Here is a 60948-nt window from a genome sequence, read left to right as displayed (position 1 = left end):
TTTTATGTGTATGAGTCTGCATGTATGTGTATTTGTCTGCACTTATACATATGGATATGAGCTGTTGGGTGGGTTCTGTGTCCTCCGCCTTCTTGCATCCATAATTTCAACAGTCCTGCTTAGCTCACGCCCTCTGATCCAGATCGCCTCAAAAGTAGCAACGCATGACTTTCTAATTTCACGCAATTATATCATCCGGGAAGGAGGATCTGGGGAAATCCTATGTCCAGCGAGCACTTAGGTCTACAAGCACTGGCCGCCAACCCTTTCAGGTGCTCAGTCTTGGCTGCTGCGGTGCCTCTCCTTGCACCGTGCATCCTAGCACTTTTTCTTCCACCAGGTTTGCGGCGACAGGTGAAGTCACTGGTCCTCCTGTCACTGGTGACAGCCCAGGGGGGTAGACTCCCAGGGCACGGTACTAGTAGCTGGAGCACCCATACCAGTCGCCCACAGTGGCGCGCGCTGTGCGGGAGGCCGGTTAGATAGGACCGGCTCTGCGGTGGCCCCACTAAGGCAGTCTCCAGCTCCGCCCCACTGCCACCTGACCCCGCATGACCAATCAACCAGTCAGGGGCGGAGGCAGGGCCGGTGCGGCTCGTAGATTGGCTGAAGCGCGACGCGCGGCCAGGGCGGATACCCGGGGACCCGAGACTCCGCCCCGTCAGCGATTTTGGTGCTCTCAGGCTTGGGGTGACCTGGCGGCGATCAAGAAGATGGACACCGAGCGAAATGGCATGCGGGGCAGTGTGGAGAGCCCACCCGACAGGTGCGCTCCCTCTGAGGAGCCCACAGGGCCTGGGGACACTTGGGGGACCTCAGTGAGGGTATGATGAGGCTGGAGGAAGGAGTCCCAGGGACACACTGAAGCGTCAGGCCACAGGACCCGACCAGGAGAGAACAGGCTACCGCCGAAACTGAGGGCAGAAGGGGGCCCGCGGGTGACAACTGTGCCGAGTGTGGCTGCATCATCCTCCCGTGTTTCGGGCTTTTTCCCAGGGAATGGGGTCTTGGAGGCTGGAGCTGGCAGCCGAATCGCGATTATCTGCACTTATTACGGGAACCGCTGCTGCTTAGAGACTAGGGCAGCGTGGCTGTGGGACAGGGGAGAACTTTGGGGACGATCTCGAAGGCCCATTTGACCGCCCCGAGGTGAAAAGTTGACTTTGGGGAGGGAGTCCTAGGGGCACCAGGACGGTGGGGAAGACTTATCTCTTGCTGTCCACAGGGCTGCAGGACCTCCTACCCTGGCGCAGAAGGAGCAGGGGTGGTGTGCCAGCCCTGGTTCAGCCTTCTCCCACCCAGGAATGTGTCATGCCAAAAGTCTCCTCTCCGCCCCCATCTGATTTTGTTCTCTTTTCTCCTTTTCCCTGTCTCTCCTCCACCCCAGCCCCACAAGGCCTCGCTTTGTTGCCCAGGTTCCTCCTGCCTCCTTCCACCTGGAGCACAGGTCTAGGATGTGAGATATCTGTCTCTCTAAAAATTTGAGTCTCGCTGGATGTGGTGGAACTTGCTCATAATCCCAGCACTGGGAACCGAGACAAGAGGATTGTGATTTGGAGGCCAGCCTGGACCTCACAGTGAGAACCTGTCTCATAAAGGCCTAAACCTGGCGGCTTGAGCCTGCACTAGACACTCATTAAGCGGTTTCGCTTTCTCCAGGAAGCGGCTATTAACAGAGTCAATCGCTGATAAAATGCAAACCATAAAAACAGTTCAGCCAAGCTACAGATGGGAAAACCACGGTCACTCTGCAGACCTGTGGGTGTGCAGCACTTTTGGGGGCTTTTTATAGGAGGGGGGGAGAACAGACTTGGGGCACAGGCAAAGCCTGCAGCAATGGGAATTCTGGCCCCAGGGTGGTCAGGTACACCTTCCAAAGCCCCAAGCATTGCAAGGTCAGGTGACTCTGGCGCTTAAAGCTTAAAGCAAAGCTAGGAGATGAGAGCTTCTTCCTGCCTGTTCTGTTGTGGTCCTGCGGGCATTGTTGGGCATTGTGTTCGGGCTCACCAGTGCATTGGCTTGAACCCTGGTTTGATTTAAAACCAAGCGAAATAATGACTATTTTCAGACCAGATTGCCCAGCATAGAGATTTCTAAAGGTCTGTGGCCTGGTGAGAATGCAAGCAGACAACTCAACCTAGTGAGGGTCTCTGGGGCTTTGCACTCTGTCCTCCTGTGGACGAAGCCCCTGCTGGAAGACAAAGCCTGCTTGTGTCTGAAGCTAATCATCACTTGCTCCCTAGAGAGGACACTAAGCACGTGACTCGGGTCAGATGATGACTGGGACCACAGGGGGAGAGAGGGAGGGAGGGAAGGGAGGAAGAGGGCCAAGCTGAGGCCTGCAGTTTCGAGTAGAACCATGGAGCCTCACCCAAGCAGATGTGTTAAAGCACAGACTTTAAAAACTTTACCTAGGGGTGGGGGTGTGGCAAGGAAAACTGAAAATGCAAATTGTCCTGGGGAGAGGTCTGCCTGGTGAAAGCCCTAGAGGGGACAGGAAACCTACTGCAATGACAGAGTACAAAGCTCCTTCCTAGAGGCCGGTCCTGGAGGACTCACTGGGGCAGATGGCTCCAAGTTGTTGGGAAATTCCCCAAGGGAATGTGGGGCTCTCCAGCCATTGGCAGTTCCCTCTTCCCTCCCTTCCTGGAGTTGGGCCATAGATCTGGCCTCCAGCTGTCAGTCAACCTTGTGCTAGGGGAGATTATGACCATCTTGTATGGGGCAGCTACTGGGTGACTGGAAACCATGGTGTCTCCCATCAGGAGGGAGAACATGGAGAACGGAAACCTGATGTCCTACCTGGGCCTTCACTCTGGATGCAGAGGACCCTAGCTATGGACTCCCGAGAGAGTGTTGCTGCCTACACCCTGCCTCCCCTCCTTTTACAGACTGTCCTCTTTCTTCTAGGAAGGTTTATATGGACTACAATGCCACCACACCTCTAGAGCCCGAAGTCATCCAGGCTGTGACAGAGGCCATGAAGGAAGCCTGGGGAAACCCCAGCAGCTCCTATGTGGCAGGTAATCTAGACGAATCCATGATAATAAAGGAAACCAGAGGCCTCTTAGAGAAAGTGTATACTAGCCTGGCTTGGTGGTGCCTGCCTTTAATCCCAGCACCCAGAGTTCAAGGCCAGCCTGGTCTACAAAGTGAGTTCCAGGAAAGCCAGCGAGAGAGAGAGAGAGAGAGAGAGAGAGAGAGAGAGAGAGAGAGAGAGAGAGAGAGAGAGAGAGAGAGAGAATATAAAGTATGCTTACATGAGATGGCTTTGTTTGGGATTGGGAGTGAACTTTCCTTTTTCTTTTAACTTTAATGTTAGTACAATGCTATATTGCTTAACAGAATTCCCAAGAGTTTTTTTTTTAAAGCACACTTTAAAAAAAAATGGAAACAAAATAATTACATTTTAATCTTTAAGCATTGTGTCACTAAAGTCTACATAGTGTCTTCTATGTAAAGTAGCATTATGTTACAATTATATACCTGACTTGATTCTTAAAGTCTTCTGTCCCAGTATGATATCCTAGCTAGGAACTGCACATTTGGCGGATTTGTTACGTACACTCATTCGTGTGCACATTGCATAGCATGCATGCGTGTGTCAGAGGACCACATGCATGAGTCAGTTCTTTTTTAATTTTTGGAATTTTTTCTGAAAAGTCCCTGATTGTATCTGGAGCCTTATTGTACCCCTGATGGCTGTAACCTTTCAGCTCTAACCTGCCACCCTTCCCTGCAAGAAACAGATCTCTCTGAGATCTGTTTATAAGCCTGCACCTACTAAACGTCTTTGCTGTAACCAGCAGTCCATCTCCATGCATCTTGGTGATGCACTTCCCAGCGTCAAGTCTGCATATGCATCTTGACCTTTTCCAAAAAAAGGAAAGTTGCAGGGCCGAGGAGATCTCAGTGGGTAAAACGCTTGATACACAAGTGTGAAAATCTGAGTTCAGATCCACAAAACCTGTGCAAAAGCCACACAATTATGGCAGCAGGTCTATAATCCCAGCACCTGTGAGGCAGAGACAGGAACCCCCAGGACAAGTTGGCTAACTAGGTTAGCAAGTCTGCTGCCTCCAGACCCTGCCTCGGGTTCTGCAGGAGACCCTGAATAACACAAGGGTCTAACTAAGGGGAATACTCAACTTCTGGCTTCCACATGTATGTGCACCCAAACATGCAAAACATGCATGTACAACACAGCATATACACATGCAAACACACATACACAACACATATACATGAACACACATGCACAACACAGTAAATACACATGCAAACACATGTACACATACATGTAAAATGAATTTGAAAAAAGGAAAATTTGTTGCTTGGGTTATGTAATATTCTTTCTGTTTTGTTTTGTTGAGACAAAGTTTCTCTGTATAAACCTGGCCATCCTGGAACTCAGCCTATAGACCAGGCTGGCCTCCAACTCACAGAGATCCTCTTACCTCTGCTTACAGAGTAGTGGAATTAAAGGCATGCGCCACCACTGCTGGGCTTATTCTTATATTCTTATTTCTTTCTAGTTTGCCTTTGTAATGTAGAGTTTTAAATTTGCATTTTTGGGTGATAATTTGCTTCCAGTCAGTAGTTAAAAGCCAGCATTCCACATTTTTCCTCAGACTCAGAGGCTAACCATGCTTTGCCTTCCTGGTTAATGTTTTTATCAGCAGAAAGGCAAAGGCCCTGCACCCAGCCCTGTGCTGTGTGAATAGGGTGACTAAGACAGATCACATTAACGGTGGTTTATTGGGAACTGAGTGCCAGCCAGGGGACTAAAGATGACCCACGCTAACCAATCTGTCACACGAGTGGTCAACCCCAGGTCTTACTAGTACCTATGTCCTTCCTAAAGGGGTCTGGTGGGGTTCATAGCAGTTGCTTATTGAAAGCTCTTCAGTACCTCAGTGACACAGACTTTCCAAATCAGATGCTAGTCACTTATTAACTTGTCTGTTGCCTTATTTCTGGACATTGCCTTCTGCCTAATGTCCCCTGTAGTATAGTCAAACTTCTGATAGCATACCCTGGAGAAGGCCAAGAAGATTAAGGGTAACCAGGAAGTTGGGCACACAGTGGGAAACTGTTGCTCGCCTGGGTGACATCCCAGCTGCTCTCTGTTGATATTTGAGTAGAAATGCCAAGAAGGGAAAGAAAAGCAAAAATCATGAGTCACAGATTTTTGTCTGTCTGTTTTCAAGACAAACCAGGTCACACTGTGTAGCTCTGGCTTCCTGGAATTCACTGTGTAACCCAAGCCTGCCTCAAATTCACAGAGATCCACCTGCTTCTGCCTCCCAAGTGCTGGGATTCAAGGCGTGTCCCACCACACCCAGCTCACCACCAATGTTTCAGTCTTTCACAGTATTAGGTTTTAAAATCTACAGCAACGTGCACTGAGGTTCTGTGGGAAGAGTTTTGAGTACTCCAGATGTGGCCTTGCTCATAACAGCCAACAACATCTGGGAGTGAGCTGAGGAGGGGAGGGATTCTGGCCAAATGACTGGGCAGCATGGGGAAGCTGGTCTGGACCCAGTATCAAATGTAGGGACCACTGGTGTATTGGCTGAGAGCCCCATAGAGCCACCTTCTTCTGACATTCTGTCCAGTGCAGCTGGGCAGCAGCTAGGACACCTAATCGAAGGCAGATGCTCTCGATATTCCTCCTGTGTCTCCCAAGGCTGACCTGCAGTTTGAGAGAAGGCACTGGCTGACTGGGTGTATGAAGTCTCACACTGTTTTGCTTACTTCTGTGGTTCCGAACCTCTTCTCCTTGTCCTGTCTTGAATGGTGGGAAGGTGGGCAGATAGCCAAAGCTCTTCTCTAGCATTCACTAAGGAGGCAGAGCTGGGCTAAGGCAGCACCCAGATCCCTCATCCCCAGCCAGGCTGTCCCTGACTCTTGAGTTCCGGTGGTTAGCACCCTTTGCTGACGCCCCACCAGGTGGTAGGAAAGCGTGCTTGTCCCGGGTGGATGTGTCTAGAATCACTCCAGCCCTTGGCTTCCCTTGTCTGGTTGCCCTGTTAGATATGGAATTGCTAGTAATGACTATGGTTTTTTGTCTTTCAAGGTAGGAAGGCCAAGGACATTATAAATACAGCTCGGGCGAGCCTGGCCAAGATGATAGGGGGAAAGCCCCAGGACATCATCTTCACTTCCGGGGGCACGGAGGTAAATCTGCCGCCTCTGCTTGCTGAGCCCAGAGACACCGGTAGGGTGGGGGACAGATAACCTCGGTGGCTTTCTCCCTCCTTTTGCTCTGGGATTCTCCTGTGCTTTCCAACTATGTTGTGTGTGTCACTGAGTTTGAGGCTTCCTCTGTCTCAATAGAACTCATTTTTAAGTTGACAGAATGCACTAGAAAGAACTGGTGAGCCTGGAGGTGGTGGCGCACGCCTTTAATCCCAGCACTTGGGAGGCAGAGGCAGGCGGATCTCTGAGTTCAAGGCCAGCCTGGTCTACAGAGTGAGTTCCAGGACAGCCAGGACTACACAGAGTAACCCTGTCTCAACACCCCCCCCCCCAAAAAAAAAATAGACACTTGGTCAAAGACAGTGTGTCACTTACCATGTGACTAGGTGGCCACACATCTTGCCTGCTCAGGACAGGCCTGGACAGCTGTTGTTGGCACAGTAATAGGCCATAAGATTGTCATGTGACTGCATGGGAGGACTGTAGGGAACCCTGCTAGACTGTGCTGCCACAGGGCCCAGGAGTCAACTTCTGCTTTTCAGCAGAGATGGGACCAAGAAGTGACATTAGGAAGCTCCTAGCAGCTGCCTCAGCACCCCTGTAGTGTCTGACAGGGAAAGGTTTCTCAAAGCACATGTGGATAGCATCTTCTTTAAAGGAGAACACTCAATTGGGCGGCCGAGGCAGGAAGACCACAGATACCAGCCAAAACAAGCCAGGGAAACACTGAATTCTGTCACAGCAAAAAATAACAGATAACCTCTGCGTTATCAGAGAACACTGCGAGGGAAGTCAAAGGGCATTTAGAAAAGGCGTTTACCTCACAGAGCTGACAAACAACAAGCACCCTGAACAGCTGGGACTCACACAACTCACAGGGGAATAACAAGGTCAGCAATGAGCCAGAGACTTGAACTGAGGTGCTGAGGTGCTGAGGTGCGGCAAGGAAGGCCCCAGGGCTTTCTACCCTTCTGGGCCTCTCCTGACCAGTGCAGAAGTGTGAACAGTAGAGCTAACTGGGAATACTGTACCCCGAGGCAGAACAGGTGATTCACAGGCTCTGGTGAAAATCGAAACTCCAAGGCAGGCTGAGTGTGCTGCCAGGCCCTTGGCTTCCCCTGCTGCCCAGTGGGTTCTCCTGGCCATGATCTGGGGCCAAGTTCTGTGGAATGACATGTGCTCCTAAGGCTTGGGTGTATTTTAATTTTAACTTGATTTAAAAAATTTTTTTTTTCTTTCATCTTATTTGTATTTGTGCATGTGTTTCCTCCAGCTTGTATTCCTCCAACCTGGGGTGGAATTCCTCCTTCCTGTCAGGTTTATGTAATATGAAAGTTCGGGCTTACTAAGAAAACAGGCACACTTGAAGGGAGTTCTGAAGTATTTCTTGTTTGGAAGCTTTCTGAAGGTGCAAGCCTGTCAGGAGGTTGGTTTTCTCTGTTTTTTTTTTTTGTTTTGTTTTGTTTTGTTTTGTTTTTTTTCCCTTTTGATGTGTTAGGAAGGAGAGTGATGATCGAGTTTCCTCTTTCCACTGGCAGCTTTGGTGAAAGTTCTCTCTCTATATTGTGTCTTTGGTGAAAGTTCTCTCTCTATATTGTGTCTTTGGTGAAAGTTCTCTTTCTATATTGTGTCTCCACAGTCAAATAATTTAGTAATCCACTCTATGGTAAGATGCTTCCATGAACAGCGGACTCTGAAGGGACACGTGGTTGACCAGCACAGCCCTGAGGAGGGGACTAGGCCCCATTTTATCACTTGCACGGTGGAGCATGACTCCATCCGGCTGCCCCTGGAGCACCTGATGGAAGATCAGATGGCAGGTTAGTGACAGTGAGGACCGTCCTGGACCTCAGTGAGGGGACAGAGAGGCCACTCGGAGCCCAGTTCACTCACACTGCAGACATGTGTACTGAACCTTATTGGCCTATTCAGAAGCTGATGGCCGTTCCCACTGTTTTTACTTTCAGCTGTTAGGAATAACACTGCATAAGCCATTTAGGGAGAGTGTTTGTATGGGAGTTGGATCAGAATTGCCAGGTTATACAGAAACCAAACTTGAGCCAAGCGGAGGTGGTGCATGCCTTTAATCCCAGCACTCGGGAGGCAGAGTCAGATGAATCTCTGTTAGTTCGAGGCCAGACTGATCCCTGTCTCGAAACCATATTGACAGATTGTCCGGTAGACTTGATTAACCTTAGGCGTTGCTTTCCAGGTCAGTGTCACCATCTGACACCACCATCGGCAGGCAGTCACTTGTCCCTGCCGGAGCTTCTTCTCTGTCTCTTCTGTCATGGTCACCACCAGCAGCCATACCTCTGTGGTCTTTCGATGCCTAGCATCTTTTCACGGTGTCTTTGCTGTTTGGTACACTTATCCTTTGTGGGACTCTCTGTTCATGTTCTTGCCTTTTCTGGTTTTATTTTCAGTGTTTAGTGGCCTTGGGGATTGATCACAGGGCCTCAAGTGTGCTAGGCCACTACTCTACCCTAACAGCTCCTGCAACCCCTTGCCCTAATTTTTACTGGAGTACTTATCTTTTATTGACTTATAAGAATTTCACATATATTTGACACAAGCCAACAAAGTTTTGATGAGGTCTACTTGCTTTTTTTGGTTTTGTTTTGTTTTTGTATTTTGTCTTGTGTCATGTCTGTGAAGACTTCCCCGCTACCCCGGGCCACAAAGATTTCATTCCTATCTCAGCACCTAGGATGTTTTCAGCTTTGAGTCTTACAGTTATGTCTGTGGTGCACTGTGAACTCGGAGTAAGAGTTTGTTTCTTTGTATGAGATTGAATCGCTGTTTTACATTTTGAAAAATATATTTTACATACAGTAGTGCAATTGAGATATTAAATAACGCTTTACTAGAATGATTTGCTATTGTTTTATCTAACTTCTTGCTTCCAATCTTTGTGCCACTGAATCTGACATGTTGTTCAGAGATGGAGGGTGACCCATTGATGACAGCCATCAGGGCCACTCAGACATTCCAGTGGGCCCTGTCTATGTGTCCCTCTAGTGTGGTGGAATCTGGCCCAGGTATTCTCAGCTTTGATCATAGAGTTCTAGGGGTGCTGCTCTCCAATCTGTAAAGCCAAGACTGCCCCGTGAGAGACCCCGACACCAACCCAGATGGGAATGAAAGCAGGAGGCACATCCAGATTCCCAGAAATGACTTCAGATGGATCCCTTTTGTCGTGTCTTGTCTGATGCCTGATCTGGCCCATGCACACTGGCCTGTTGTCCATCTTTTGCTATACTTTACAGGAATTAGTCTTTCTGATGATAGCTTTTTTTAAAAAAAATTAATTTTTCAAAACCAGAGTAAATTTTCTTACAAATTCAAGTAATTCCAGCTGAAATGAATGTGCTATATGTAAGAGCAGGATATGCTAAAGACTTGCCTCTTTCCTCTCTCTCTCTCTCTGTCTCTCTCTGTCTCTCTCTCTCTCTCTCTCTTTCTCTCTTTCTCTTTCTCTCTCTTTCTCTCTTTCTCTCTTTCTCTCTCAGGAGCTGGAGCATAGTTGACCTCATATCTTGCACACAGCCATGGCCACGCACAAATCCATCCCAAGACGTAGAGGCTAGAGAGGGCTTGCACGCACTGCCTGTCTTTGTTCTGATTTCTCTAAGGAGTGTCTGTCTGCCGATGATGGTACAGCCAGTTGTTAGACTCCACTGACTATGGGCAGAAATTGGCTGGAACCTGTATCCCCGTTCTCTGTGGGTCTTTTGTCTGGCCCCGGAAAATCCTCTTTTTGCTATCTCTCCCTGGATGCATCTGCTAATGTGTCACCTAAGGTATTACCTGTTGCCATGGTGTGTCCAACTTCCTATAGCTACTCACTACCCAAGTCCTGCTGTTGTGAGAATAGCCTGAGGCCTGAACTTCTCAGTGGACAGCACTTCTAATGTTTTCTGAACTTGGGTGGTACATTCCTCTTTTTAAAAAATATAATTGTGGAGTTATTTGGATGGTTAACCTTAGTATATATGTTTTGTATCTCAGAGGTCACTTTTGTCCCAGTGTCGAAGGTGAACGGGCAGGCAGAGGTCGAGGATATCCTGGCAGCTGTCCGTCCCACCACGTGCCTTGTGACCATCATGTTAGCCAATAACGAGACCGGCGTCATCATGGTGAGCTGGCCTTTTTCTTTTCAGGGAGGCTCCAGGGAAGAAGGTGCTTGCCGTGGGTATTTCCATGCATCTTCACTGGGCTTGTCCTTTTTCTATCCGCCCTCAGCAGCTCATGTCAGTCATTCTATCCCCATCTAGTCAGAACCATACACTCATTCTGCTGCTTGCCTCCTCTTGCTTCAGCCTGTCTCCGAGATCAGTCGTCGTATTAAAGCCCTGAACCAGATCCGGGCTGCCTTGGGGCTGCCCCGAGTCCTGGTGCACACAGACGCCGCTCAGGCACTGGGGAAGAGACGAGTGGATGTTGAGGACCTGGGCGTGGACTTCCTGACCATCGTGGGGCATAAGGTATGTGCACACGAGCTGCCTTCCCTCCGTATTGACTTAATAGCCACGCAGAGTGGAGGCCTTGGCACCACTGTCCACGACCGAATATGTCACTGTTGTCATCCAGTGAACACCAAGTGCCTGTCAGGGACCAGGTGCTGAGAGGCTGTGACAGCAACTCAGGAAGGGCCTTGTTCCCGAGAGCTTTCGGTGCATATGTGTTATGACATCAGTAACAGCTCGAATGACCGCTGACAAACCGTGATACAGATAGCAGGGCACCCCAACCCACACGGAGCCAGGGAGGGACATAGCTATGGGCTCTGTGGAGGATGGATGGCCATGGGTTGGTTGTAGGGGAAACTTAACGCAGAGGCCTCATCTGCACCCATGGAGGACCCTGCCAGCATAGAAGAGATGGGTCCAGGAAACTGTTACTTCCTCTAACTTGATTGAACTATGACTTCTCAGCAAGAAGGTTCGGTCTCAGTGACACTTCAAAGTGCAGTTCAGGAACTAGGTTGTAGCAAAGACCCTCCCCACAACTTCTGTTTGGCTTTCCGGCAGCTGACAAGGACTGAGATGTTCTGTGCTGTTTTGCACCTTAGCTGGTCCCTAAAGGAACAGAGAAGCTGGCTTGATACTGTGACACTTAACCCTTTGCCTCTTACCACTGGGAGGTGTCGAGTGCAGGAAAAGGCCTCAGCTGCCATTCTGGTCCCTTCCTTCACAATCCAGTTGTGCCATGCTCAGGCCCCTCCCAACATAGGACTGGGACAGGAATCCAACACCTGCCTGTCCTCAGACTGGGCTGGACCCTGGACCTGAGGGCTCTGTGAATCTTGTACACCAAAGCTGTATCAGAAAGGCAGCCCAGGCCACAAGGAAACAGCAGGAGCATGCTCCCCCAGAGCTGCTGGAGCACTTTGTCCCTCTCACACTCAGACACAAACGGAACAGGTTGCCAAGCAGCTCCCAAGTGAGTAAATGACTGGTTTTTTCTTCCAGTTCTACGGCCCCAGGATCGGTGCTCTGTATGTACGAGGGGTTGGTAAACATACCCCCCTGTACCCCATGCTGTTTGGAGGTGGACAAGAGCGGAATTTCAGGCCAGGGTAAGGTTGAAAGTCCACGAGCTTCTGTCCGGCTAGCCAAATACTCCTGTCAGTGGAGTCATCGACATTTCGATGTTTCTCTCTTTCTCAGAAGCACAATCCACATCACCCCAAACCAGGATCGATCTTACTGATTGGTTTCTGCAGTGGGACTCAGATCTGCAGTCTCTCAGGGGACTCAGAACTTGCAATAGGAGTCCCCCTTCTCATAAATGCGCCAGAGTATCGGGTTCCCTGTGTGCTGCAGCTCCCTACTGTTCTCTGTAGTGAGGGCTCGGCAGGCACAGAGGGTGCTCCGTTTTCCTTTGTGAGAGCCCTGGGTCTTCACTACATACGTGGTGTTTTAGCCCCAAACCAGTGCCACCTTTGTTAGAACGTCTAAGGGGAGGGAGACAGTGACAATTGCGAGTCAGTGTCAACTCCTTGGCACAAATTCCACAGCCAGAAAGAAGGAGCTGCTAAGGGAAGGCAAGAACTGCCTCTGGCTGAAGCCCACAGACAGGCAGGCAGGCCAGCCAATCAAGAAGGAGAAACACTAGGCACTATCTGCTCTAGCCCATCCTCATAGGACAGTGTGCTGTCCCTTGCCAGCAATCACCAAATAGACCGCCAGGCTTCCACCCAGAGGCTGTATGGAACACCTCAGGCTTCATGGTGTCAATAGAGACCCTAAAGGGACCCTGGAGTCTCCACGCCTCAATAACAGGACACATCCTCTTTGGATATCAATGAGAGCTATGACTTCTACTTCTCACTGGCAGCACGGGGGATGCAAGCCCTCTCTCTGCAGAGCAGAGTCAGAGCGAGTCAGGAAGTGCAGAAAAAGGAGCCAAGATGCAAATTCTCCCAGCATGTGAAAATGTCCAGGTACCTTGGCGAGGACCAGAGAGATCTTAAAGCAAGTATAAAGAGATCGCCAATGGATGCCAACCCCAAGAGAGAGAGAGATGAGACTCCATGATGTGTGCGACCGAAAGGAATCTTGAGAGCACTCGAGATGATGAGCGAGGGATGGGAACACCATGTGACGATCCAAGTAAACATTCAAACTAAAGTCCACAGTAACCTGCGTGGCTATGTGGATGAGCTCACATAGTCCTACAGGACAGTGAGACAAACAAAAGAGAGAGAGAGAGAGAGAGAGAGAGAGAGAGAGAGAGAATAGAAACCAGACACCAGGAAATAGAAAACTGGATAGAGCATCAAGGACCTCCGAGACTATAAAAAATGGTGAGATGCATGCGCCATTGATCTCCCCAAAGGAGAGAAAACAGGACAGGGCTAAAAATGTCACTTGAGGAAATAGAGCTGGCCATAGTGGTGCATGCCTTTAATCCCAGCACACAGGAGGCTGAAGTAGGTGGAGTCTGTGAGTCCGAGGCCAGCCCAGTCTACAGAGAGTTCCAGGACAGCCAGGGCTGCATAGTGAGACCCTGTCTTTAAAAAAAAAAAAATCAGCTGGGCAGTGGTGGCGCATGCCTTTAATCCCAGCACTTGGCAGAGTACAGAGGTAGAGGCAGGCGGATTTCTGAGTTTGAGGCCAGCCTGTTCTACAGAGTGAGTTCCAGGACAGCCAGGGCTGCATAGTGAGACCCTGTCTTTAAAAAAAAAAAAAATCAAAACCAAAATGAAGATGATGGTGATGAAGATGAGAGTGATAGATAACCAGCCTCTCAAATATAGTAAAAGACATAAACACAGATGCAGAAAGCTAGAGACACAGAACAAACAAGCAAAAAGCCAAGATAAACCCAAAGAAATGTATGCTAAGACATTTAAATGTGTAACAATGGAAGAGAAACTCTTGAAAGCAACCAGAGACATCTGAGGGACAAGAGGCAACCAGAGACAGACGACATCTGAGGGACAAGAGGCAACCAGAGACAGACGACATCTGAGGGACAAGAGGAAAGCGCTTTGAGTGACACGGGCTTCACATGGCTGTGCACCGTGCAGAGGGAGAACAGTCAAGTTAGAATCCCACACCTGGTGAGCAGATCTTCAGGGCTGAAGAGGAAATCAAGGTGTGGCCAGATGAAGAGAAACTGAGAGAAGCTGAGGAAAAAAACAAAAACAAAAACAAACCGGTAGGCAGCCCTTCTCCTCTTGGACTCTTCTTGAAGTTTAAAAAAAAGATTTGATGGCTTAAGAAAGATTAGAATGGTGTCTGATGCGGTTATCAATGTATATAAAGTGAACATTTAAAATGGTTGTGTAAAGGAAAAGCCGTAGAAGAAGGGATATTCCTATATATGTTTGGCATTTATAGAGAAGATTCACGTAGCTCGAGCTGGTCTTGAACTCTGACCCTCCCGTCCCTACCTCTCAAGCACTGGTTCTACAGGGCATGTTCCACCTGACTCTGTATCTCATTTGAGCAGGTAAAATGATAAAATCAATAGGCTGAAAAGTTTTCTAATACATCGTGATATATAATATATTAATATAATGTATATAATATCCACCGCCTGTGGGGTGGTGGAACTTTACAAAGAGATTAATATCCCAGAATTAAATTTTAAAAACTGTGGAGTACCCCCACAAAAGCAAACAGGAGGGTCTGGAAGTGTAGCTCAGTGGTAGGGCACTCACCTAGAAAACATGAGGCTGTGATTTGGGTAGCATCACACACACACACACACACACACACACAAAATAGGGGGAAGCAGGTTCAAGCCTTGCTGCCTTAGTTTATTTTCCTGTCTCTGTGTTACACTTTGGCAAAAGAGGCTGGAGGGAGGAAGGGTTTCTCCTGGCTCATAGTTCAAGGGTCCATGCAGTCCATCATGGTGAGAAGTCCAGGCAGCCAGAGTTTGTCACATCACATTCTCAACCAGGAAGCAAAGCGATGACTGCGTGCTGCTGCTCTGTCCTCTTTCTCCACACTCACAGTCCAGGATCCCAGCCAGGGAATGATGCCGCCCACAGTGGGCGGGCCTTCCCACCTCAATTAATGTAAAGAGATCATCTCTCCAGGCATGCACAGAGCCCCACCTCTTAGATTCTAGACCCTATCAAGGGGACAACTGACACTAACCATCACAGCTGCCATTTCAATAATGATGTCAAATGCAAATGATATAAACACATCGCATAAAAGATTTTTATGGGCTGGAGAGATCTCTCATCTGTGAAAAGCACTTCCTGTTCTTAGAGAAGACCCAAGTCTTCTTGACTGGATCCCAACCATCTGTAACTCCAGCTCCAGGAGATCCAGTGCTCTGTTCTGGTTTCTGGGGCACCTACACTCATGTCCGCATACCCACCACCCTACCCTCAGACACACATTTACACAAAGCTTAAAATAAATCCTTTTTAAAAAGATACTTCAAATGTATCAGAGAGAGACCACCTGAAAGTAAAGGGGAGCAGAGAGGGAAGTTTTCTAATCCTAGCTGCAGTGGACTCCAGAGCACAGGCAGAGAAGACACGGTGTGCATGTGGCAGAAGCTCAGTCCACCAAGGAGCACGTGCAGGGATGGGCAGCATTGTAAGTAGAACAAGATAGAAGGGAAAGAAGAGGCAGCTGTCGGGAGCTCAGTGGTGGGCTTGCCAAGCATTCCTGAGGCCCCTGGCTTACTCTCCAGAGAGGAAGGAGGAGGGGGAAACCCCACAGTTACAGCTGTAAACCGAACACTGCGCTCTCAACAGTGGCTTGATCCACTAGACAAAGTCAAGGAGATGGAAATGTGCCTTGGCGAATGCACTTCATTACATGGGGTCACCTGGGGGAGGAGGGGTTATAGCCTTTCCACCCTATAACAGCCCCAGGAGCTGGGATCACTTGCCCTCCTTTAAGCAGACCTCAGGGCAGTTTAAAAATGGAAACTTAAGAGTGTGTGCTCTCTAGCCACTGGTGCCTGAAGCAAATTACAGGAAACAGAAAAATCCCCAAACAACTGTAAACAAGAAACACTCTTCTGAAAGATGGAGAAGCAAAGACAATGAGCCGAATGAAAGTGAAAGCTAATTTAGCAGGCTGAAAGGGAAGTTTATATCCTAAAATGACTAAAAACAGCTGAGAAGAAAAACAGGAAGTCGGGGCCTAAGCTGCTGTATGAAGAACCTGAAAGCGGGGAACAAAATGAGCCCTGGAAGTGTAAGAAATTCCAGCCAGGAAAAACAGATCAATGAAGTAAAAAGGGGTTCTTTAAAACAAACAAACAAACCCTCTAATTCTAGTACTTGGGAGGTAGTAACAGAAGAACCAGGAGTTCAAGGATAGTCCTCTCCATACACACATACCTCAGGGAAGAAAGGATTTATTTGAACACACAGTTCCAGGTTACAGCCCATCACAGCAGGGAAGTCAAGGCTACAGGGACTTGAAACAGCTGGTCACATCCCATCTGCCATCTGTCAGGAGCAGAGAGCAATGAATGCCTGCATTCCCAGTACTCGGCAAGCTTTCTTACAGTACACCATGTCTTGTCTCTCACAGGACCGAGAACACGCCCATGATTGCTGGCCTTGGGAAGGTAAGTCTGCTCACCTTGGGCAGGTACCATGACACCATGAGTGTACTATTGACGGAAAGCCTGTAATTGTCTTGGTGAGGCAGGAGAACCAGAGCCAGATGTGATGCACTCATGTAGTCTCAGTACTTGGGAGGTAGGGGCAGGAGGATGAGAAGTTCAAGAGACTTTTGTTCTTTGTGGTAGGGCGAGTTGCTCCTGCTTAGCAGTTAGGCCAGCGAGGTGGCTCTGTGGTTAAGGTGTCCAGCCTAATGATCTAAGTTTGATCCCTGAAGCCCACATGGTGAGAAGACAGAACTGACTCCAGATACTTGTCTTCTGACCTCTGCATGCACTGTGCCATGTGCGTTGGCGCACACATGCTAAGTAGAATCGTTTTAAAGGAGAAACTCTTTGAGTCTCTTCCTGAATGAGAGATGGCAATGATGGCCTTATTGCAGGTAGTCAGGCCTGCTGTTCCCTGTCAAGCCAAACTGTGTGAGGTACCCAGGTCAGGCATGGGACTTTTGGCCTGCCTCCTCCCTCGGGAACCTGTGCTTTGCTAGCCCTTCAGGAACGTGGCTGTGCAAGGATAGTCACATTGCCTCAGGAGGGAAGCGGAGATGGGCACGCTCAGCCCACTCTCTTTTCCTTCAGCCCGGGGCTCCAGCCCATGAGATGGTGCTGCTAACATTCTGGGTGGGTCTTCCCTCTAAAGTTGAGTCTTTCTGGAAACACCCTCACAGACAACACACCCTCAGTGCCATATGCCAATCATCCCAAACCACACAGGTCCCTCCACTTTCTCTGTCATCCCGAGGTGGCTCCCACTTTCTAGGCCCTCACTCACAAGGCTGGGAGACCCCTTAGGGCTCCTGGTCCTCATCCATGGTTCTGAGACAGCAGCTGTGGCTGTTTCTTCTTCCCGTGGGGTGACAATGTGTCCCTCTGTCCATTTTCATGGCCCACAGCACTGGACAAAGTAGTCCCTGGGCATCTGCCATGGTTTCTGTGGGCCTCTGGAACGGCAGTTAGCATAACCCTTACATATCACAGCGGGTCATCTCAGCCCTTAGTAGAGCTAATTATATGTTCGCCAGGCACTTACAATCCTATTCTGCCAGCCTAGAGCTTCTGTGAGTACTCTTCACCGAGTCAGGCAGCTGCCAAGAAGACATGCTGCCTTCCCCTGCCTGTGGAAACACCTAGTCTCCATGACTATCTCCTTGGACTGTCAGGGACCTGAGGCCCTGTGCACTCCCTTCTTAGGAGAGAGCCTGCTGACCTAGTTTTGAAGGAATGACACTCCTCAGGAGCTGAGATTCCCTCAGGGTGTGTTTGCTGTTCTGCCTGTGACACCTGGATGAAGCCTGTAAGGAGCGCCTGGTGACCCTGCTGAGCACGCAGGCCAGCTTGGCAGGGCTTGCTGGAGCACTCTGCAGACGCATGGCAGGGGCTGGGAAGGTTGTTTACAACTGTCTGGTCTCTGGTCCCGGGAGACCCACACTGTCCCACACTGTCCCACACTGTCCTGTGTCTCTGTCCCCAGGCTGCTGATCTGGTGAGCGAGAACTGCGAGACTTATGAGGCCCACATGAGAGACATCCGGGATTACCTGGAGGAGAGGCTGGAGGTGAGAGGCCGAAAGGATGCACCTAGGAGGCATCCTAGGATGGGACAGTGCAGACAGCACGGTGGCACCAGACACTATCTCTCTGTGGATGAAACTCAGTCTGGAGACCTGGGGAAAGAGAGGGCAGGACTGGGCTGGAAGTTAGCTGGCATCAGAAATCCCCAAAGGGAACCCTGTATCTTTCTCAGACATGTGGTTGTGTGTGAAAGGTGAACACATGATGTTCAGCTGTGTTAGCTTTAGCGTCCGTAGTCCACTGCATAGCTGTTATAAGACACACACACTGAGACTCAGTTTCTAAAAAAGTTAGATATCAAACAGTTGATGGGAGAGGGTGATTTTCAAGTGATCACTGACTAATTTATGGTGTGTGTGTGTGTGTGTGTGTGTGTGTGTGTGTGTGTTGTTGTTGTTGTTGTTGTTGTTATTTTTAGGCTGAATTTGGTAAGAGAATCCATTTGAACAGCCGGTTTCCAGGAGTGGAGAGGCTTCCAAACACCTGCAACTTTTCCATCCAGGGGTCCCAGCTTCAAGGTGACTACTTGATCCCCCTGTATGTGGGGGGAGTCATGGGTTTGGGTCTGAGCCAGGTCCTGCTCCTGCCCTTGAGTGCTCCCAGGACAATGCAGTTGACATTAGCAGGGTCTAGGACACTTGCTGGGGACACGGGTTAGTGCAGCCAGGGTGCAGAGAGCAGATTGTGCCCAGGCCAGGCCAAAGAAAATCAGTCCTGGCTAGACAAGCTTGCCTACTTTGCTCAGTCAAGACAAGACAATGCAGAGGCCATGCAACAACAGCCTGAGGGCAAAGCACAGGATTCCGAGTTCGGGTGGCATCTTCCTGGGAACACTCAGCTCCGCTTTCCCAGTTCCCAGACCTGGTGGCCCAGAGGGTACAGGAACCACATCTGTAGGTGGCTTTTGACTTCTCCTCCTATGCTTCCTCCTCCTCCTCTTTTTCTTCTTCCTCCTCTTCCTCTTCTTCCTCCTCCTCCTCCTCCTCCTCTTCTTCCTCCTCCTCCTCCTCCTCCTCTTCCTCTTCCTTTGCCTTCTTCTTTCAAGACAGGGTTTCTCTGTGTAACCTTGACTGTCCTGGAACTGTAGATCAGGCTGGCCTCAAACTCACAGAGATCCTCCTGCCTCTGCATCCTAAGTTCTGGGATTAAAGGCTTGGACCACCACTACCAGACTAAGATAGATTTTTATTTATTTATTTATTTACTTACTTACTTACTTATTTAAATGTATGTCAGGGCTGTCTGCATGAATGCCTGCAGGCCATAAGATTCCATTATACATGGTTTTGAGCCACCATGTGGTTGCTGGGAACTGAGCTCAGGACCTCTGGAAGAGCAGCCAGTGCTCTTAACCACCGAGCCATCTCTCCAGCCCTTAGCTTTTGACTTTTTGGAAGAGGATGTCACCCTCATTGCCTTGAATCACAGAGGAGCCTGCTGTCCTGATGGGACATGATGGGACCTAAAGCCTTGATAGAAGGAAGCAGTTTTGTTCTTTCTCCTCCCAGACCCTCTGTGGAGGAAGCTATTCTCCAGCTGTGTCCAGGGATGACCTGTGTTAATTTAAGGGTGACAGGGATTTGGGGGGTTTAACTACACCAGCATCTCTGGAGCTTTGGGGTTTAACCTAGGCTTGTGAGAAGAGCACAATGTGCCCTGGGTAAGCACAGCAGTAGGTAGCCACCCTCAGCACTACCTGGCACCAAGCCTGTAAGCAAGGCAGCCTGTGGGAACCCCAGTGCCCTTGAGGTGGCTGGCTAGAGCACCATTTCAAAGCCAGCCTTAGGAGGCAAAAGAGGGTTGGCCTTTCTGAAGCTGCAGGAAGTATTTTTCCTGGAGTTCTGCCTGCACTGAGATTCAGTGGTGGTGGCAGGGAAGCAGGGATAGAAGGCCGGGAGGGCTGGGAGATGGCTCAAGTCCTGCATCTGGGGACACATGCTGTCTTCACAGGGTACATGGTCCTTGCCCAGTGCCGGACACTGCTGGCCAGCGTGGGAGCTTCATGCCACTCAGATCACGAGGACCGGTGGGTATTCTTAGCTACTCCCAACTCTCAGGTGGAGGTAATGGTGACGTGGGGCCTAGCCCCTGAACTGCAGACTCAGAACAGGGGAGAAGGTTTGGGTCCCTGTGGATGGGAGTGAATGGATGAAGGGCTTGGCTCTGGGGACAGCAGTCAGCAATCAGTACCGGGTCCAGAGCTGATGGGACAGTTCAGTGGGCATGTGAATGGTCCCTGCGCTAACCAGGAGAGAACAAGGACCAGGCTCTTGGGAATCAGTGGCTCACAGAAGAGAGGGAGGACCTAAGAGGGCACACGGTGCCTGGAGTCTAGTACCTGATGGCTGAGGCTCCCTTAGAAGCAGGGAGAAAGGCCAGTTGGGGAGCAGGGTCAGATGGCAGGTGCAGATGGGAAGGGCACATGGGCTCCCCCAGTTAAGCATGAATGCTAAGATGGCATTGCTCAAAAAATATTTACCATGACCCCAATACAGGAAAGGCCCAGCAGCAGCCAGGCCTCAGTGCAGAGCTGAACATAGTTGGTAGATGCATGGGAGGAAGGTGTTAGGGCTAGAAAGCAGTGTGATTGCCCGTGTGGAGCACAAATGGGTATCAGAGAGAAAAGAAGAGTGTTAGGGGGACCTTACCTATGAGTAGGCTTGGAGGAATGTTTGGGCCAGGGAGTTTGGGGACAGGAGGACTCGAACCGGAGCCAGCAGGCCAGGTAGGTGGGCACTGAGTAAATACAGCACATCCTCAGCTTGAGGGTCTGGCTGAGAGGTAGGAGCACAAAGGAAAGCATGTCCTCAGCTGCAGCTGATGCTCTCCCCCCGCTGCAGGCCATCCCCAGTGCTGCTGAGCTGTGGAATTCCCGTGGACGTGGCCCGGAATGCAGTCCGGCTCAGTGTGGGCCGCAGTACCACCAGGGCTGAAGTGGACCTCATCGTGCAGGACCTGAAGCAGGCCGTGGCCCAGCTGGAAGGCCTAGTCTAGAGCCAGCAGCCGCTCTTTCCTTCAGTGGCCTGCTGGACTTTGGCCACTCAATCCATAGGAAACTGCTTGCAAAAGCCCCTGGTCTCTAAACTGCCCCTTCTCAAGAGCCGCACTAAGACGATTTGTGATGAGGGGCTGCCCACCGCACAGAATCCCACGCCAGCACCCATCCTTACAGGCTCAGGACAGCCGTGTCACATAGGACTTCCCCCTGTTACCTTCTGACAAAGGCCACGGGGGAATAGGAATATTCCAGTTATCAGGCAGCCTGCCAGGATTGCCTGACCCCAGAAGGCACCTTGGCCAGAAGACAAAACCCAAGTCTTGCTCCAGTGTCATTCAGCTGCTAGCATGAGAATAGGAAAGTTGATTTTGTCTCCACTCATGGCCTCCCAAGTGCACCCACAGACACACCCCTCCCCAATGCAGCCCGGCCTCTTCTCTGCCCTCAGCCTGCCACTGCCTGCCTGCCTCTCTGGCCTGATGGTCCAGATGAGGTCTCATGCCTTGTTCCCAGAGGTCACAGTTCACCCTGCCTTCTACTCAGGGATCCACCTCCAGCGGGGGCTGCCCGGAGGCTGGTGCCTGATCTCAGTCTTTGGCAAAGTGGGAAGTCTGATCATTTCTCACTCAAATTCTATTTTAATTTTATTTGCGAAAGCTTCTGTCATCTTGAGGATGTGTGACACACATCGTACCAATGTTTATATAGGAATGTCTTCTTGGAGGATGGTTTTAGTGTATGGGCCTGTGGTCCAAAGGATGGCTCAACATGTGGAACCAGTTGTCAAAAATTAAATGAACTAATGAAAGATGTTTGCACCTGCTGAGGTGGCCTGGGTTTTTTCTGGTGGTGGTGGGAGATTCTGTCTTGCTGCTCACAAGGTTGATGTATGCCTCTGCCTGCCTGTCTGAGCCGAAGGAGACTGCTTACAAGGCTGATGCATGCTTGTCTGTCTGAGCTGAATGGAAGGAGGTTTCTGATGTAGCCTGAGGTTGGTCAGCACCTTCCTGTGGCACCAGGTTGACCCCACACTAGTTTCTCCAGCCAAGGGCCATGGATGGTCCAGACTCCCAAGAGTACTGTGGTTAGAGGGGGCAATGTGGGGCTGTGGGGTCATCTTATCACCTTAGAAGCCTTTACCATCCAGCAGCCACTGGAAGCTCATCCAGTATCAGTGCTGAGAAGAGCCAAGGACTGAGTTTCAGATACAAACCAGCCAGACATAGTTGCATGTACCTTTAATCCCAGCAATGGAGAGGTAGAGACAGGCAGACCACTGTTCTCTGTGAGTTCCAGACCACTACTTAGTGAGACCCTGTCTCAGGTAAACACGCATACACACAGAATGTGTGTGTGTGTGTGTGTGTGTGTGTGCGCGCACGCGCGCGTCCTGGGTACCTCAAGTGATGGCATTTAGACCCTAAGGGTATTGCAGTGGGTCTACTCTTCAAAGGGAATTGAGACACCTGCATGGCCTGCTAGTCTATCACTGAAGTATTTCCTGGGGCAGGTTTCTGAGCCAGAGCTTACTGTAGATGTAAACGCTGCTGGCTGGCTGGAGACCCGTCCCAGCCAGGAGCCCTGCTGAGGGGTGCTCTCACTTCACTCTCTAGATGATAGGGCTCCAGCTGCTGACTGGCATCTGCTGGCCTGACTTGCATACCCCTTCCTCCGGGCCTGCACTCTCCATGCTTGGAAGCTCCAGGCACCCAGCCCAAGTTGCTTGGGCCAAGCTTTGAGGGCCAGTCCCCGGAGCCTGCCCCCCTGTTGCTGCTTCCCATCTGCCCCGGGAGCTGCTTATCAGGTAACCAGAGCCCTCAGCAGCGTCCACGCCTGAAACAGGAAGCCTTGCTGGGCCTGTACACAAGCCACTACTGAGAGACTTGAAGATGGAGGTGCAGCAGGCACTGGTGGCCTCCAAGGATGGGGATGTGGCCACCTTGGAGCAGCTATTTGAGGCTGGTGCCCTGAGACCGGACATCACTGATGATTTGGGGGCTGGCCTGGTGCATCATGCCACCCGGGCTGGTCATCTGGACTGTGTCAAGTTCCTGGTGCAGAGAGCCAAGCTGCCGGGCAACCAGCAGGCACACAACGGGGCCACACCAGTGCACGATGCAGCAGCCACGGGCAACCTGGCAGAACTGAGCTGGCTGGTCCGTGACGGGGGCTGCGGGCTGCAGGTAAGCTAGAACAGGGCAGCTCTGTGCCTGTTGTCTGTGAATCTGGCTCGGTAAGTCCAGGACGTCCCTGAGCTCTCAGTCAGAGATGTGTGCCTATGCCTCTCCCATCCCATCCCCCACTCCGAAAAAAAGCATAAATCCCTTGAACACCGAGGCCACATCAGATGTATCCAGCACTGACACAGAAAAGTCACCAGGGTTTTTCCACACCTCCCTCAGCAAGGAGCACCTAGGGCTGCCAATGATGGCCTTGCCTATGTTCGGGATCTCATCTCTGATCAGACCTGATTAACAGAACCTGTTCCCCAAAGGGTCAAGATTTGTAAAGTGGCTTTGGGCACTCAGGATCTTGTTCCCCTAGGAACACAGGCTGTGATCGTGGGAAGGCTCTCAAGTATGGTGACCATCCTGCTAGAACATTTCTATCAGAGCTACGAGCCTCCTACTTTCTTGCATGCCTAGACCATGCAAGGGGCTTAGAGTTGTTAGCCATGGCTGCATTCTTGAGAGCATGAAACAGTCATCAGAGTTGGATGGAGACAAAAACACTGACACATGGCACAGAGCAGTGTGTTTCAGCCTCCATGGCCTTGTGCACTGATTCTTCCAACAACCCAGAGGGCAAAGGGCAGACACTGACCCATTTCCAGATTCACACTGGATCATAGCACCCTCAGGGAATGGCCAGGTTCTACCAGATGCTTGACACCTTGAGAAATGCCTTAGGGACCATGATGGAGAAGGGAGAAGCCCAGAGGCTTAGAGGCTGGTGCCCTGGAACAGCCGTGGTGGGAATCACTGTGCTAGCAGAAGCCTTTCTGAGTATGTGCAGAATGTACAGGGACTCAGCTGATGAGGAAGGGAGGCAGCTGGGGTGGGGTGGGATCCCAGGGGCCTAGTCTAGCTCCTTCCTCACACAGGGTGCTCCTTCAGTCTCAGTAGGGGATGGAGGGACTGGAGAGTCAGCTGCAGACATTACAGGGTCCTCCAAGAGACTAACCTTAGGCAGCTGCTTCTGGCCATGCTGGTGCTGCCCAGCCAGGCTGCACTGGGACCTGCATAGACTCAGTGTCCTGCTTGTGCCCCCGATAGGACCAAGATGCCTCAGGTGTCTCCCCACTGCACCTGGCTGCCCGGTTTGGACACCCAGCACTGGTGGAGTGGTTGCTACGTGAGGGCCATGCAGCCACACTGGAGACGCTGGAAGGGGCCTTGCCACTGCACCACGCTGCTGTAAGTGGTGACCTGACCTGTCTGAAACTCCTGACAGCGGCCCACAGCAGGTGAGAGCCCAGAACCTTACCCACAGTGACTGGCCACTGGGGGTGGGGCGGGGGGGGAGGAGGCTGCACAGAGGGGAGGCACAGGAAGACTCGTTGGAGGCAGGCCCTGTGGTAACAGAGGCAGAGGATACACAGTGGCAGAAAGCAGGGTACAAGTTCTGCATGCGTCAGGGAGGGCCTTTAACACAAGGGCAGCTTGTACAGGTTGAAGGGGGAGGGGCCTGCAAGAATTGCACCCAAATGGTGCTTGGAAAGAGCAACCTGCTTCAACATGTTGACTGGGTTCATCCTCCCCATTGGAGATCCCTTGATTGGACCAGCCTCATCAATCCGATGCCTTGTGTCCCACTCTCTAGGGTTTGTGGATGAGGGACGGTACCGCCCCACCCACTGAGACAAGCAGTTTTCAGTGTTTCCTCTTTCCTCCTTTGCTGTGTTCTGGTCTGAGCTCTATACAAAGCTCACCTTGCTAGAACAAGGTGGCTAGACAGGCTTTGTAAGGAAAGAAGCCCAAACCCTTGCTCCTTGAGCAAATCATTCCGCTCTCAGCCTCAGTTTCCCCTTCTGGCAGTTGCAGGGTGTTTGCGGAAGCTGCCTGAGTGGAACCCTACGCAAGGGCCCCAGAGATGAGACAAGGCCGAGGCACAGACAGAGATCTAGAAGACAAATATGCTTGAGCCAAGAGCAGTTAAGAGCCGAGGCTTACTGTTAAGGGGACCGCCTCCTCCCAACCCCAGTGAGCACGGCACTAGCACAAAGCAAAAACTCTGCTCAGTGGATAGAGCTGTGTCTGGCAGGGGTGCTCTGCAGATAGTACCAGCCATAGTGGCACAGAGGCAGAGGGGGCCCTTAGGAGTTAGGGGTTAATTCTGTGTCTCTACCGGCATGGCTGAGAATGCAGAATCAGTCAAGACTGTGACCCCCTTCCATCTAAAATAACTGATATGAGTAATCTTGACCCAGGCAAGGCAAGAGTTAAAGACAGGTTGGGGCAGCATAGTGCACAGAGCCCATTGAGGCAACAGATGGCAAGAATTAAGGAAACTCAGACAATAAAGTCAGGTGTCAGGGGTCAGGGGTCAAGGACAAGTCTGTGTCACTGAGGATGGTGTCAGTTTGGGGTAGGACACTGGCCTTTCCTGCAGCTGATCACTGGAAACTAAGGACTCACCCAAGCCCAAGAGAAGGCTACAGAAAGCCCCCAGATGCTGCCCCAGCTCATCCTCCCTGGGGCAGTTCTGGGGACAGGCCTCATGACCCTCCCTCTATCACAGTGGTGTGAACCAGCGGACATGCAGTGGTGCCTCTCCACTCTACCTGGCCTGCCAAGAGGGCCACCTGCATCTGGCACAGTTTCTGGTGAAAGACTGCGGGGCTGACGTGCGCCTGCGAGCCCTGGATGGCATGAGTTCATTGCATGCTGCGGCTGCCCGTGGCCACTACTCTCTAGTTGTCTGGCTGGTAAGGGGGCACCCTGGGAATCCAGGCATCTGGGAGGACCAGGCCCTAGCATCAGATGGGCCTGGAAGGGGGCTCTCAGGCACAGGCATCACACACAGCACCTAGAGTGTCAGGTGGAACCCCACACCTCTGCAGTGCCCACTAGACTCTAGGAGACATGGAGGGTAGCCCCTAGGGCAGCCAGGGCCCCTTCCTAGGAGTTTGGTGCTTCTCTGGGGCTTTGATAAGCTGTCACAGGTGCCAGCACTCGACCTGAGCCATTCAGCCACATTCAAACCCTCCTTCACTAGAGCTCTGGGGCAGCCACTCACCTTTCCCAGGAAGGAAACCCCAAACTTCAGAGTGTCTGGAGCTGGGCCTGAGCGGGCCAGGGAGTTCTCACCTTCACAGCAGAGAACCATTCACCTCCAGAAGTAGGCACTGCAAGGGTCCATTAGAGATTCCAGAGTCCATGAGTTGGGGAGGACCCTGAGGAGAAAAGGGAGGAGGGGGAAGGAGGAGGAAATGAGGGGGAGAAGGGGAGAGGAGGGGAGAGGAGGGGAGAGGAGGGAAGAGGAGGGGAGAGGAGGGGAGAGGAGGGGAGAGGAGGGGAGAGGAGGGGAGAGGAGGGGAGAGGAGGGGAGAGGAGGGGAGAGGAGGGGAGAGGAGGGGAGAGGAGGGGAGAGGAGGGGAGAGGAGGACTATGGTGGGTAGGAAGTAGCATGATGTGTATTGTGGTTGGGGTAGGACTCAAGGCAATTTCCCAGAAGAGGATGCGTTACACTCAAAGATAGGAAAGCCTGGCCTCTGGGCCTGGGATAGAGTGGTTAAGACAGAGAGGGCCCTAGGCGGCCAGGGGCTCTATCAGGAGGATCCTGGGGAGCCATGGAGGACTGAGATCAAAAGCATCTGACTGGATAGGGCTCTCCCTTCCTGCTCCCCTTTAGCTCTCCCTCCAGCTTCCTCTCAGAGCCTCTGTGCATGCTATGCTTTGCACCTTCCTGAGGTCCCTGGGCAGTCCTGAAACTAGTGCCTGACCAACAACACATCTGGCTGGCACCACACCTGTTTCCATCCTCCATCAGGAGGTCAGGTCCTGTCCATCTACTGGATTCCCTGTGCCTGGAAGTTAGCATGAGGACTCACAAAAGGAGCGGTGCTCCCCTTACACTGGGGGATGTCCTCCCCGATGTCCCAGAGACTATGTCGTTTGTCTTCAGCTTTCCTTGCTATGCCTGCTCAGCCATTGGTGTCAACCGTGTGTGCTGCTCCAGTTTCCTCTGGAGAAAGCCTTGGCTCTGGCTGCCCAGTTCCCCAACACCTTGGTCCTTGAAGCTCTGCCCATGGCCTTGCTTGCAAATCTAACTCAGTCACTGTGGGCCATGACTGTCATCTGTGCTGTGCCCCAGGCCTGAGGTTAAGCTGGCTGTCCTGCCACCTGGATGTGTGAGCCAATGGAATGTGATTGGAGAAGTGGCCACAGTGGTGGCCACTGGCAGGGCACAGGTGATTCATCCACAGAGAGCCTTGGATTGTGTTAAGGTGGGCACACTCTGGTCTGAGGACCAAGTGGCCACAGGGCCACAGGGCCAGAAAGGCCATTCTGGATGGGGAAATGTCCAAAGTTCCCCTGCCTGTTGGTTGGGTCACCGATCATCCAGCAGACCCCACAGAACAAGAGTCAAAGGCAATCCCAGATGTCCACATTTCATGAGGTAAGCCCATGGGAGACTGGACAGCCTGAGAGGACCCCAAGCTGGGTTCTGTGGAGATTCTATTGTGCTCTTACAGGGCAGATGAGACCAGAGATGAAGGCGGGCCTCAAAGGCACTCTAGTGTTGACCAACAGGACAGGCCCCCCAGGCTATGTGGGCGGCTCTGGACCAGAGCTATGGGGGAAGGTGCCATAGCACCCAGGCCTCTGGCGGCACCCACTGAGGAACTGAGACACCCAAGGGCAGCCTGTGCCAGTATCCTCCTCATCTCTCCTATTGCTGACTCTCCATGTGGTGTTCCTCTCTTGCTGTGGCATTTGCCTTGTGGGCTTCCAGAGTTCAAGTCCTGTCCTCACATAACCTGCCCTGGCTTGGGATGCCACTGGGGTCACAGGGCACATGGGATGAGCCAGCTCTGTCCCAAGGCTTCCTGGGGATATCTCCACTCCCCACTGAGGATCACATCTGGGAGGTCCCATTTCTGCTCTGAGTGTCCCTGTCTCTTCTCCCTGAGAGAAGCTACCCCAGGTCTACCCTCAGCTAACAGCCTACCTTCCTTGGTTCTCTCTCTCCCCAGGTCACGTTCACAGACATCGGCCTGACAGCACGGGATAATGAAGGAGCCACTGCCCTGCACTTTGCAGCTCGGGGGGGCCACACACCTATTCTTGACCGACTCCTGCTCATGGGTGCCCCCATCATGAGAGATTCCTGGGGAGGAACTCCCCTGCATGATGCAGCCGAGAACGGACACATAGAGGTATACTGCAGTGGGGGAGGGGCTAGGACACCGAGCTGGCACTTCTTCAGTGTACCATTGAATCCTCCCCAAATTCCTTTGGAACAGATGCCAGTACTACCCTTCTACAGAGACCAAAAGTGGGTGGAGCAGGCAGAGCACATCCCTAGGTCATGAACTATGGGAGAAGCTATTGGCTCAGAAAAACCCCTGTTTCCTGCTCCAGGCTAGCTTGGTGACGTGTGGTTGAAGGCTATATGGGCAAACCTGGCCCAGGTGGCCCAGTTTCTAGGACATGCGAGGGTGAAAATGTCACAAATGAGGAAGTACCAAGCTCTGAGGGCCAAGACTGCTGGTGTCCTGTTTGGGTCTGGTCCCAGGCAGCTTCCTTCTCCCCTACCCTTCCTTTCCTGAGAAACTTGAGCTCCACCCCTACCCCTCCTACCTGCTTCCTGGATTCCTCCTGAGTTACTGATTTTTGCCAAGGTTACCCTGCAAGTCTCCAGGCCTACTTGACTCATCTATGGGGATTGTCACTGGAGATAGCCCAAGTGTCCTAGCATGGGTCAGAGTTTGGGCAGCTGTCCCTAGCAGAATCCCCAATATTCAAGGAGACACCTCAGCAATGCCAAACAAGAGAACTCCACATAGTGCCACCACAGGGTCACTAAAGGCAACCCTGGCCAGTCCATAGCCGCTACCCATGGGCCTTTCTCTACCTCCCCTGCCTTCCAGGCAGAGGCTGCCTCTCACCTGCTCCGCTCTCTCACAGGCCCTGCACAGCTTACTCCAGCTCTGTCCCCAGGTTAGCCTGGAGGAATAAGGAGCCTGCCAGAGTCCCTGGGAACCCTTCCTGTCCTGTCTGGTGAGGATAAAACAGCCTGGGAGCTGAAAGAGGGGAGTCACTCCCACCCCACCCTTGGGGCGCCCAGGTCATCAGGCCCCACCCAAGCACACTCCTTTTTAGGGAAAGGTGTGCAGGGCAGTGAAGTTCAGGGCTTTGCCTAAGCAGTCAGATAGTTTCCCATATGGGACTGTGCGGAAGCCCATGAAGCAAATAAAGAGTAGCCAGCTCCACAGGAAGGAATCCTCAGAGGAGCGTACCCTCCCTTAAGTCTTACAGAATCCAGGACTCACAAGACTGCATGTCCTCAGCAGCTCCTGCCTTCCTGACCCTGGCACACGAGGCTGGGGTGGCACCAGTCACACCTGTGCACATACACACGCCAGCAAGACACTCACATACATAGAAATAAGTCCAGTGCGTCCACTCCAGGGTCCAGCCTTTCCTTAGCCGCTGCTTGGCTGGATCCCTGTTTTCACAGCTGTTCAAATGAGTACTTCTGGTTTCCATTTTCAGACCTTCTCTGTCCCATGCAATCTGTCGAGGTCTGGCTTCGTAAGACACGGGCGCCCGTGCAGCCTGCAGCGCTGGCCTGAGCCGTGGTTCTCCAGCTTAGCTTAACCTCAAGAGAACTTCAGAATGTGCCAGCAGCTCTCTCCACCCCCAAGTCTGGTTTTAACTGGTCCTGGGTGGGGCCTGAGGAAGGCTATTGCAGACTCCTGGGGGGCTCTCAGATGGGAGGACCGTATGTGAGCTGTATCAGTAAACCAGTATATAAAAAGCCACAAAGAGGAGGCTCCTGCAGAGGAGGCACACATGGGAAGGAGCGGACTGGGTGAGGCCAGAAAGATGGTAAGGTGATGCAAGGTTTTTGGAGGAGAGAAATTATGGTCAGGAGGCCATAATGTGGTGTAGGGAGGCCATCGAAGGCTGTATTAGGACATGAGGACAGGTGACTTTGAGGCTGTTCGGAGGAGCACACTGTGGTAGGACAGGCAATGAGGAAGAGAGGACAGCTGTGAGGCTGCCTCAGGCCAGATGTGTGGCTGGCTATAACTGACAGTTAGCTCTCTACCCAACTAATTCCAGGGAGAAAGCCCAGGAGTACCCACCAATGCCCTACCCTGCGGAGGTTCAGCCATCTTCTGGGTTTCCTGTCTGTGGTGCGTGCATGCCCAACTCTCCCTGGTTCACAGTCACACTCTCAACAGACGCAGAGCTGTTTTATCAGTGTCTGTGGGTTCTGTGGGGGTGATCCCTCTGTAGGGTCCTGGACTTGCAGATGGCTCAGGTGGTTACATTGATTGGGGTACTCGTGTCGGGGACAGGAAGGTTAGCTCTGCCAGAACAGCCCTGCTCAGTGAAGAACACATTTGCAGGAGTGAATCTCTTCAGAGTTCAGGGTTCAACATACAGATGTGAAAACCCAGTCTGTGACCATCTGAGCAACAGCCTCAGTACACTTCACTGCCTCGGTTAGACCTCAGATGTGCATGTGCTCGAGTGTAAAGTGCTTGGCTGACCCACGAGGGTTGTGAGAAAGGTTCCCTTTCTAGGAAAGGCTCCATGGAATACATTGAGGGGACAGGCATTTTGTTTCATCTCAGCTCTAAAACTGAGGACAGTGACAGCAATTGCTGGGCCTGATGTTGGAGCTTCAGTGGTCTGACACTTTATTTTATTTTATTTTGCCTCTTGGTTTTGATGCTACAACTTGTTCTCAGCTAAGAGGCAGAGAAGCTATGCTGGCTTTGTTTTTAAAGAGTTTTGTGTAGCCTAAAACTCACTCTGTAGCAGGGAATGACCTTGGACTTCCAGCCCTCCTGCTTCTCTCTCCTGTGTGCTGAGATTTGGGGCATGTACCACCACAACTGGTTTAGGTGGTATTGGTGACTGAACCCAGAGCTTCCTGCGTGATAGACAAGGACTCAACCAACTGAGTTACACCACCAGCTACACCAGCCTGGCTTTCTGACTGTAAAATTTGTAATGATTCTGCATACAGGTAAATCAAGCTGTTACCTGCCACCTGGGTATGGTGGTAATACCTATAATCCCAGCACCTGGGGACCAGAAAGGAGAGAATTGCAAGTTTGAGGCCATCATCAAAGTGATACTCTGTCTCAAAAAGGAAAAGCAAAACAAGCACCCAAACAACAACAGAACACCTCTTATGTCATCTTGACACAACTATGAAGTGAGCCTGTGGCAAAGATTTCTATTTAGCTTATTAATTAATGAGGAGTCTGCAATTCCCAGTGACCCTGTGTGTACAGATAGGAAATGTTAAGGGTTTTCATGATGCAGGTCGATGGCCATTCACTGGTTGTCTCCGTCCACTCCCTTCTTGTGGGCAGGAGTCCTGTACAGGACATCAGAGCTGGAGGTCAGAGGCATGGACAGAGAAGGGAGCCCCAGTGTAAAGCCCAATAGGATACCTGGGGCTTCATTCCTTTCTCTGCCTTTCTCCGCTGAGTCTGATTCAGCCATCTGGCCCTCCTGGTTTCCAGTGCAGGATTTTAATTATTTAGAAGCGATGTGTACGGGTCGATGCTATCACACATGGTGTTGTGTTAGAAGAGTGAGTGAGGTATTAGGAAGAGCTGGGAACAAAAGGCTCAGGGTGTCCTGGGGGCTGAGGATTCAGGACAGTTGCCCTCAGTGACCCGGAGCCCCTGCTTGTCCACAGGGTAGCTGTGGAGCAGGTGGATGGAGGCTAGGCAGTCATCATCATGACTTTGGGAAAATTCTCAGCTTCCTCATCCCCATTCTCCAAACCTGAAGCAGCCGAGGCTCCCACAGGGGCTGGAGCCTGGTGCACGTGGGCTCATGGGAAGGACTTGTGTGCTCCCTGCTCCCCGCTCAGATTTGGGCCTCCAGCTGGGGACACTGAGGCCCCAGACAGAGGGTGAAGACTAGTGTGAGCAGCTGGGAGAGAGGGAGAGAGAGGTCACGGGGACTGGGGGAGGGCCACCTCCAACACTGCCGCTTCTACAGCTTTACAAAACCTTCTTTTTAAATAAAACGAACCCACATCTTCTCTCCACCCCCTGCAGATCAAGCTCCCACGTGGAATTGCTGTCCTGCGGTTTGGTGTATCTGGGGACTCCTTCAGTGTGGCTTTGTGGCTGGGAACCATCAGTTCTTTATGTGTGTTTGCCTCCAAATGTCTTTACGTCCTCTTTGGTAGTGAGGGGTACCTTTGCCAGAAATAAACTAGTAGCTGGGGGGCCAGCTATGGCGTGGTGTGGTGAGATGCGAGCCTGACACCCCAGCACTTGGGAGGTGGAGGCAGGAGGACCATGGATTCAGACTTAGCTACATGACAGCGTTGAAGTCAGCCAGGGCTAATTTAGGAGACCCTGTCTGGGTGAGAGAAGAAAAAAAAAGACTTGGTAATTTTCAGCCATTTTTTTTTTTAAATTTTAATGTATGTAGTTTAAAATGATCATTTGCTGCTTCCTGGCCTTTGTGTGTTAGAAGGCCAGGGGCCTGTGTTCTGAAAAAATCCTCCTTCCTTCACTTGTACTTTCTGCTGTCTGTCTACTGTGAGGGGACAGGAGGCAAGTGAGCCTCTGTTTATACCGCCAGGGATTTGCTGGAACTCCTGGATTTGTGTTCTGGTGTCTGCCATCTGTCCATAAGGACCTCAGCCATTATCTCTCAGACAGCATCTCTGCTCCACGCTGTCTCTCCTCTTCTTCTGGGATTCATATTATACGTGTGTTTGACTTTACTATCCAGCGTTTGTGTTCAATTAAGGAGAATGCACAGCCTACTAGGAGGGAAAGTTTGTTCTGGCTCACAGCTTCGGAGTTTTTAGTCCATGGTCATTCTTTCTTGGTGCTGTGGGCCTGTGGCCACACAGAGCATCATGAAGGGAACACATCGATGGGGCACAGCTCTGTGTGCCTCACCTCTGAGAAAGAATGAACAGGGATTAGGGTCCCAGGATCCCTCTAGAGTACACCCCACTGACCCAGCATCCTTCCAGTAGGCCCAGCCTCCTCAGACCTCACTGTATCTCAATGATGCCACAGTCTGGAGACTAAGTCAGGCCCCTGAAGGATGCCTGTCCTGACAGTGCTGGTCTGCTAGGTTTGCTTTTTCAGTTTTTGGGTCTGCTCTGCAATGTCTCAGTTACATTGTTTAAAGTTATGTTTTGAATGTAGTTTTCTAGCCAGTAGGTTTCCAGAGAGTAATTTCCTGCATCCTTAGCTTTGGTTAACACACCTCTCCTACCCCCTACCCCTCTCCCACCCTCTCCTACCCCCACTTCTCCTCATCCTCCCACCCCTACCCTCACTCCTTTGACTCCCAGAATCCTACTCTTCTTGCATATCACTCGTATTCTGTGATTACTTTTTCAACTGGGTTGTGAGGTGGCTTCCCCATGGCTTTACACACACCGTCTCTCAGGGTTAGCCTTCTCAATCATTTCACCTCCCAGAGTGTGTCTAACACACCCTCCTTTCCTTAATGTAGGCCCTTCAGGCCCCTTTTAGCCACCTGGCTTCTTCTTATGTTTCAAGTTAAACACACACAAGATTTGAAGCCAAATCCACGTATGAGAGAGAACATGTGGCATTTGTCTTTCTGGGCCTTGGGGACCTCGTTTGGTATAATTTTTTCCCATGGTCCAGTTCTGGCCAATGTTCTCTTTACGAGTTCAGCCTCGGGTCTTAGTTGTATTCATGTCTTTATGCCCCGCCTGTCATTTTCAATCTACAAATCAGTTATTTGTTAGCTTGGTTTTAGTTCTGCTTGTTTTAAAATTTTGAGACAAGGTCTCGTGTATGCCAGGCTGGCCTTGAGCTCACTATGTAGCTGAGGATGACCTTGAACTCCTGATCGCCCTGCCTCCACTTGGGTGTGCTGGGGTCACAGATATTGCAGGGTGTGCACCGACACACCTGTTTAAAGGGAAGGGTTCAAACCTGGGGCTTTCTGCATACTAGGCAATCGCTCTGCCAACTGAGCCACATCCCAAGCCCTGTATCACTTTTATTGTCTAGGATACCATGTCTAAATGTTCACACTTGGGTTTTATTTCTTTGAGTGAAGATCACGGCGGTTTTTCTGGACGTTTGTTGGGGGGAGGAGGGTCATCCAGTTCTCCTGTTCCTGTGCATCCTTCATCTCTATTGGCTATGTGCTGGACAGTATAATCGGAGAATGGTCTGTAGTTGTAACTGGAGTGGTTTTTCATTTCCTGTACCAGACAAGTGGGAGAGCTACAAGCCTGGGTCCCTTTTACTCTTCATTCCAGGCTAGAGGTTTTTCCACCTTAAAGCATGAGGCAGTCAGTCTGCTGACTCATGGGTGACCTTAAGCCTACGGCAGGGGGTTGTGAATTAGAACTTTTTATTCACTTCCTGGTCTCCTTGATCTCTCATTCCGTAGGCTACTGGGGAAATAGCCCTGCTTGTCAGCACCTTTGTAGGATAGGGTGAAACTGTGTGAGCTGAGGCTCCTTCAGCCTCCCTCATCTCCTGGTCTTAACATAGTCAGCTCACCCTCTTTATCCTCTCAGAAGGCATATAGTGTGTATCATCCTTCTGTGGCCCCACTTGCCCCTCTCTTCCCTGTAGTAGACCCATTTTCTTCTGCTATGGCCTCCTCAGAGGCTTGTACCTTGGTCATATCTTGCCATCTGCCTCTGCCCACTGGTCCCAGCACCACTCTTCATACTGGAAGAGTCCTCCCTCCCCCCAACCCCCACCCCCTTCCCAGGCTGCCATTCAGTCCAGGCTGTGCCTTCTCTGTCCAGCACTACCTGGGGCCAAACTTGATGCTTTGCCCTTTCTTCGATGTGTTATCTGCTCTGCAGACCCTGATACCTCCCCTCCTGGTCACCATAGCCCCTCCCGCTATCCCAGGAGTCTCCCACAGCTTACCTGGCTTAGTTACCTCATGCCTATTCCTCAGCTAGGCTTTGCTTATTAAGCCATGAGCTCTGGAGGAGTTGGCCCACTCACCTGAGAAAGATGTCTCATTTGCATAGAAGGGGTCTACAAGGGAAAGAATTGAGTGGGTCCTTCCAAGGCAGGCTGCTGAGTGACCAAGTCTGTAGCCAGGGAAGTGGTCTGAATGTCCCCATTGACACTCAGTGAGCCATGTGTGTCATCAAATATTTCTTTCTCCACAGTGCTGCCAGACCCTGCTCTCCCACCATGTAGACCCCTTCCTGCGGGATGAAGATGGGTATACAGCAATGGACCTGGCAGAGTATCACGGACACCAGGATTGTGCCCAGTTCCTGCGGGAAATGTCTCGGCCGGTAAAGCCTCAGGGGCCCTGTCTATCCTGGAGGACTGGGAAGGTGGGCTTGCAGCTGGTTGCAACACTTATTTAACACATCTCTCTCACCTCCAACACTTGCCAGGAACAAAGGCCTTGGAAGGATTCAGTCAGTGATTCAGTCAGCCAGAGGAAGCAGGAGCCAGGGCAGGATCTGTGATGGGAAGGTCCTGGGATGGGGACAGGCTGTGCTGGGGGCTGAGCCAGGACTGGACAAATCATGCCTGTTGTGTGGATCATAGAAATGGTGCCTGTGTCTTGGGGATTCTATTTCAGCATGCTTAGAGTTGGAAGCAAGGCCCCACGTAGTCTGAGGTAACTCTCTGGTGGCAGCAGGGTCATTTTACTCCCTGTGACTCTCAGAGCCAGGATCCTCGAGTATCCTAACTGGTCCCTGTGCCCAACACAGGACAGAATCCAACAGGGATTTGCTGGATTGAACAGATAAGGGAATTCACAGAGAAGTGGGTTAGTGTGAGCAGGCAGCCAGAGGGAGAAGATAGGGGAGTGGGGCAGGTTGGAAGGTATTCCTCATGGACGAAGTTCAGGGACTTGGACCAAACTCTTCCCAGAGTACCCTCCACCCAATCCCTCTCTCCCCATCCAGCCCAAGGCAGAAACCATGATGAGTTCATCAGTGGTACCACCCCTTCAGGAAGGGAGGGCACAGAGGTCCAAGAGGTGAGGGCCCCTGGTGCTCACTAGGGGCATTCCATGGTTCTTTTCTCATGGGGATGTCTCCTCAGAATCTCAGGAACCAATGGAAGCAGAGCCCTCATTGGCCCATTGGCTGGCACTAGGTACCTCGCATAGTAATAGCCAAATTTCACTGCTTGAAACCCGCACGGAGCAAGCCTGACACAGCATAGTGCAGTTTATGTGGGCCATGAGGACTCATGTGGTGGAAGTCTCAGAACCTAGGATTCAAGTGTTTTGGAAATGGATCAGACTGGCTGTCAATGCCTGGTCCCTGCCCTGTCGGGGACTGTGGCAAAAGGTGACATGGCTGATTTCTGGAAAGTATGCAGGGTTGCACATTCTGGGCCTAGGGATACTCCACCCACTGAAAAATGCCAGGCTCTTGTCCTCACTGAGATCTGCCCTGTCCTTGGTAGCTGCAGAGATCAGGAGGGAAGGGTGGCTGCTCTCCTGTGCCCACTGAGTGAACACCTACTCCCTCATACCAGGTCCCACCTACCTTCCAAAAGTCTCTGACTAGCCCCCACACCAGACACGATATGAATTTCAAAGCCAGAGCTCTCTGTGCAAGCAGGCTCTTAGCCTTCCATCTCCATAGCATGGTACAGCCAGCCAGGCCCTCCTGGATCTTACCCCACCTCAGGGAGAGGGTCTCTGCATGCTCCCTCCCCCCCCCCCCAGGCTGAGGGCAGCCAGTCCATCTTGCCTTCTTGGGGTAGATCTGGCCCTAGCTGTGTCTTTGATGTTACACAGGACCCAAGGCAGCACCTCACCATCATGCCCGGGGACTGCGGTACCTGGCACTCCCAAGTCTGCATGGATGACTCTCCTGTAGCCTAACACGGCCCATCCACTTCCTGTATACCAATAGCTTTCTTCCTGCTCATATATGGGCACCCACTCAGGCTCTGCAAACCTGACCCTGGGCCTTGTGTGGGCTCAGTGGTGTATATCCTGAAATCATTCAGAACTTCACATTTAGGGCTAGAGCTTGGTGGCCATTGTGTCTTGATGGCGTCTGGTGAAAGCTAGGGGTGCCTGACCCCACCACGCTAGAGTTGTCCTCTGGGCCTCCTACCTCATGAGGGAGGACCTGCTGTCAGCTGTAGGCCGGCGGCAGGGGGAGCGCACCTGATGTAATATTGATGGAAATGCAATATGCAAAGGTCCTCTGCACCGGCGCTCTCCTGTGGGCCTGAGGAGATGGTGAAACCCATTATTCCCCGGACACCACTGTCCTGAGCTGCTCCCAGGGGATTTGTGGGCCCAGGAGAGGCAGCTTGAATGCTAAGCTGTCAGTATCAAGAGCTATCACCTGAAAGGTGCACCTTCAGTGAGCATTTTACATCGGGGTCAGTGGGACCATGGCACACCCTCTGCTGAGTGTGGGGCCTGCATAGAGCCCTGGGGGGATTCAGGCCATGCTTCTCCTTGGACCTCAGTGTCCCTCTGCACCTCTGTCCTAGGTGGGACGGAAGCCAGAGGCTATTGAGGCAGTAGCCTGCTGCCCGTTCATCTCTCTGTTAGTTGATAGCTTGACTCCCTGGTGTCAGTGGGAATCTGAAGGCTATTGCAGAGATGTTAGCCAATCATAGCAGGGCTGGATGATAACTGTGCAGGCCTCCAAACCCAGGGAATGCAGCCCTCATCCCTGGTTGCTGGGTTATCCTGCTTGCCTACCTTGCGCTCACTCCCACCAGTGTGTTGCCGGATCCTCTTGGGCACAGGGCACCAGCCTTGACTTCCTCATCCTCAAAGCGGGTCTGAAGACCTCATTTGGGAGCAGAAGCAATGTTCCTCTCCTGCTCTGTCACGATGGCCTTAGCTTAGTCCCCCTCTTCTCTCTGCAGAGGGACCTAGAGCCCCATTCATAGATGTGGGGAAACTGGAGCTAGCGAGGGCTGGGGACTTCCTTCGACAGAAGTCTTGTCTCAGGGCAGAGTGGAGGTAACTGCCCACAGTAATGGAATCTCAGCTGTGGTGAATGGTGTCCAGCTCCGTCTGAGGTCATGATTTTCTCAGCCCGGGTGGCATTACAGGCTTGTAACCCAGCTCGCCACAGCTGCCCTCCATGATTAATGCATGGCAGGCTCAACAATGCTCAAATCTCACCAAAAACAGGGAGAGAGATGGCGGGCAGTGGAGCCTGAGGGACTGCCACCTTTAGGACAGCTGTCCCAGGTATGATATGCTCAGCCGTTAGGACTAGAGGATGGAGTCTGGCACCTCCCCCTCCTATATCAAGGATGCCCTCAGGGTTCATGGCTAAGACTGAGAAGCAAGGATGTGGGGGCTCCTACTTCCTGGGGGCCACCACAGTCAGAGGGGTCAGCACTAGTGGTTTCTTGTATAGATACAATCAGATGTTGCCCCATAATGCATCACTTTCAACAACCCACATGTCATCAGGACATGGGGTTTACACTGCTTCCCTTTCTGGTTTGCTGGTAAAGAAAACTTCAGGGCCCAGTTAACACAGGGTCTTGAGGTCCACAAGCTGTGGGGCTACTCTGTGGCTAGAGTCCGGTCTCCCAGGCCGGGCCAACATCCCATCTCTCTGTCCTGCCAGCCCGAGGAGGCTGTTGCCAGCACCCCCTCAGCCCCTCGATCTTTCCTGGGTGAGGTGGGCAAGAGCACTTCTTGTCCGTTCTATTGCCAATAGATTAAATGGCCGGGAGGAGGGCTGAGGCTCCAGGTGAGGGTCCCACCCCAGTTGCTATGCTGATGCCCAGATGGCTGCCATGTTCTTGGTGGGCGTGTGGTTCCTCCAAGGAACCCCGAACCCGGGATAGCTTCACATCTGTGCGTGCAGCATTCAGATTGTTTCTGTCCTACAGGGTCACCCCTGTGACAGCCCTTAAGGGTCAAATTCAGCATCTGTAGAAATGGTCAGGCCCAGGAGCTGTCCTCTAGAGCTTCTGCTGCCCCTCCCCCATCCATGTGTTACAGCTGTGAGCCCTTGGAGAGCCTCTGGTCCCCACTGTGTGCTGAGAGAGGCACTGCAAGTTGGGCTCCTCTGGGTAATCTTAGGTCCTTCACCTCCCAGAGGTCCACACCTAGCCCTCTACTATGGAGCCCAAGGCCCCGTGGTAAGGGATCCCATACTCGGCCCCAGCCTGATGGCCACCTGACACCTGCACCTTCAAATATTAATGCGATACCTCCCACTCCGGGGGCACAGCTTCCACAGCCCCTGACAGCTGGGACCGGGACAACCACAGCTCCCTGTGCTCCGCTGGCCAGCATTTGCTTCTGAGAGCCTCCATGCTGAAGCAGGCAGATGTTCCAGCCCTGCAGCCTCACGTGTGGGTTCCTGGGTTCTGCAGATTCCCAGGATAAATGAGGTGCACAAGTGGGCATTTGGGGGGTCTGTGCTGCTCTCTTTTTCCTGTGACCTGGTGAGCTGAGGGTGTCGGGTGGGACGGGACTGAAGAGCAGGACACATCCACCTTGGCCATAAATGAGGAATGCCCCCCAAAGAAGCCAAGGATTGGCCTGGACGGTGCAGGCTACTGCACTGTGAGGTGTAGGCTGAAGGCCATCTCTGCTAATGTGGGGGAAATTTGAAAGCAGATACAGCAGAGTAATAATCCAAGCCACAGAAGGTTCCTGACACAGATCCTGGCTGTGGGGTCTCATGTTCTGAATTAGGGCGGGCTCAAGCCAGAACCCCTTCCCTGCTCGGGGTAGGGGGTCTCACCAGCACCATCTTAGGGACCTGACAGTTACGTTGGCTTCATCTGTCCCCCGAAGGGAGGTGTTGGGGCTTAGGCCTGGCTGTGGGGTGGATACTCAGAGGAGTGCTATGTGTGCCCTGTTAGCTGCAGCCAGGATCTGGGCATCTGCATGCCAGAGGGCATCAATGTAATGCATTTCCCCCAAACTCGGGTGCCTCCATCCTAGATGGAGTCAAGAAGTCTTCTACATCCGCTCTCAGCCAAAAGGTGCCAAGGCCTGCTTAGAAGACCTGGAAGGATATGAGACGAGCCAATAGCCTCAGATCTCTTCTTCCTAGCCAGAACTGGTAGGGACAAGAGCGCTCAGCTTCCCTGGGTCAGGTCTCACAGCTGGAACTGACTAGAGCTACTCTGGGCAGCATGTTCTTCAGGTCAACGTCTCATCCATCCAGTGGTCTAGTAGAGGTAGCCAAGAACCGTGGGCTACCCAACCAAAACATGGAGGGGCTGCCTCTCCCGTCTTTGATGATCCTGTTTTGATGGGGCTTGGACACTGACTATAGGTCATGACTTGCACCTCTGCCTGATGTATATGGTCCCAGCCCCTCAGCATTATGGGCTTAGAAGAAGTCCAAGTATCCCATCTTGCTTCTCTGCCCAACACCAGTATATCTGTCCTCTTAGGGGTTGGGCAAGCCAACCAATGATGCAGTAGTTTGGGGAAGACTGGGCAGCATGACTCTCCAAGGCCAGGCTCCCTGAGACAGCTGCTCAGCCTTGGGCACAATTTAGGGGTCGTGCTCAGGCTCCCCGAGCCCTATGTGGCCTGCGCTCAGGCACTGACATCTTAACTTGATGACATCCTTACAGGGACCTGCCCCCCCCCCGCCCCCTCCTTACAGGATCTCACTGAATCCACTACCCCAAGTCACCCTCAGGCCCATGTCAAGCAGAGAGACAGGAGAGTCTCAGGAGGAGTGAAGTTCAGTCACAGGGAAACATGTGAGCCTGCGTGTGTACGTGCTCCAATCTGTGTGGGCTGAGAGAGGCGAGCACAGCTAACCCAGCATCTAGTCCTGGAGTAAGGCTGTTCTAGAGGATCCCGAACTGGGCTCTGAAATGGGTGGAGGGTACAGACTGTTAGGAAACCCAGCCACCCAGCATGGGTGGGCAGGGAGACACAAGAGGGACAGGGTCCTGAGGCTCCCTGTTGGGCACTTCTCTTCAGGCCCTCTGAGCCGCACATGCTCCAGGAGGCCCTCCATGCTTGCCCGGCAGAGCTGGGACAGACCCACCCAAGTCCAGACTCACCCTGTCTCCACCAACCAGATTTGTCCATCCCCAGGTACCAGTCCTGATGACACCCCCACCCCCGCCATTTCCTCCTCCCCCACTGCTGGCTGCAAAACTCTCCCTGGAAGAAGAAAGAAGAGGGGACTCGGGACTCAGGAGCCCCTCACGTGAGTGCTTGGCTTGACCATAGAAGAACCGGTCTGGGCAAGGTGTGGAGGGTAGCAGATCTAACTGGGAGGATCTTCTCAGAGGAGCTAGGCTCAGGCAACTGAGCAGTTAGAGCTTCCCTTTCTCAGAACTCCTCCCAGGCTTCTTCTGCAGTCTCCAAGGTTGATATTTTCTATCTTGGATACCATAATGACAGTAACCTGAAATAATAGGAAGTGATCTCAGTGGGACCAAGGCCAGAGAGCCCAGCAGGCCAGTGAGTATCCTAGAGCATCAGGAGATCTAGAGGGGCTGCCAACTGAGGATCAGTCCCTTAGAGGATTGTGACCAACCCTTATCAAAATGCCATTAGAGCGCATGTAACTATTAGCAGGCACCACATCTTGACCAGTGAACAAGTTACAGCAGTATGTTCACATGTTTGTGTCTGCCTGTGTGGGCAAGTGCATATGTTACCTTTATGTCTGTGTGTGTGCCTGAGTGTATGTCTTCTGTGAGTGTGCATATATGTCTCTATGTGTGTCTATATATGTACTTGTGTGTCTGCACATGAATGTCTAGTGTGTCTATATCAGAATGTCTGTCTTTATGTGAATGTGCATGTATGTCTGTGTATATACCTGTATGTCTGCACGTGAGTGTCTAGCATGTCTGTGTGAGCATGTATGTGCCAACCTGTTTGTGTTTCTGTGTGTGTGTGAGCATGCATGTGTCTTTGTCTACCTGTGTGTTACTGTGTGTGTCAGACCCTAATAGTCTGAGTCTACTTGTGTGTGTGTGTGTTTCTGTTATGTGAGCATGCATTTGTCTGTGTGTATCTACTTATGTATATGCCTGTGCCTGTGTGAATCTACGTGTGTGTGTGTGTGTGTGTGTGTGTGTGTGTGTGTGTGTGTGTGTGTCTAGCTGTGAGTATGTCTGTGAATGGGTCTGTGTGCCTGCCTAGGGTATGACACAGCTCAGGGACATGGCACTAGTGTGTGTTTATAGGTATAGGGGATGGATTAGTAAGAGGACAGGATTTGGGTTCTGACATGGCTGGGCTAGATCCCCAAACCTTCAGGTCTTATGGGCTCCTGCCTCTGCCCAGGCTGCATAGAAGTTGGGAGGTGCTACAGTAGGCAGAATCAAATAGCATACAAGCTTCCCTGGTGGCCAAGTTGGGGCAGGTCCTCTTGAGGCCTCTATGAGGATCCTAGTTGTACCACTTTGCCTCTGACCCCAGAGGGCAGAGCTGAGGGGGTCTTGGGCTCTAAGCCTAGTGTTTCTGGAAGGGTAGGGCTGGCCTGGGTCCAAGAGCTCCAGGCTTGGTATCTCTGCTCTCCTGTACCTCTGCCTGCACTCTGACACCCCTCTGACTCCAGCTGTCTTCAGCAGCTGTAACTCTCAGCCCAGTCTGGCCTGCTGAGCCTGTCCCAAGGGAGCCAATGGCCTGCACAACCCCTCTAAGGGTCACCACCCCAGATGCCCTTCAGGTGAGTATCTTCCATTCACTCCCCGTCGCTCCACATGAAGGCTAGTACACCCCATGTTCTCTCAGCCTGGACAGCTCTGACCACCCCAAGTTTTCAGAAGACAATCTCAGGATGGCAGGAGCCAGGCCCCATCACAGGACACACAGAGCCTTTCTCTGTCATCTCAGAGTCCTGACCTCTGGGCTCAGGATTGAAAGCTGCTGTCACAAGAGGCAACCAGACAGCTGCAGGAAGGTTCTGGATTCTGCTCCTCTGGAGAAAGCTGTGTCCACCCACCACCACTTTTCCAGCCCCACCTTTCCCTGAGTCCCAGTGGACTCTGAGAATCACCAAGTGATGCTGGTCCTCTCAGAGCACACAGTTCAACAACGGCTCTGATAAGTCTTGCACTAGAGAACTGGTGGGCAGGCTTTGTGTGTTTTTTACCCTGTTTAGCTGTTTCTATATCACATGCCCTAGGCAATCTCATCCAGGCCTTGTAAGACCACACCCCCTAAGTAGGGGGCAGGGCATAAGCACATCCTTCTGCTCAGGGCCTCACCTTTATTAGGTGATGGACTGGAGGGGTTGGGAATCTCACCTTGCTCAATCTTAGGTCCCCTTAGGGCATGTCACCTGCCTGTCTCTCCAGGGCCCTGAGGTAGAACCCCGAGACTCCCTTGATGGCCTGGCCACTCTGCAGCTGGATGGGTTGCCATCAGGAGACCTTGACATGCTGGTGCCCACACAGGATGAACGTGGCCGGCCCATCCCTGAATGGAAGCGGCAGGTGATGGTGCGGAAGCTGCAGGCCCGCTTGGGTGCAGACCATCCTCCAGAAGATCAGGTGTCACTTGGAAGGAAAGGGGAGGAGCCAGAGGAGGATCAGCAGACCAGAGGGAGGGGCAGAGAGTTAAGGAGGAGGGCAGGGCTCCAGAAAGAGGGTGGGGACTCACCAGAGGGAGATGGGAAGTTGGGTTGGGGGTTCGGGGGTAGGATGGGGGATAGAGTAATGGGGTGTGGGATAGGCAGGTGGAAGATGGGAGAGATGAAGGTGAGGAGTAGGGTGAGGTGGTGGGAACATGGCCACTGAGTAAGTGCCATGCAGGAGTGGGAGGTGCCAGTAGGATGCTCCAACCCAGACCTGGAACCCAAACCAGATGTCCTCCTCTCTGTTACTGTGTGGTCCCAGTTTCCTCTCCTGCCATACATGGTTCAAAACTAGATGGCAGGGTTCCAAGCAAGCCATTTATGGCTTCAGAGGGGTGGGCCCCATGATTTCTGTCATCTACTAGATTGGGCCAGCCCTACCATTCTGGCGCTTAGACTGTTGCAGAGATGCCAATTGAAAAGCATAGCCTAGTGAGGGTAGGGTGGGAGTGAACCCATGGTAAAGGCAAAGTAGTATGAAGTGGGGGGCTCTAAGGGGGCTGCTCAAGAGAGGCTCCTCTTTGGGTAAGTGACATTGAACTGGAGCTAGAAGGACATGAGGAGGACCCATAGGAGTTTGTTTGGGTCTAGGGTATTTTCCACTCTATGTAGAAGGGAAAGCAAGTGCAAAGGTCCTGAGGTATGGTGAGCATGCACCAGGGCTAATCAACAGAGCCTGTAGTGCTGGAGTGAGTGGGGGAAGGACATGCTTGAGGGGCTAGCAGGTGTCCAGAAAGCATCTGTGACTGAACAGAGAAGAGACTGTGATTGCTGTGGTCGTTCACAGGGCTTCTGGATGCTGTCTGAGCAAGTGGAAATAGAATCTTGCCCTGAAGGAGTATGGATTGTACTGTGGCCAGGTTTAAAGCCGAACTGTCCATTAGGCACTGTAAGCTACTGGGCTTTAAAGCCAAAGTAGGATCATTCCATTAAACCAGTCACATTTTTTCCAGATGTTATGGGCTCCTGCCTGCTGCAGCCCGTCCTCCAACAAATGTGTCCACACGGCACAGCACAGCATGGGGGAAGGGGCTGGGGAGTGGTGGAAGGGGCTGTATTCCAGGAAGTCCCTTGGAGTCTAAAGATGGGTTCAAGGTTCCACAGAGACAAGAGGGATATGGAGGAGGGTTTCCAAGGGCTTTGGAGTGATAGCTTAAGCAGAGCAGAGGCCTCTGTGCTGGCCCCTTGCAAGACAGGACACTGTCTAGAACAGTAGTGTCCATCCCCAGGCTGGTGAGGAGGCACGCAGGGCTGCTCAGGGTTAAGTGGAGGGCCCGGGTATCTTGACAGCCAGCGCCGAGTCTTAGAAGACCATAGGGGGCAAGGAGTCCCCATCTTTCCCAGGCTCCCACGCTGGACTGGGTTGGTCAGCCGCCAGCTTCACGTTGTAAAGCCAGGGGCGGGCCAGCTGCTGTCCAAGGTCTAGGCTTTAGGGAACTAGGCAGAGTACTAGTGAGTATGATCTGGGGTGGCTGCTGACCCAGCCTTCCTGTGCCCAGGACCAGAGTCAAAGGCAGGACTCAAGCCCCACCCCTGCAGAACAGGCAACTTGGAGGTATTCGCAGACGCACCAGGCTATCCTGGGCCCCTTCGGAGAGCTACTGACAGAGGATGACCTTGTCTACCTGGAGAAGCAGATCAACGACCTGCAGCTCCGGCGCCGATGCCAGGAGTATGAGAGCGAGCTGGGCCGGCTGGCAGCCCAGCTGCAGGCCCTCCTGCCAGAGCCCCTGGTCAGCATCACCGTCAACAGCCACTTTCTGCCCCGGGCTCCCTGCCTGGAAGACGAGAAAGCTCCAGTCCTAGCGCCTGAACTCGAAGGCTCCGAGGAGCCCGGGAAGGCGGAGCCCAGAGGGCAGCCGCTGCCCTTCTGGTGCAGCCACATTGGTCGTCTGGTGCGCAGCATGTCCCTGCTGCTGAAGGGCATGAACGGGCTGACACAGGGCGAGGAGAAACCGCTCTCTCCGGCCCCGCAGGACCCAAGCAAGGAGGCCATTGTCGGCCCCCCTCGAAGCGAGGCCCAGCGGGAGATCCAGGAGTGCGGAGTGTCAGTTCGGACGTTGCGGGGGAACTTCGAGTTCGCTCCGGATCTGCCCTGCGCCTCGAACTCGGGTCCATGTGAGCTGGAGGCGCGGCCCAGCCAGTGTCTGAGAGGCTGCTGGTCCGCGCCGCCACAGCCCCGGGGCGACCCGATGGGTGGGGAGCCCCGGCCAGGCGACACGGAGGAGGCCAGTGACTCGGGCATCAGCTGCGAGGAGGCCCCGTCAGAGGCTGGAGCAGGTCCGGGGCTGGACCTGGCCAGCCTGCGCAAGGAGCGCATTGTCATGCTTTTCCTCGGCCATTGGAAGAAGTCCGCCTATACACCCGCACTCAGGACAGCTGCCTGCAGGACCCTAGAGGCTCAGCGTGCACGATCCAGGGGCCCCGAGGTCGCGGGTAGCCCCCGGCCGCCCTCCCCGCAGCCCAGCGACGGCCCCCGGCTCGGCCACCTGTGGCAGCAGCGTGGCATCATCACCCACCTGCTGGGCACCTGGAAAGCCATCATGGCGCACGTGCCGGCGCGGCAGCTGCGGAGGCTGAGCCGCAGGGCGCGCGGGCCCCTGTCCCCTGAGCAGTTCTTGCCGTATGTGGACGGGGCACCCGTGCCCTACAACAGTCTCTCACTGGACCTCTTCATGCTTGGCTACTTCCAGCTCCTGGAGTGCGACCTGCCGGCCGAGGAGCGCAAGATGCGCCACCTGCTGTGCTTCGAGGTTTTCGAGCATCTGGGCGAACACGGCTGGGAGGCCGTGCGAGCCTTCCATAAGGCAGTGACCGACGAGGTGGCCGCGGGGCGCCGCGCCTGGACCGATGGCTTCGAGGACATCAAAGCCCGCTTCTTCGGCTCTAGCCAGGGTCCCCCTTGGGATGTGGAGCCGGGTCGAAAGCTGGGCCTGACACCACTCGGGTCCTTGCCCCACGCTGCCCTCCCTGGCAGCGGCCCCGAACCTGCGGCCCCGAGGCTGGGGTCCGACTCCCAGCGGGGCAGCTTCAACAGCGGGGACATCTGTGGATACATTGACCGCAGCTTCGCCTTCTGGAAGGAAAAAGAAGCTGAGATGTTTAACTTTGGAGAATGACTATTCACCTGGTGGGATAGGACTCTGGGGGAGGTTTGGGGTTCCTTTGTTTATTCTTTGCACTCCTTGGGGGTCAGGTGAAGTGGGCACGGTGATGGTTGTCTTTGCAGAGATTGGAGATCGGAAGTCTCTTCAGCCATAATGTCCATCTCTTCTGAGCAATGACTGGGGTCAAATCCTTCTCACTTGTGAGCACGCCCTCAAGTGGTCATATGGGTCTGAGGGTCCTGCAGCCAAGGAACTGGTGACCTAGCACCAGGGTCCCCTTGCTGGTCTTGTTTCCAGCAGTCACATGGATGTCTCAATCTTCAGTTTCAATGGCTCAGGTGGTCTCAGCTAAACCACCACACTCTCTACACCTCCCTTTGGGCCTCAGCCCAGGGCCTGCCTCTGCTGTTTGCTTGTTTGTTTGTTTTCTGGCAGCTTCCTATCTCTAAAACCAGAGTGTCTAGTGTGAACCAGCTCCCTGACAGAAGCGCTTCTATGGAGAAGACCCCAAAGTCCCAAGGCAGACAAGTGGTCCTGCCCCGATCCTCTTGCTGGTCAGTCATAGGTGCTATTGCATGCGTACTAGCAGCATCTCTCCCCTGGCACTGCCTGGCCCCTGAGGGAAGGCTCCCTGTTAGGCCTTTGTCTTCCAGCTGACCAACCCTTCCAAGACCCTCAGATGGAGGCTCTGTGGCAGGGCCACATGGGGGGGATCCTAAGAGCAGGGACACCAAGAATAACCACCCACCAAGAGTCCTTCGAATAGAAAGGTTGGTACCCTCTGAAGGGAAACTGGCCTTCAGAAGCTGGGAATAGCTTACAGCAAGGAAAGAACATTGCAGGAGTGTTCTTGTGGCTATTTGGATGTCACCTTCCCACTTAGGCACAGAGAAAGGAGGCAAACACCTTGGGGACTCCAGTTACCATAGAGAACCACAGGAACCAGGTGCTAGAGAAGGATCCCCCACCCCCAGCCCACAAGATGGGGCTTGCTTGATTCCAGCTTCTGGTGACAGGCAGAAGGATGAGCCACCACCCACCTCATGGGGCCCAGGAGAACTGGCCTGGAACCCATGGAGGACTTTGGGGTAGTGACTTTTTGAGGAGACTACAATTGGCATAGGACAGGGATCTTCAGTCAAGTCTCTTGGGGCAAATTCATGCACAATGGGGACAGGCCATCTCCAAAAGTCTCCTACAGTGTCCCTGCATCACCACTAGGGGGAGCAGGGAGCCCTAACCTTGGTCTCTGGGTTGATAGTAGAACATTTGTTGGCTGGAGCAGAGCTTGTACAGACTCAAGACTAGGTAGCGGGTCCCATGGATGGGGACCTCCAGGGAGATAAAGTTGGCACGGGGCATGGGTTTTGGTGCCGGAAGAGTCACACAGGGTAGTGGTACAGGACCTGCCTCCAGCCCTGGCCCACCTTGGAACCGGCTCTGAGGTGGCGGGGTGAATCCTCCGACTCTGCCCATGGCATCTCTGCTTTTAGAGTCTTATCAGAAGTTGAAGCTGGATGTGTGTTTGCTAAATAAAATCGCTGTTCCTGGCTGGTGAGCACTTGCTTATCACTCTCCCCCTAGGGAAGCTGCCTGTGTTTACAGAGCCTGGCCTCTGAGTGAACACTCAGACCCAGTGGCTCACTGCAGCTGTAGCATCAGAGTAAGTTATCAACCCCCTAAAGGACCTAGATTCTTCCCTCCATCGTGGAATGGGGGATGTGGTGCTGATGCTGGCTTGCCCCTTCCAGGTCCTGGTAGGTGAGGGGTCTGCCCAGAGGCTCACCGTTGGCCTGGGTGCTCACTAGTGTGTAGTACTTCCACAAGTACACACTAGTAGGCAGGGCACCTAGAGGGTAGTGACAGTCATCTTCTTAGAGAGTAACAAAGAAAGATGCTGCATTACAGTTGGGAAGGCAGCAGTCACAGAGCCCAGCCTTGAGTCTCCTAGGCAAGAAGTGGGCACACCCAGTCTTCATAGCCTTTGGGCCTCAGTTTCTCAAATGAAAGGTCAGACCCAGACTCTCAGGGACACTCAACAAGATCTGGAGGACTTGGGGCATGTCGGGTTAATACACAAGGGAGGCAGTAGGGGTTCAAATCTAGGTTTGTGGCCCAAATGGAAGGTAGCCTCTTCTGTAAACAAGTCGTGTCTACAGGCTGCTACCTTGAGATTCTGGTACCATGGCCTGGGTGAGGCCAGGTAACTAATTTTTAAAGACATTCTGGGTAGTTCTGATGCCTTATCCAGCTAGTCAGGAGACCATGGCCCTCTAGCAGGTCACTTGTGGGAAGCAGGTGCCTCTCATAGGCAGAGGCTAGCCCCTCAAGACCACATTCACAGTTGGACACATAAAGCTGTTGTTGGTCATGCTGACAAAACTTCACTGAGGACCAAGAACACCTTCATATACGTCCTGGAGGTTGAGGTCTCAGAGTGAGGCTTCCAGGTGAGTTAGGGCCCTCTTGTCAGCTTATAAATGTGTACAGAATGGATATGAAGAGAAGTAGAAAACATGCCAAGGTTAATAAAATAATGCCACTCCCAGATCAGCAAGGGCTTAGCACAAAGCAGAGCCTTTAAAAAACAACTGTCAAGTCCATTTCAAAGAAGCACACGTAAAGGAAGCTGTTCTGGTTTGCACATAAGCTTGTGTGTTTGAACTCTTGGTCCCCAGTTGGTGGGCCTGTCTTGGTAGGATGTGGAACCCACTGAAGGTAGAAGCTGTCTGGGGAAGCAGATCACTGCAGGACCTTGAGGTTTCATAGCCCAGGTCCAGTGTCTGTCTGCTTTCTATATATTGATTCTGACACAATATGACACTACCTGATTCTCTGCTGTCATGCTTTTGCCACCATGATGGACTATGTTTCCTCAAACTGTGAGCCAAGATAAGCTCATTCTTTACGTTGTTTCACCACAATAAGAAAAGTCACTAATGCAGAAGCTATAAGGCCAGCCTCTAAGAAGGTCTTCAGAGACCTGCCCCTAGACAGTCACAGCTCATACTCCCCAGAATGTGGCAGATGCTGGGGGTGTCATTTTTGATCAGACTATGGAAGATGCGGAGAGCTCAGTTCTGTGGTTACTTTTCTCTATACCTCAGGAAAGCCAGTAGCCAAGTGAGGAGAAAGCCTGTGGAGATCTGAGGGGTAGGGGTGGGGGATTCAGTCTTCCTCCTCAAATCCCAGCAGGTCCCCAGCCCAAAGTAGCCTTTAGATGACCAAAGCTTGAAGGCCCCTTAATGTAGTCCGATGGGGGATTTTGAGCGGACCACCCTAAAATGGAGCTTGTTTGTTTAAGACAGGGTTTTCTGGCTGTTCTAGAACTCACTCTGTAAACCAGGCTGGCCTTGAATTCACAGAGATCCACCTCCCTCTGCCTCCAGAGTGTTGGGATTAAAGGCGTGTGGCACTGCTGTTTTGAGACATTAGATTTGGGGGGGTGGGGGAGCAAATTCTTACACAGCAATAGCTGACAGATACAAAAAGGAAAGCATAGAAAAGGAGCTTGATTCTGACCCTAGGTGTCATCATCATAGAACAGTGTCCTTACAGCAAGGTGGTTCTAACCCAAGAACCTGGGTCAGAGGAGCCTGACCGTCCACACCTGAGACAAGAGAGTTGCAGCCAGTCCACAGGGTCTGAAGAAGGGTCAGTAACAGTGTGGAGCACTATAGCCAACTGCTAAAACAGGAGAGAACATGTTTATAGCACCCCCCAACACACACACACACACACACACACACACACACACACACGCCAAGCTCACATGTACCCAGAGACAGTGCATCAGCCAGACCATAAACACTGAAGTGTAGGAGGCAGTCTAACTTGTGGAACCCTATCCTAGCTGCCTACACAGCCACTGCAACATCCACATACCAGCAGAAGCAGGTGTGCCTCCTCCAAGCCCTGTCCCTCTGGTGTAAGCTGAACCTTTTAAAGATGGTGGTATGGGAGACATTTTAGTTTGGTGAATTCACACTCGGAGTCTATTCTGGGGAAATAACTGCATAGCTGGTCCTCTTCATCACAGCATCCAAAATGGAAAATGACCCAAAAGCCCATGAATAGGAGCTGTGCCTGGTACCACCTCCAGCTTAGGGAAGGAAGGTATCTCCATGTCAAGATGAAATTTAAACCTGTGTTCTCAAACCAATAATCTCCTCAAAGCTCATGATTCAGCATCAAGTGATCAAAACAGTAACTTGTGCTTGTCCATCGGTGCACACACGTCACGTCCAGACTCATGGTCTGTGAGGGCTATTGTCATTTGCTGTTGGAGAGTTCTGCTTTACACTTTTATACTTTTCAAAACCATGTGTAATATTTTTTTTATCATCCTAGGCCTACTTTAAAGGTGCAGCTCTTAGAAGAAACCTGTCATTTTGAGCCCTAGTTGAAAGGGCAACATAAACCCCATTTGTCTCCATTTAACCAGGCCTGATTCTGAAAAGAAGACCAGCTCCAGGAACAGACCATAAAATCCAGAAAGTCATAGACCGCCCCCCCTTGCCAAAGAACAGCCTCGGGATAACCACAAAAATGGGGAAACATCTCAGAATGGGCCATCTGTGCTGGGCAGTCCTATTTCATCCTATAGTTAAACATTCATGACATAGGAATGCAGACTGCTGGCCACCTGTGACCCCCTAGTCACCAATGAAATTTTAGATTACCTAATCCTTCTAGAGAGTTTCCCCCAGTACCTTATAAGAAGACCTGCATACCTTTGTCTAGGGTTGCCATTTCAAAAAAATGCTTGACCCCCACATGCTGGTTGTTTCTGTAGAATAAACGCTCTTTGTTCTTGCATACTCTCTGAGTCTGGGGTCTTCCTTCAGCAAGTTTTGGACCCTTACACTACTGTTGTGTCTCCTGCCTGGTCTGTCATCCAATGATGCACTGGCCTCTAATGCCCACATAGTCTGCTAGGGACCTGCTCACTTGATGGATAGGCAGCACTCCCTGTGACAGAGCCGGTGCCACTGTTTCTGTCCTTCATTCCCTCTAGACAGATCAGGGAGGCACTGACCCTACAAATGGGGTGTTAAACAAAGCCTTCACCTTGCTTCAGTACCATTCCCCTGGTAGCTTTAAATGCCTTGCAGATAAGGACACCCATGAAAGTCCCCTATACCACATGAAGTTAAATATCAAAACCAGAGGGAGTGTCTCACTGTGGCCCAGAATCAGTGCCTGGGAATGAGTAGAGGAGGGAAGCACAGAGTCCAGCCCTGCACATGGAAGCTGCCAATGTGAGGAGCCTGGCAGGCCCTGCAGGACTCTCCTGGTGATGATCAAATTCTTCCTGGGAGCAAGGTTGTAATGTCTGCTACATGAACTTCCCAACTGCTGTACCCACCAGAAATGGTGTCATGTATCCAGCACCTTAAGAAATTATCCAACTCTGCCAGGAGGGCTGTCACTCAGGGCTACCTGGGACCCTGTCTGTGAGAACATCACTTCCATCCCTAGTGACCTCCCAAAGCAGCATACTGATGATCATGTTACTAAGGCCTACATGTGAGAAGGAAGGAGGTGCTGATGGTGAGGTCCAGCCTGGTCACCCAGGCTGAGGGTGTCTCTCCTGTGCACTGAGATGTCCTACCTGTACAATGAGGGTGTCCTGCCTGTGCACTGAGATGTCCTACCTGTACAATGAGGGTGTCCTGCCTGTGCACTGAGATGTCCTACATGTGCACTGAGATATCCCATCTGTGCACTGAGGTATCCCACTTATACACTGAGGTGTCCACCTTTACACTAAAGCCCCCTGTACTGGCTGGTTTTGTGTGTCAACTTGACACAAGCTGGAGTTATCACAGAGAAAAGAGCCTCCCTTGAGGAAATGCCTCCATGAGATCCAGCTATAAGGCATTTTCTCAATTAGTGATCAAGGGTGGGAGGGCCCATTGTGGGTGGTGCCATCCCTGGGCTGGTAGTCCTGGATTCTATAAGAAAGCAAGCTGAGCAAGCCAGGGGAAGCAAGCCAATAAGTAACATCCCTCCATGGCCTCTGCATCAACCCTGTTTCCTGACCTGCTTGAGTTCCAGTTCTGACTTCCTTTGGTGATGAACAGCAATATGGAAGTGTAAGCTGAATAAACCGTTTCCTCCCCAACTTGCTTCTTGGTCATGATGTTTGTGCAGGAATACAAACCCTGACTAAGACACTCCCTTACCTGGGAAGCTTGGCTCTCACCCTCCCTCAGTTCCCTGACCCAACCTGACTTTGAGTGACATCAGTAACCTAGACTCTGTCTGTGAAGTGTGTCCCCATGAACCAAACACTACATGGAAGATTACAAACCTCAGCTGCTTTATTTTTAGATGACCCTATTTCTTAGCTGCCAGGAGCACTCAGGATGGAGGAAAACACCAGGGCAGCCCAAGGCCTTTGTTGATGGCTTGGGAGAAGCCCAGTCTCTCTTACCTGCATACCCAGGTCTCAGGGAGCCTGTCAGCACCCTGAGCACAGCCTTGACCCCTGAAGTCTCACCCACCACCACGGTAGCTTAGAGACTAGGCTGACCAACCTGTGCTTACTCATGATGTGACCATCCTACTCCAAGAGAGACTGAGGCTATCTGGGTCCCCATCAGTACACTGTAAGTACTGCTTTACGCTGTCCAAGAAGGTCTTTAGTGTCAGCCCTGAGCAGCCTTCTGCTCAGGCCCAGCATAGGCTCCTGCTGTCTCCATTCTGTCTCAGCTCCCCCCACCTCAGCCTGACTGCCTGGGATGAGTCAAAGCATCAACTTGTCCAAGTTCCCTACTGTCCCATCATGCCCTCAGGTAACCCAGAGACCTCCCTTGTGATATAGACAGTGTGGACTTTCAGATGAGACAGTCTTCGAAGAGCTATGACCTCACTCCTTCCCCCACCATCCCCCCTTCCTCCCATACAGAGGCTAAAAATACCCCTAAGTCCCCACGTGGCCTGCCCAGCCCAGCCCAGCCCAGCCCAGCAGGCCTCCTTTGTGGCCCACACTTCAGCCTAAGCCCTATCCTTTGGTCTATGGTCTCAGCAAGGAGCCCTAAGGGAGCCTACTAACAGGTAAGACCAGGGGTTCTACAAAGAGGTGAGTTCCAGTTAGGCTTAGTAGAATCCTCTGCAGGCTAGGGGCCCCTGGGAGCTGGATGGGCTCAGAGAGAGAAGCCAGACTCTAGGAATTCAGCCAGAGCCACAATAGCAGGGCTGCGTTAAAGTTGTTGGCATGAGCGTGTCCTGGTAAGACTCTAAACTCTCCCTTTATCCTCTAGCCTCTGTGGAAGCGGGGCAGTAGGTGTTCGCAGGTATCTCTGAGGTCCCTTGGAGATGGGCAGTGTGCACAGGCCTGACTGCACCATTGTAGTTGTGGTGGATAGCCAAAGAGTCCAGCAGTGACAGGAATGTGAGGCCTGTGGGTGTTGCCTTGCGCACAGCCCTCCCTGCACGTGCCTAGGCTAAAATACCGCAACCCCAACCAGAGGCCTCCCTAAGGTGTTAGACAGGATGGATTCCTGGTGGGTGTGAGGGTCTTGAAGCCACTGGTCTCCTGATCTTCCCTTTATGGGCCTAAGCCAAGGCTGCTCCTTGACAATCCTCCTGAGTAGGTCCTTAGGTAGGTTCCTGTGCTCTAGGAAGGAGAGGACATCAGGGATGGGGACACGGCCTTCAAGCTCCCGGCCAGCCCCATGCCACAGGCCCTGTGGTTTGCCAGTTCACTGGGTAGTGTTCATCCTTTGATGTTCCTGTTTCCCAGGCTCGCTAACCCTCTGTCACTGTGGTGGCTGTGTGAGGTACCCCCAGAGGGCAACACACTACACGCTTTCAGTTATGAGGGACTCCTCAGGATGGGGCATCCATGTATACCCTCCCATCTCTCCTCTCCTTCGTCCCTCCCCTCCCCTTTGACCTTCATGCTTTCTCTTCCCTCAGTTCCCTTCTTTCTAAAAAAAAAAAAAAAGAAAAAAAAATTCTTTTCTTTTGTAAGGTGTCACTATGTAACCCAAGCAGACCTTGAACTTGCTGGTCACCCTCCTGCCTCAGCTTTGGGATGGTAGGTGTACCCCACTGTGACCAGTGACTGTTATCTTTGGTGGTTTGCTTAGGGCAAAATAACCAGACCTGCATATCCTTAAGTCTAGAAGTGGAATCTGCTCATAGGCCATGCACTTAACATGACGGGAAGCTGCTGTGGTTATATTTTGAGTTCTATGGTTGCAAGCCAGACTCTGAATTCAGTTGCTATCCCCTGCCCCACCCCGCCCCACCTCTCCCTGCCCCGCAACATCTGCTTTTCCTAGCTCTGTGGTCTTGGGCTAATGACTCAAACTCTCTGGATCAGTTTCTCTGTAAAATACCAGCACTCAGTTGGCAGCGTGGTTGCAAGGCCGAGTGTGAACACAGGAAGAGGCCTGGGAAGCTGTGCCTAGGAGCTGCCCCGAGGGTGACTCAAATCCCTTTCACCCTTAGCTATCCCATCAGAAGCTCAGAAAACAGGGCCAGATTTGACTGAACCAAATCAGGCAGCAAGCTCATGTAGACAGGCAGTAAAAACCAACGGGGCAGAGCAAAACCTAAAAGTACCTCCAGTGGCCTGCCCAGAAACATGGCTCTTGGAGGAGGGAGGTTCCCTAACCTTGGAGGTCTACACTGTGGAAGATAGGAGGCCCAGGGTTTGTGTTCTCCCCATGGCCCTGTATTACCTTAATTACCTGGCTGAGTACTCCAGCCCTCAGCATCCTCCCTATAAAGTGTACGCGACACTTGGCTTTCCCATAGGGCTGAGGATCTGGGATAGAGGCAGGATGTAGGATGCTGGAAGTGGCCCTCACACTGGCAACACTCAATTGGTGGGCACTTGTCAGGGGTGAGGATGGCTAACGTCCAGACAGTCACACAATGAATCACAGGTCGATAAGACTGTATATCTCTCATGGCTGACCATGCTTTTCTACTTAGGTCTTCAGGTGAGCCCCAGGAACTACTTCCGGAAAAGAGGGTGGGCTACAGGGGTCTCTATGCGCACTGCATCATGGTGAGGAACGTAGACGACCTGGATTTCCACCTGCCTTCACACGCCCAAGACATGCTGGAAGGCCTGCAGCGTCTGCGCTCCCTGCCCAAGCTAGCCGATGTCACCCTGCTGGTTGGTGACCAGGAGCTGCCCTGTCACCGCAGCCTTCTGGCACTGAATAGCCCCTACTTCCACGCCATGTTTGCCGGAGACTTTGCTGAGAGCTTTTCGGCACGCGTGGAGCTGCGAGACGTAGAGCCGGCTGTGGTGGGGCAGCTGGTGGACTTCGTGTACACAGGCCGACTGACCATCACTCAGACTAACGTGGAGGCACTGACCCGCTCCGCCTCACGCCTGCACTTCCCCACTGTACAGAAGGTCTGCGGCCGATACCTCCAGCAACAGTTAGATGCCACCAACTGCCTGGGCATCTGCGAGTTTGGGGAACAGCAAGGGCTGTTGGGTGTGGCTGCCAAAGCCTGGGCCTTCCTGCGGGAGAACTTTGAGGCGGTGGCCCAAGAGGAAGAATTCTTGCAGCTGCCGAGAGACCGTCTGGCTACCTGTCTGGCCAGTGACCTGCTGCAGGTACAACCGGAGCAGAGCCGGCTCGAGGCCCTGCTGCGCTGGGTGCGCCATGACCCCCAGGACCGGGCTGCCCACCTGCCCGAGCTCCTCAGCCTGGTGCACCTGGATGCAGTGCCTAGGCCCTGCGTGCAACAGTTGCTGGCCACAGAGCCACTGATCCAGGAGTCAGAGGCGTGTCAGGAGGCCCTGTCCCAGGGCCACAGTGCGGTGAGTGAGAGGCCGGGGACTTCCACCTAAGAAGCAGAGAAGCCCCTGAGCCCCTACCTGAATGGAGAAAAAAGAACGTCAGTGTGCCCTGTCTTGCATGGCTCCCTCCTGAAGGCTAGTCCCTTGACAGGGCATTGCCATCCATCTCTCAAGGGTGCCATGCTCTGAGGACCAGGGGGAGGAGCCTAGAAGTGTCTCTATCTTTGAAGCCCATCACTGATTGGGTGTGGTGGCACACGCCTTTAATCCCAACACTTGGGAGGCAGAGGCAAATGAATCTCTGAGTTTGAGGCCAGCCTGGTTTTCAGAGTGAGTTTCATGTGGCCAGGGCTACACACAAAAAAACCTGTTTCCAAAAACAAAAAACGAAAACAAACAACCAACCCCCCCCCCAACCCAAAAAACTCAAACCAAACCAAAACCAACAAACCAAACCTAGTACACTGTGGGAAGGCCAGCACTGAGAGGATGCTAGGGGCATCAGGCACAGGCTGGCAGTCAGGGAGGCCTCCCTGGAGGAGTCCACATTGGAGTTGGGCCTCAGAGGAGACATAGGAGCTGAGAGGAGGAAGATGACGGAAAACCATCCAGGATGATGGACCACTGTATAGATGTGGGACTCTGTAGGTAGGACATGGAAGCTGTCACCAAGTGCTCTGAGTGGTTCTGACTGAACACGTATGGAATTCCATGCCTGCTCATGCTGGCAGTGAGCTGGCAACAGGCAGATCCTAAGAGAGTGACAGGCCTGGTCACCCCAAGGGTACTCCAGAACACTTGAGAAAGCCCTTTGTGACTACTGAGAGCACAGAGCTCTTGATGGGGTGGGGGTGTGCATGGGGTGGAGGTGTGCATGGGGTGGGGGTGTGCATGGGGTGGGGGTGTGCATGGGGTGGGGGTGTGCATGGGGTGGGGGTGTGCATGGGGTGTGGGTGTGCATGGGATGGAGGTGTGCATGGGGTATGGGTGCGGATGGTGTGGGTGTGCATGGGGTAGGGGTGTAAATGGGGTGTGGGTGTGGATGGTGTGGGTATGTGCATGGGATGGGGGTGTGGATGGGGTGTGAGTGTGCATGGGGTGTGGGTGTGGATGGTGTGGGTGTGTGGATGGGGTGTGGGTGTGGATGGGGTGTGGGTGTCCATGGGGTGTGGGTGTGGATGGTGTGGGTGTGTGGATGGGGTGTGGGTGTGCATGGGGTGTGGGTGTGAATAGTGTGGGGGTATGGATGGGGTGAGGGTATGTTTGGGGTGGGGGTGTGGATGAAGTGTGGGTGTGCATGGGGTGTGGGTGTGCATGGGGTGAGGGTGTGGATGGGGTGTGGGTGTGCATGGGGTGTGGGTGTGCATGGGGTGAGGGTGTGGATGGGGTGTGGGTGTGCATGGGGTGTGGGTGTGCATGGGGTGGAGGTGTGGATGGTGTGGGGGTGTGGATGGTGTGGGGGTGTGGATGGGGTGTGGGTGTGCATGGGGTGGGGGTGTGCATGGGGTGAGGGTGTGGATGGGGTGGGGGTGTGCATGGGGTGAGGGTGTGGATGGGGTGTGGGTGTGCATGGGGTGTGGGTGTGCATGGGGTGGGGGTATGGATGGGGTGGGGTGTGGATGGGGTAGGGGTGTGGATGGGGTGTGGGTGTGCATGGGGTGGGGGTGTGGATGGAGTGGGGTGTGGATGGGGTGGGGGTGTGGGGGTGTGGATGAGGTGGGGGTGTAGATGGGGTGTGGTTATTCACAGGATGGGGGTATATACACCACTACGTCCAGCCCATGCAGACATGCATGCACAGGTACTCACAGTTGTATACACACACATATGCATGCGTGCACACATACCAAAGCCAACCTAGCCTCAAGCACAGGCACTGAGAGAAGACACATGATCCTTGGTCTGACAGACAACGGCTAGCCACGCTGACCCGGCTCCTGTCCACAGGAGCTTCCTGGCCTCCCACAGAAGATGCAGGAGGTGCTGGTGGTCGTAGGAGGACGGGCGCTGGAGGAGGATGAGGAGGGTGGTGAAGAACCCAGCCCCCACCCTGGGAACTTTGCTTTCTACAACACTAAGGCCAGTAAGTACCTGACATGCTTGTCTTGGACATGAGCCATGTGCTACCTTGGGGTAAAGCCAGTGAGGTGTCCAGTGAAGGGGGTGAGGGCTGACTCCAGAAGGTTGAGTTTTAGATCTTACCAGAGTTGCAGAGGAGCCTGGTAGCCATGGGGAGGAGGGTAGAGAGGAGGACTGGGAATACTGTCAATCCACTTCCCTCTGGTAGGAGCTCCACCTCTGGTTTTTATTAGGCCCTGGAGCCTGGAACAAAAGAACCTAACCCATTAAAGGTGGATGTCTTCCTAGCCCATCATTGCTCTGGGTCTCCTGCCCTGTGTATCCAGTGTGGGAACCAAGGCTCCAGGAGAAAATAAGAGGGTGCAAACAGCCCAGGAGTAAGGGTTTGGGTTCTGGGTCAGCTCAAACTTGGATCCAGTTTGGCCTCGGAGCAAGTCATTTAACCTCCCTGGATATGTCTTGACTTTTCTCACCTGTGAAATGGGTACCCCGTGCCTCCCTTCCACGGTTGTCAGGGGGCCTGAGGAAGAGGTAGTTGGGCACCCCGTAGGCCATCTCACCAGGAGAGCTCTTGGGAAAATGCTGTTGAGGGTTGGTTGGCTCGGGGCTGAGGCAGGTCGCCAGCACCACCGCATCAGCTCTGGCGGGCTGGAGGAAGACCAAGGCCAGAAGTTCAGGTCAGAGGCTTATAGTGGGGATTTGGAGTTGACGTCAGGAGAGAGCAGCTGGCTGGCAACAATGGCCTGCCGATTGCTGGGCCATCCTCATCCTGGGGTGACACAGACATGAATCAGGGGACACTCCGTTCCTACCCATGGTGCCAGGCTTTCGGCTCACTATCAGTCCTAGAATTCTACATGTTCCCAAAGTGCCATAAACAGTCAACAGTCCCAGGGACTTCCCCAGGACCTGGTCTCCCACAAACACTTGCAAGGAGTCCATTCACAGGATTAGAGTTTCCCACGCCTATGGGCTCATGATGGTTTCTTTCCAAACATTCCCCATCACTCTGTCCCTCTCAATGGTGACAACAGTGAGAACCGTTTAACAGCCACTGCTGGTGGCTGTGTTCCATGCACCACACATCTCAGGCCTTTTAAAATTTGTGTTTTACACTTATTTATTTATATTGGGTGGAGGGACATCTCCTTCTATCATGTGGCATCTGGGGATCAAACTCAGACCATCAACCTCCATAGCAAGTGCCATCGTTGGCTGAGCCATCTGTCTGGCCCAGTTCATACCCATTCTATAGACAGGGAAACTGGGGCTGGGCCTTGTCTAAACTCACACAACTGGCACACGCAATGCAGGATTTGGACTTCACTTTACTGCTGCAAGGCTGGTATCTCGTTCTCTGTATCTCTTGGCTACCTTGGAAATGACGAGAGGCTTGGGATGGATGGACAGATGGAGGAGTGAACAAGTGTGTTACTACCTACTAGTAATGCCCACATGCAGCCACTACCTTCGGTGACTGAGGTGGGCTACGTTCATTTAGGGTCAGTGAGGTGAACGTTAAGTCAGAGTAACAAGAACCTACATATCCTGGGCTATATTTTATATCCTTGGGCCATACTTGTCTAGTCTGGGCCTCAGGCTGGTCTTGTGGGGAGTACAGTGAACTGGGACATCCCAGGCTGTCTCTACCCACTGTTTTTGCCACCACTAGTGAAGAGGGGATTTCTACAGCCAGTTCCTGAAAAGGACACGTGGGAAGAAGAGGGAGCAGGGGGCCTGCAGAGGCACAGCCACTCTGCCCTCCACCTCTCTCTCCTCACCAGGGCAGTGGATGGCACTACCAGACTTCCCTGATTACCACAAGTGGGGCTTCTCCTTGGCAGCACTCAACAGTGATGTCTACGTCACAGGTAGGTGGCCCAGAGCTCCTGGGGACACCCTGATCAACTTTATAGAACACCAGGCCCTCAAATCAACTCTCCCACCCAATAGGATCCTGGGAGGTCTCCTAAGACCTTCCAGACCTTTCTACACATCTGAAAGTGAGAAATCTCCAGAGGTGGAGATGAGCGGATCAGAAACTCAAGGTCATCTTTGGCTATAGGGCAAGCTCGAGGTCAGCCTGACTCAAAAACAAGCAAAAACTAAAATAATTTTAAAACAAATAAGTTAAAAAAACAAAACAAAACAAAACAAAACAGGTGCTAGGAACCACCACTGTGTATACTGAACTTCTTTCTGACAGGTGGCTCACGGGGTACCAAAACAGATACCTGGTCGACCACCCAAGCCTGGTGCTTCCCGCTGAAGGAAGCTATCTGGAAACCCGTGGCACCCATGCTGAAGGCCCGCACGAACCATGCCAGTACAGCATTGAATGGAGAGGTCTATGCCATCGGTGGTGAGGCCTTTCTC

General features: G+C 52.5%; 3 protein-coding genes across 4 annotated transcripts in view; all 3 read left to right on the top strand.

Moving 5' to 3' along the window:
* Positions 1-461: 461 nt before the first annotated feature.
* On the top strand, positions 462-21706 carry Scly (selenocysteine lyase). 2 transcript variants are annotated; one of them, XM_034521955.1, is made up of 12 exons: positions 462-766; positions 2911-3023; positions 6080-6180; positions 7841-8021; positions 10213-10340; positions 10524-10688; positions 11676-11782; positions 16224-16260; positions 17786-17869; positions 18304-18403; positions 19836-19911; positions 20726-21706. In XM_034521955.1, the coding sequence occupies exons 1-12, from the start codon at positions 552-554 to the stop codon at positions 20877-20879; spliced, it is 1461 nt and encodes a 486-aa protein (XP_034377846.1). In that variant the 5' UTR covers positions 462-551; the 3' UTR covers positions 20880-21706. The 2 variants fall into 2 exon arrangements, with proteins under 2 accessions (XP_034377846.1, XP_076770888.1); XM_076914773.1 differs by having other exon boundaries at positions 653-766; positions 2915-3023.
* Positions 21707-22382: 676 nt separating this feature from the next.
* On the top strand, positions 22383-48261 carry Espnl (espin like). Its single transcript, XM_076914772.1, has 9 exons — positions 22383-23066; positions 24159-24349; positions 25624-25810; positions 28082-28264; positions 35236-35367; positions 41109-41223; positions 42602-42699; positions 43331-43525; positions 45108-48261. The coding sequence occupies exons 1-9, from the start codon at positions 22773-22775 to the stop codon at positions 46725-46727; spliced, it is 3015 nt and encodes a 1004-aa protein (XP_076770887.1). The 5' UTR covers positions 22383-22772; the 3' UTR covers positions 46728-48261.
* Positions 48262-53685: 5424 nt separating this feature from the next.
* The window catches only part of Klhl30 (kelch like family member 30), an 11394-nt gene continuing 4131 nt past the window's right edge, over positions 53686-60948 (top strand). The window contains exons 1-5 of the mRNA XM_034521887.2: positions 53686-53777; positions 55668-56514; positions 58441-58576; positions 60357-60443; positions 60779-60934. Coding sequence (XP_034377778.1) covers positions 55741-56514; positions 58441-58576; positions 60357-60443; positions 60779-60934 — 1153 coding nt within the window. The 5' untranslated portion in view covers positions 53686-53777; positions 55668-55740. The remainder of the gene's footprint in view (positions 53778-55667; positions 56515-58440; positions 58577-60356; positions 60444-60778; positions 60935-60948) is intronic.

The sequence above is a fragment of the Arvicanthis niloticus genome, chromosome 17, assembly GCF_011762505.2.
Source record: "Arvicanthis niloticus isolate mArvNil1 chromosome 17, mArvNil1.pat.X, whole genome shotgun sequence".
In the NCBI taxonomy this organism is placed as follows: Eukaryota; Metazoa; Chordata; class Mammalia; order Rodentia; family Muridae; genus Arvicanthis; species Arvicanthis niloticus.
Note: the sequence above shows the minus strand (reverse complement) of the source record. Positions and strands in the feature narration are given on the sequence as shown.

Excerpts from the sequence above, each read along its gene's own strand:
- Espnl (XM_076914772.1), top strand. The coding sequence starts at position 22,773 with ATGGAGGTGCAGCAGGCACTGGTGGCCTCCAAGGATGGGGATGTGGCC. Across the intron at positions 23,067-24,158 it reads ACGGGGGCTGCGGGCTGCAG|GACCAAGATGCCTCAGGTGT; the intron begins GTAAGCTAGAAC and ends TGCCCCCGATAG. Across the intron at positions 43,526-45,107 it reads ACCATCCTCCAGAAGATCAG|GACCAGAGTCAAAGGCAGGA; the intron begins GTGTCACTTGGA and ends TCCTGTGCCCAG.
- Scly (XM_034521955.1), top strand. The coding sequence starts at position 552 with ATGACCAATCAACCAGTCAGGGGCGGAGGCAGGGCCGGTGCGGCTCGT. Across the intron at positions 10,689-11,675 it reads TGACCATCGTGGGGCATAAG|TTCTACGGCCCCAGGATCGG; the intron begins GTATGTGCACAC and ends TTTTTCTTCCAG. Across the intron at positions 18,404-19,835 it reads CCAGGGGTCCCAGCTTCAAG|GGTACATGGTCCTTGCCCAG; the intron begins GTGACTACTTGA and ends CTGTCTTCACAG.